This window comes from Melanotaenia boesemani, chromosome 10 (assembly GCF_017639745.1).
Source record: "Melanotaenia boesemani isolate fMelBoe1 chromosome 10, fMelBoe1.pri, whole genome shotgun sequence".
Classification (NCBI taxonomy): Eukaryota; Metazoa; Chordata; class Actinopteri; order Atheriniformes; family Melanotaeniidae; genus Melanotaenia; species Melanotaenia boesemani.
This window is the reverse complement of record NC_055691.1, coordinates 22,244,568-22,297,743: the sequence shown is the minus strand read 5'-3', so window position 1 is coordinate 22,297,743 and position 53,176 is coordinate 22,244,568. Positions and strand designations below refer to the sequence as shown.

At 38.2% G+C, this 53,176-nt stretch overlaps 3 protein-coding genes across 6 annotated transcripts; 1 reads left to right on the top strand and 2 right to left on the bottom strand.

The window, feature by feature from the left end:
* Positions 1–543: 543 nt before the first annotated feature.
* Positions 544–21,766, bottom strand: tasor2 (transcription activation suppressor family member 2). Of its 2 annotated transcripts, XM_041997843.1 has the most exons (23): positions 21,693–21,766; positions 21,367–21,611; positions 20,902–21,050; positions 20,530–20,625; positions 20,369–20,441; positions 18,668–18,759; positions 18,440–18,577; positions 18,220–18,353; positions 18,099–18,115; positions 16,426–16,525; positions 16,225–16,319; positions 15,978–16,084; positions 14,875–14,947; positions 14,705–14,776; positions 12,374–14,536; positions 11,285–12,017; positions 10,662–11,133; positions 4,931–8,419; positions 4,370–4,492; positions 4,134–4,287; positions 3,923–4,028; positions 1,676–1,857; positions 544–1,185 (listed from the first exon to the last, which is right to left on the bottom strand). In XM_041997843.1, exons 2-23 carry the CDS (start codon positions 21,398–21,400, stop codon positions 1,091–1,093), a joined length of 8,697 nt encoding a protein of 2,898 aa, XP_041853777.1. In that variant the 5' UTR covers positions 21,401–21,611; positions 21,693–21,766; the 3' UTR covers positions 544–1,090. The 2 variants fall into 2 exon arrangements, with proteins under 2 accessions (XP_041853777.1, XP_041853778.1); XM_041997844.1 differs by having other exon boundaries at positions 11,285–11,588; positions 21,367–21,749.
* On the top strand, positions 20,120–32,916 carry LOC121647984 (ankyrin repeat and SOCS box protein 13-like). Of its 3 annotated transcripts, XM_041997846.1 has the most exons (9): positions 20,120–20,224; positions 26,647–26,955; positions 27,470–28,633; positions 29,354–29,553; positions 29,658–29,808; positions 31,081–31,215; positions 31,583–31,774; positions 31,862–31,965; positions 32,260–32,914. In XM_041997846.1, the coding sequence occupies exons 3-9, from the start codon at positions 28,591–28,593 to the stop codon at positions 32,359–32,361; spliced, it is 927 nt and encodes a 308-aa protein (XP_041853780.1). In that variant the 5' UTR covers positions 20,120–20,224; positions 26,647–26,955; positions 27,470–28,590; the 3' UTR covers positions 32,362–32,914. The 3 variants fall into 3 exon arrangements, with proteins under 3 accessions (XP_041853780.1, XP_041853779.1, XP_041853781.1); XM_041997845.1 differs by having other exon boundaries at positions 26,647–28,633; XM_041997847.1 differs by having other exon boundaries at positions 26,647–28,633; positions 31,862–32,916.
* A 2,149-nt stretch (positions 32,917–35,065) lies between these two features.
* LOC121648189 (neuroepithelial cell-transforming gene 1 protein-like) lies at positions 35,066–43,326 on the bottom strand. The gene is made up of 12 exons (XM_041998166.1): positions 43,002–43,326; positions 41,787–41,853; positions 41,582–41,641; positions 39,604–39,711; positions 39,333–39,500; positions 39,186–39,248; positions 38,984–39,080; positions 38,823–38,899; positions 38,478–38,735; positions 38,200–38,370; positions 37,908–38,094; positions 35,066–36,005 (listed from the first exon to the last, which is right to left on the bottom strand). The coding sequence occupies exons 1-12, from the start codon at positions 43,145–43,147 to the stop codon at positions 35,674–35,676; spliced, it is 1,734 nt and encodes a 577-aa protein (XP_041854100.1). The 5' UTR covers positions 43,148–43,326; the 3' UTR covers positions 35,066–35,673.
* Between the last annotated feature and the right edge of the window lie 9,850 nt (positions 43,327–53,176).

The following is a 53,176-nucleotide window of genomic DNA, read 5'->3' as shown; positions in this document are numbered from 1 at the left end:
TTCTCTAACATTGGAATAGAATTTCCTGGCTTTGGCCTGCTGGACAATTCAGATATTTTGGGCATTAGGAGACTTGAATCTAAAATACATAAAGAACAAACACATTAATAGACAACTGCTGTCTGTTAATTATAGTACATTATTAATTGTAACTGATGTTATTTATTGGACATTACACATTATTGATTACAGAGTGCTACAGCTTTAAAAAGTCCCCCAAGTAGCCTAGATAACAATTCCTGAAGACTATTTAAATTACAAGAAAGCTTGTCAAAAAGGGTTCAGGCTGTGTTGAAGAATAAAATTGGTTGAACCAAATATGGGGTTTCCAACTTATTAGAATTGTATAAACTGTTTATCTTATATTTAATTTCTATTTATATTTCCACATTTCTATAAATGGCTGCACATGGTGGTGGTTTAAGACTTCTAGATGACTGAACTTGAAATGAATAATTTAGTCTTTTTCTTTTTATGCACTGAAATGACAATGTGCAAGTGGTCCAAACTAGGTGGACCCTCGTTAAGCATTGAAGAACACAGTATGAAAGAAATCTTTATTTTCAGGTATTTTGTTGCATCAGCAAAACTTGAAATATTTTACATTTACTAACAGTTGTGCATAAAAGAGTTAAGAGTCGCTGTACAGTAGCAGCTTTTAAATATGTAACACTAGAAAACAGCCTAACTTAGCTTTATTTATTTGTTGCAAAAAATATAGTCACAATTATGAGAACAAATATGTATAATGTCAAAAATCACTTTTAAACAGATTTACAATATAATTTACAACAAAAATACATTATAATATAAAATGTGTTAAAATAGCACAGCTGCCAGTATTGGTGATTTTTTCTCTATCCCTTAACTGAACTATGACTAGGTCTACAAATGAACATAATAGCCAAATATTTTTCAAACTATAAATCAATAATAATTCAAAGCTTAACTGTTAAATGTGCTAGCAAAAAACAGCAGATGTAGCATTTTTAAATAACCATTACTAGTGACTGGTTTCCTTTCTCATTTAGAGTGTGATTGTTTTGTGCATAAATTTGCGAACTTGAGTCAGCCCACTTGACCTTTTTGGTCAGACTGTAAAGGTTTCACTCAAAGTCTTTGTCAAAAAAGTGTTCAGAGTCATTGTCAAAATCCCATTCTTCTCAAAGGCACTGTCTGTTGTATCTGTAGAAAGAATAAAAACATTAATTTTTGTACATACTGCACAAGCTTAATCAGACGCAATCCAGTAATGTAGTGATGCATGTCTTCATGGTCATTTTGTGCCAATAAATTTTTCTGGCACAAAAATATGGATTTATGACAAATATTTTTACAGTTTCAAAGGCTGTGACCATTCAGATTGACATCTTCTATAACCAAGTGTTAAAAGTCACCTTTATTATGGACAGTTTGACCCCTAGCAAACATTGTCTATGTCTATATGTTTGAATGCATTACTGTCCTTAGATTTGATGGTTTGGGATATACCTCTAACTCCTGGTTAAAGTGTGACTTATTAAAGTTGAAGAGTATATTACAGATGTTTACAAAATCTTACGGACTAGACCTTTGAAACATACCCGAACTATAATGGTATATGGAGAAAGTTGGTATATGGGGAAAGTCGCTTTTACCACAGATAAATATGAATTTTAGTACAGTCGTGTCTCACCAGTTATAAAAACTGTATGACGAGATGATATATTCTGGACTTGCAGTCGGAGCAAGCATGTCAGATAATCAGGCTGATCTTTTGACATCAGGTCGCACTCATGGTATGGCAACACTTCCAGTATTCCAGCATCTTGTCCCCAGTGCAGGAAGTGTTTCTTCTCATTTGCCTTTGCACTCAACCTGGATTTGGGAAGCACAAACGTAATGTTCAGATAGGCAGCGTTTTAACACAGAGAGGATAATCAATTGATATAAAAAATAATTGCAAAAATGTTTAAAGAGGCTTAAGTCAGTGTAGTGTCAGTTTTCGGATCAATTAAAAAAGTGAACATCACAGAAAGTTATAATTCAGTGTACACTGCTGAGCTAGAACAGTGACTGTACATGCTGCTGGTCCTTAGCGTGTTAATACAACAACTCCAGCCTGCCAAGTTATACACATGTCAACTTAAGCTATTTAGTGATATCTAATATCATGATGTTAGCAGTATTTTTAAATACAATGCTGTTTGAGTTACTAAGAAGACTTTTTCAGCCTGTTCTACTTAGCAGGTTCAGTGCACCAACACACCAAGTAAAGGTGTACCCTGAATCTTTGGGAGAGGCTCCGGTCAAGGAGATCCTCAATTCCCTTACTGGTAAATATTTTTCAACTTTCCAAAACAGTCTGGGAACATAAAATTGAAATATGCAGTCTTGGAAGTCGTTATAGCTGATCTGGTAGTTGATGCTATTTGTGAAAGCAACCCCCCAAACCAGGAGGTGGACACCTGAGGTGAAGGGAACTGTCAAGCTAATAAAGGAATTCTACAAAGCGTAGTTTTCTTGTGGGACCCCAGAGGCAGCTGCCATTTAACAGCAGACCAAGTGCAACATGACATGGTATGGATCGTTGTAGTGTATGTCTGGAAGGAGTTTGATAAAGCTAGGTAGAAACAAATTTGTATAAATTAGTACAGTCAAACCACATCCAACTGTGGTCTGGGTGACTGAATCTCGGTGTCTTCAGTTAAATTTGAGAACCGTCCCTTGTTCCTAAATCATTAAAGATGTAAAAGGAGCTTAGGGTCCAGCAAGGTTCTGAACTGTTCTGCAAACACACGTCTACATATTATAGACAAAGACAACTTTTTCATCCGGGATGCTGTGTGACGTTGCAGCCGAGTTTCTGCTTAACGCAGTAGCAAACGGATATAAACACACCGACCGTTTTGAACACGCACCATGACTGATTGAGCAAAGAAACGCAAGAAGACATTATCGGAGGAAGAACGGAAACGAAAGAAAGAGACAGAACAAGAATCAAAACTGTCTTTTGATGGCTGAAGAGAGATCACAGTACAAGTAGGATGCAAGATGGATGCAGACAATAGGGGGATGAGAAAATTGAAAAGTCCTGTAGGGCATCTTTAACAGTGAGATAAATAGAAACAAATGTAGAACCATAAATTATATCTTTAGTGGACCAACACCTTTCTCATAATTGAATATCTGCCTTATTCTTTTTTGTTTGGTTTGTTCCTCTATAAGTTAAACAATTTCCCATAAGAAGCCATCTTGAGATGGATTTTTTTATGTTTTGGAAATATTAATTTGAAGTGAGATGAACTTAGAGTACCCGTTAACCTTGGCTACATTCTAGTAAGTCTAGTAAGCACAAACTTTTTGAGTTAAAAGCTCTAATAGCAAAACTATCCTTATCTCCCCGTAGTAAAGAATCCTTTAAAAAAATTCCTGGATCCAGGAGGTGATCCAGGGTACTGTCAAAACGTGCAAACTGGTTGAACGTGCTACCGCAGGTTGAATTTATAGGTTTATCTGTTGATCTGTGCTACACTATCAGAACAGAACATTGTGCATATTTTTCCACACATTTCACAGTTTTGTGCAGTCATAAATAGTTAAAGATCATTAATCCATTTATTTGTAGATTAATGATCTTTAACTACTTTTTCGTGATATGTGCATTAATAGAAGGCAAAGGCAGGACCTCTTGATGGGTAGGATGAAATGTTATTGAAATGAACACCGGATCACCCCCAAAATTTAATCACTTCTTCCATTTCTGAGATGTGCTGAAAATTTGATCAAAAATAACTCTTTTAGTTATGTTACTAACAAACAGACAAACCAACGCCACCAAAAACATAACCTGTCCGGGTGGAGGTAATAGTCATAAAACTGGTGTGAACTTTCAGATAGAGAAGTGAGTGATATAAAATAGATTTACAGAACCGACACCTACCTCGCATTTTCTTTCAGGTGGCGGCTGTCTCTGTAGTGTAGCATCCATCTCCATTTCCCCTTTCTGCTTAGCTCTTGCAAGATTTCAGATATTTTTTTCATGTTGCCTATGTGTATGTACAAAGTTGAGGCAATGAGTTAAACTATGATTACTTGCCCTCATGACTATCTCAAACATAAAGAAATGATGGCATTTAGTTAACTAAACATACAAAGGCTGAAGGGCTCCAGTACTGCTCTGTCAAACATTATATATCCACCCCGGGTGAAGAGCTCCTGATGTGTGAGGTTCACAACATCATCTGGTTCATCAATCCCAGCAAACTGCACACCTGGTGACATCTTCAGCTGGAGCAAGTGTGGTATCTAAATACCAGAGAGCACAGCCATAAATCATGACCATCATCATTCAAAATCCTGTGATCTGCTATTCTAACTAATCCATTACCTTGCAAATGTGCTCTTCAATATCTTCATTTCTCAGAATGATGAATAGAGATGAAGAATTGTCCTGGCCAATGAAGAATTCAGCCGGTTGTACAGCAGTATGGCCCGCAGCTTCTAAATGTGCCTTGGAAAAAAAAAGAAAAGAAAAAAAGAAACAACCCAATTTTTTAAAACCATTTACCAATGGTACATCTAACACTACTTTAGCAATAACATATTGTGTAATTCGAAACTACAAATATATAAATAGTGATTAAAAGGCTGTGCAACATTTTTATTATATGACACTACAAATAATAAATGTAGTGAGACAATGCATGAAATAGGACTACGTAAAACTGGATCCCTTTACACGAGGAAAGATTTGACTCTTGGTTAATACAGTTTTTGCACTGAACTCAACTTATTATTCATAGAACTAATAAACCAAACTGCAAATAAGAATAAATACCACTATGAAGAGAAAGCAGGAATTCAACTGTTTCTGTGTAAAGCACTTCCTTTTTTTACATGACTGTACAACCAAACATGACAGTGAAAGTTTCTTAAAAACTTAACCTACCTTTGTTTCTTCAAAGAAGGCATCATCTGACGTCATTAATATGTGGAATCTGTACTTTGTCTTACAGGATTTCTTCACAACTGCATTCAGATTAGTCCGGAAGGTCTCATCCAGTTCTTTCTTCATTTGACCACAGAAGTCAAATGGGTTATTTGGTTGAGTCTTTGGGTGAACTCGATCTACCCTCCAGCCCTTATGCCTGTATGGGGTCTTTTTGACTGAACAGACATCATGCATCTTTGCTTCATAGAGCTTAGCACATTCTGCAGTCACACCAGAAATTCCAGCATGTTCCATTGGGTTTCCTGCATCTTGAGGTTGCAACAACTTGTCTTCCTCTGTGGCATTTGCCAGGTCTTTCCTATCGGACATGTCTACCTTTATTATTTGTCCAACAAGTGAGGTGTCCAGGAAATCCAGAGAATCCTCCTGTTCCTCTAAGCAGCAGAAGTTGACAGTCATAGGACTGGTGCATTTGACATGAGTATTTTGCTGGCATGTGGGTCCTCTTGTATTCTTTTTCAAAAGGTTTTTTATTTGTTCGGAGAAGATGAGTGACTCTTGTTCTAGTGACGCTTGAGTTAGGTCATCCTGTATGCACCTTCGAGAAAGCTGTTCTAGCAAAGTGCAAGATCTTTGCTCATTGTTATTAAAGACTGTACATACAAGTGAGCTTCGAGGTCCAAGAATATGCCCATCTTTGCTTATGCCATCATCTTTATGATACATATATGACTTGTCTGAGCTCTCTTCCTCTTTCATTTCTTCAGCTGTGTGCTCAACTGTCTCATTTAAACTGTATCTCAAGAAAGCTTGTTTTCCACTCACAAATTCAGGGCAACTTACAGCAGATTCAAAAGGTTGCTTAGATGGATGTGAAGACAGAGATTTTGAAAAGCTTCTTCCCTGGTACTGTTGTGGAGACTCTAGAAGAGCGTATCTACTTCCATCTGTGTTAGATTTACTGCAACTAACATTCGATAACCAAGTGTTTTTGGAAGAAAGCTCACGGGGGTCTTGGTTACAATTTATAGCATCAGAATTTCCTTCTGAATTGTCTTTCATCTCCAAGAGCTTGAAACTGGATGTGGAGTGTTTTACTTTCACATCATTGGTCAGTTTACTTCGAGAGTTAGTTTTGACATCTACATCTTTAGAAAAGCAAGGTGCCTGACTTTCATCACTCTTAGATGGTTTTACTGCCATGACAGGACGCTGACTGTATGGTCGGTACTCATTATGTAAGATTATGCTAGATTGTGATGTTTTATGCTCTTCTTGCAAACCCTGAGTAGAGACAAAAGATCTGGAGAGATGACAATTTGTCCCTACAGAAATTTCCAGTTGATCAGCACTCCCAAGATGGTGTGGGGGAATTGATGAGTTTGTATTCTTAAGTAACAACTCTACATCGAGTACTTTCTCCAATTCACAAGATAATGAAGGAATGTTATCTGATGGTTTGGGGTGTCGATCTTGTGAGTTTACGGTCTTTTTATCATTTATTTTCTTGTTCTTAAGGTCATTTGGAGTCTTGCTTGATGCCAAGGAAGTGGGGATGGACTTCCTTCTGCACTTTTGATCAAGAGACTTTTTCTTGATGTTTGTTTCAATCTGACTGGAAATGTTCATGTGTTTTGAAATGGCAATGTACTTGATACTTTGTAGAACTCTAAGAGTCCTTAGTTCGAGATCAGGATCAAGCCCTTGATTGAGACTTTGATTAGTGTTAAATGTAGAAGGTTGAAGCTTTTGCTCACAAGGCAGCTCATCACGAACAGGCATTGAGCTTCTGCTAGGACATTTTTGAGTAATGTCAGCATGAGTGCTGCTGCTAGGGCTTGAATATGACATATACTCAAGTGGTCTTTCATCAATAGTTGGAGTAGGACAGCTACTGTCAAACATGCTTCTGAGTTCATGAGTTTCATTTAAATCAAGAAGTGGTATTTTGAGAGAGGACTGTTCTGCTTCTTTACCACAAATTTGAGATGTACTACACACCTCATTTGGCTGGACAGTTACAGGGCTGGTAGTTTCACCGATAAATGGTATGGCTTCCTGGCCCTTAACAGCTTCCAAAACATCATCTTGTGGTTGTACCACATGCACTCCAGAGGTGTCAACGCCAGTGAATGGAGTTACAACTCTACCCCAACTATTGTTCAACGCCTCATTTATTGCATCTTTTTTTAGATCGGTTTCTTTTGTAAATGACAGGTCATTTTCATGGCTGTTGATGACCTTAGACTTGGGTGAATCAGACTGGTCTATCAACAGTTCTTTTTCAGTTGCTTTCTCAGTGTTTTCCTCTCTCTCACTTGACTTGGTTTCCTGACCTGCATTTTTTATACTGTTTGGATCAGAATTAAAGTCTGATACTTGTTTTTCATTTCTCATTTCAGCACTGTCTTTTGTTTGGGGAGAAGATAAGCCTATCTGAGAGCTATCAAATGAAGTCAGACTTTCATCAGATTTAGGTAATGCTGGCTTCTCAAAGAGTGGCTTATCTACTTGATGAATATTCTCTAAATTTTCTTTAGATTCAGATTCACCAGGAACAAGCTCTGATGGTGTGTCAGGAGCATCTGAAATGGGACTTTGATCTTTCAGAGAGTTGGGATCCACACAAAGGCTTTCACAGGCTTCGTTTTCGGTGTTTTCTGGAGGTAGCAGCTCAACCTTTTTGGCTTGATGACTGTACTCTGAAAAGCAGTTATCTTTTACTGGACTATCACACATCTTGGGTAATGGCTGATTCTTCAAAACACTGTCAACTTCATCAGCAGAAATGGAACTCTCTTTCTTAACAAGTCCATTTTCTCTCAAGTGATCATCTTCCAACTGTGTACCTTCAGATGAGGTACAATTGACAGCTCCATTTAGATGATCAGTCTGATCTGGGGAAACTGCTTGACATTCCTCCTGTGACAACAGCTTTTTATTTTCCAGAAAATTTCTGCTACAAATATCAGATTCTTTGTTAGCAGAATCATTATCAGTGTGAATCACCTCTGGCGAAGGATCTATATGGTCTTCCAGACATTGGTTGTTTGTCATTGCATGGCTTTTATGAACTTTGGATTTTGGATAATCATTCTTGTCTGAATAGACCACATCATTTTCCTTAGTGCTGAAGTCAACCTCTGTCAGAGATTTAGACAAATCCCTTCCATCTTTTTCCACCAGACTCTTCCCTGTAGAGTCTGAATGTTCTGTACCATCAGTCATAAGAGTGAAATCTTGGTTGCATCCATCTAGCACCGGCCCAATATCTAGTACTTCTTGATCTGCTCCTGGCTCAAATGGTACACTTGGCATCTCTTCTTGTAGAGGAAAGACTGACCTGTCATCCTCATAAGATGGATAACCAGTGTGATCTGAGCAAACAGCTGTTTGGTGATGATCATTCTTTATACTTTCCTGGATGTTTCTAACATCATTCACCTCACTGAGAGTCTCTGAGGAATCCACAATCTTCTTTTCACACTGGAAAAGACAAGATAAATGGTATTAAAATAACATTTTACACACATTCATTAAATTTAATAATAGTGTGTCTTTAATATAACTGAAAAGCTGTAAAAAAAAGTGAATATGACACATTTCAAATGACTTATTTGAAGTTGATAAATTAGGCTCTACAATGTTTTGATTTTTATAAGGTCAGATGGGGGAAAAAATGTACTTCACACGATACATATCAAATCTTCTTCTAGACACGCAAAAACCACCCCAACATTAATTTTTATTTATGCTGTTGCTCTTTTTGTTATTTACATTTTGGTGTAGATCCAAAACAGCAACAGCATCATTACTATTTCATATCTAACCGTACAGAAGCTTAATTTGACAGTCTTGACTAACTGAGCACTAGCCAGTGAAAATGACTATTGGCACGTGCAATGTCACCTCTGGTAGCAATGTAGCTAAAGCAAAGACCAGCAACTTCAGCGCTCGAGGGCTGGTTTCCTGCAAGCTTTCAATGTTTTCCTGCTCCAACACACCCTGATTCAAATAATGGGTAATTAACAGTCTTGTGGAAAAATTCATAAATGGCTGTTGGAGAACCATCGCACTTGAATTAATTGTGTAGCAGCAAGGAAACATCTAAAACCTGAAGGAAAGTATGAATGTGTTCTTTAGACTGTCACTCAGAATTATACATGGAGTATCAAAAGGTAAGTAAGTTGCTCTTTAAACATATAAATATTGAGGTGCCATGGTCAACCATGACCATCAACATACAGTAAGTGAACTAAATGGCTGCATATCTTTGCTCCTCTCTCAGCACCTTACAATGATCTAATTGCACAACGTGCCTATATTTTCCACCAAACACTGGTCTTGGCTAAAAAAAAAACAAAAAAAACAAAACATTGAATTTACAAAATCAAGTCGAAGGTCATGCCTAGCATCCATAGTTACAGTGATATAGGTTTGGTGCCAGGCTTACATAACTAAATTGTTTGTATTTGACTGTCATGCCCATAACTTATAGTCCCAGGCTGAGGCTGAGAGAACAGGGACCACCAGCTACACCGTAACAACCACAAACACAACCCACCGTACCAGCACTCTTTGATCACCTGACATACAGGCCACATCACCAGATGGACAAAAACTTGATAGGATTATTGCTGAGTACATTTATATGGACCAGGTTTCTGTCGGATATGTGAACTTTATCTTCAGGCTTCTTTAAAGTGAATTTTAATCACTGTTTTAATAAGAAGTTGAGCATCTTAACTAGTTTGTGTATTCTATTCTTAATTGATCTGTTCTCAAGTATTGTGAAGAAAAGGACACGTATGTTATTACGTATACTAACTAGTGTTTTTTAGTTTTGTATTTTTTCACTACAGTGAGCGGTTTGAGGCTATAATAGAGCTTTAAAATATTGCATCCATTTTACAATGCTAATGTCTTTTCTTATTGTATTATTTGAATTGTGTTCTTATTTTTGTTTTCGAAAATAGTATTGAGTACCATTCTTAGTAACGGTATCGAGTTTGAAACATTAGTACTGTGGCAAAAATGGTTTGTTTGCTGCCAAAGTCACCTATAATTTCCAAGGATGGTGCCAACTTCTTTGCTAATAACCTCTTGCAGTTAGTTGAAAGAGATTGGAGGCACCTTACATTGCACACACAAGCTGCCAAACAGATGTTGACTTGTTTCAGTCTGTCTGCAGCTGACTGCTCATCACTTGCCTACTTTTAGCATAAGTGTGTAAATTTAGTTACAGTGCACTCAATCAATAGCCAACCAGTTGCAAATCACTTGCAAATTTTACTACCAGGTTATTGATGCCATGCACACTCATTGTCAACCAGTTGCAAACCACCTAACCAATGCAGATTTGCATTTCCATCTCCTACCCATTGCAGGAGGTCCCAATATTTTTGGTTTCAAGAGCTACTGACTGCTCTCAAGACCAGTGTGCTTAGGTGAGACCAATAGTCACATTTAAATACTATAGCATTTTAGAAGAAAATGGCATATTCAACCTACAACTTAACCTTGAAAACGTAAAAGTAAAACTAAAAACTGCTAAATAAAAGTTACTCAATTATGCCAGTGATCATAACCATATTACTCTGTACTAAAGCTAGCCAAAGAGCGCTATAAAATTAAAAACTAAACATATTTGGGGAAAGACAAACAAACAAGCAAACAAACAAAACATGACATGTTAATATCTAACGTAATAGTAACAGTAGAACCACACCTGAAATGTGTTTGCCTCCTGTCGCTCTTTTGGTACCTTTAGAGCCTCTATTGTTTCAACGTGTTCTGTTGGTTCATTGGACACAGAGGACACTTTTAAGTTGACTTGAGGGTTTGAAATGGAAGGTTCTGCATTGGAGTTTTTCAGTGATAAATCCAAAACCACAGGTTCTGGTTCCACTACAGTGTTGTTGTTTATGCTGAGGCCCATAGCTTTTGAAACCAAAGGGACTGAAGTATTTGTTTCACTTGGGAAGGAAGCAGATGTGTTGGCCCTGGGCTCTGGGATACCTAGGCCCAATTCCAGTCCACTGGCCATTAGCAAAGAATCGTTCCCCTCTGAACACAGGTGCATAAAACTTGAGTCTGCTTGAAAAAACCTGGCTGTTGATCGGCTATAAAACAAGCCTATCCAGATGTGGAAGATGAGTCGTACTTCTTCACCAGTGTCACGAATGGAGTAATCCCATGGTCTGTCAAAGATATCAAATATACAAAATTATGTAGTGTAATCTGAACTTGATATCAATTTTACCACAGTAATAAAGTAAAATTCAGAGATAACGTACCAAAAACACTTTATTGCTAAGATTTGTGGTATGAATGAGTGCACAATGTACATACCCATGCAAAGCTCGAATGACAACTTTGTCCTTTGGGTCGCTTGTGAACCTGCTGTCCAAATTAAAGTCATAGTTTTCTTGCCATTGTTTTGTGACTTGGATAGATCCGTCTTTCATAACAAAGGTACGAGAGTGTTTGAAATGTCGCTTGTGCCTGTGAAGGTAGTCTGAGGTCCTTGTGTGTTCACTTATGTCTTCATAAATGACAGAAGGATGTAGTGTTTGAACTCCATCCCCATGCATTATCTGGTGATGGTGCAGCAGTCTGGTTGAACCATATAATGGTGGTACCTGGAAGGGTGTACCTGGCAAACCCAACAGTAGAGAGGAAGATGGGGGCAATGAGTAAGCATGTTCTTTAGACACCAAACCAACTAAATCAGTGTTTCCAACAAGTGAGCTTGGTGATGGAGACTCAAGAGGTGGAATGGATATAGCAGCAGGCTGTCTAAGCAGAGCATGAAGAACTGACTCTTGTTCAGCACTGGTAAGACCCTTTGTAAGGTCACACTTCTTCAAACCTGTCTCGGGTTTTCTCTCAAATGCTGGTTTTGGTTGTGGAGGAACCTGGTCATTACTGTCACTGAGTGCCAAGTCAGCAAGTAAGTTCAAAGCATCTGTAGATGAGCAAGCAGTTTTCATTTTTCCCTTAACAGTCTTGCTGACACAATTATCCCTAATACAGGTATTGTATTTGACTTTTTCACAACCTGGAGTTTGAAAATGCAACCACCCTGTGAAGACAAAACAGAAGAGAAAAAAAGAGAAACGGCGTGAAGATAAAAAGTAGCACACTGAAAGCACATGAAATATACCGTTGTATTACTATTAGAAATTTATCACCAACATGTAAAGCAAAGAACTGTTTCAAAATTGGATGCACATTGGTAAGAATAGCAGAAAACCACAAGCAAGCAAAAGCCAAAAGCAAATTAGGAGCTGCTAAAGACTAAGCAAAGACCAGAGGAAGGATGCTGATAGTTGCAAGGAGTAAGAGTCAAGAAAAGGGACAGTTATGTTAAACATCATGCACAACACTATGGATACCATGACATGAATATAGTCTGCATAATTCTTAAATATGACTTACATTTCTTTTTTATGTTTTCTGCAGAGATGCCTTGATGCTTTTTCAGTGTCTTAATCCTTATGCCCTTTGGGAAAATGGGTAGAGGCTTTTGTATGATCTGATGCTGCTTTTCTAGAGATATGGGCTCCTTTGTCTCCAAATCTTTCGTTTGCTGTGCAGCCTGGTCCTCCGTTTTCTGACCCTCATCTGGATTGTTTCTAGGGGTCAGGCCTAAGGCATATGCAAAAACTGGGTCGACTGATGGCATCTTTGAAACTTTGACACTACCGTTGGTGGTCTGAGTAGTTCCATTACTACACATTACTTGCTCAATATCAAAGTCCCCTTTGGCCTTCTTGAGACAGACCTCACCGTCTTGGGCAGTATTTTCAGTCTTTTCTACTGTCACATGGAAATCTGGTTTTCTCTTTCGTCTAGAAAGAGCAGATTTTAGTCTACTCAGAAGATTTTCACCTTTTCTGGAAGAAAAATTTTCAACTCGTTTTTCCAGAACTGCTGGTGGTTGAGTAGTATCCATGTCATCATCCTTTGAAGAAGTAGCATTATTCTCCAGAGTCAAAGGTACTGAACCTTCAGTATGCTCTGACGGTCTTAAAATGCTCTTATCAGAATCAGCAGGAAGGACACTTTGAATACGATTCCCGCCATCCGTTGGTTTTGTGGCGCCAGTTTCATCTATTGCCATCTCTGAAGTAGTCCTTGCCTCCTCCTCCATTTTGAATGTAACAGGATCATTCACAGGAGATTCATTCAACATTTTTTTAAGACCCTGATCAATTAGAGCCTGGAGCTTAATTTTTAAAGACTTAACTTGCTCAGAAGTATCTATAGACCCATGAGGAACCAAAATTCTTCCACAATTGCTGATAACTGGCTTGAGGTCCCAGCGCTCAGTTTTCTTTTTCAGAGGAAGAGCTTCAAGTTCCATTAGAACCGTGTTTTCCAAGGTCTGCTTTCTGGGGTCTGATTCTTTCACCTCGGCTGAAGCAACAGTTACGGATTTCACTTTTTTACTTTTTGATGATAGTTTTCCAAATCTACGCTTACGCCGCTGAAATTTCCTCCAATTTCTTTCTGGAGGATTACTCAAATGAGATTGATCCAATTCCTCGCCATAGTCATCTGTGTTGCAGTTTAAACTGACAACCTCCACTGGTGTTGACACTGACTGTAAACTGTGAGGCTCAGCACGTGCTCTAGGAGCCTTTTTCTGTGCTTTGGAACGTCCTCTGCGCCATTTCCTCTTTTTTGTTCCTCTGAGATTGGTGGCCTTAGAAGAATCCAAAACCTTTTTTGTTTGGTCAGTCTCATCGCTAAAAGAGTTCAAATCTGCAGTTTGCAATTTTGCTCTGATTGGCAAACCACAAAACTGAAGGTCATTGTGCTTTGGTGTTGAAACAGTACTGACAACACTTATTCCATCAATGTCAGTTCGCTCTGCTGAGGTAATGCTAACAATAAGCTCTGTGGGAAGATCCTCAGAAGTAGGAGAAAGGCAACTTTTTGCCCCTGCATCGTCACTTTTGTTTAAGTCAGTGGGGTCAATGCATTTGTCTTCGTCTTTGGTAAAACCTCCAACTCGCAAATTGTCCTGCACCACATTCTGAGATGCACATAATAGGTCAACTTGAGGTTCAACACTTGAGATACCAATGTCCACAGATGTTTCAACATTAACAGGAGACTGCTGGTTACATATTTGGTTGTCTAGCTCCGTGCTAACAGGCCTGGCTGGTGCCTCCTCAGGTGAAGACAGACAGATATAAACATCATCAACAAGGTCTTCTCTTCTCTCCTCTTGTCCAGCAATCAGGATTTCTGAAACCTTGGATAATGGAAGTTGAAAGGAGGCTGGTTTGTTCAAGTATGATTTCAAACTCTGCCACCTCCTGGTGGCCCACTCAGGCAACGAATAGAGATGTTTGTGAGCATCTGCTATATCATACTGATCTGGAAAAATGCTGACTTCCCGTGAGGGACTTATTGGCAGTCCTGGGTTTATCAATGTGGCAAATCGCTGCATATGCTGTGTCAACACATCACACAGTTCTTCACTTGAGTCCATAGGTGTTTTCTCAATTTCAGCCTCTACATAACTCAGTACAGGTAGAACCTGGAGGACTTCAGATGGCATGCCTGAATTTCTCTTTCCAAATTTTGTGTCTGAGACAAAGAAAGAAATAATAATTGGTTAAAACCAAACCAGTTCTTAGTTAGAACCAACTTAGAACTAGTTCTAGCACCACCACTGGAACCATTTTGGTTGGAAAAGGGTATAGGTGATGTGTGGTCAATCACAAATATCCAAGTTAAAATATATGCTAAACTCACCTCCCCTTACAACTCGGGAGTCAGGAAACACAAAAATGCCTTGTAGGACCTCCGCTGCACTGGAACTAGCATCTGAAAAATATATATGGTTGATATGAAGATGTCTATTTGAACAATAAAAAAAGTGTAATGCAACAACCAGTAGGGTATTTTATATTTCTGGATCTTACCATCATATGTGAGGAAGTGAGAAGAGTGCAGCAGGATAAGAAATCCACTATCATTGAGAGGAATAGCAAAAGCCTGTCCAAAGAAAGCAATACCTTTTTAAAATTGGTTATCAAGTAAAACTCAACCACTTACTGCAGTTTAGGCAATAGCAAACATGGCAACAGTGGAGGAGATTATAACTATACACATTATCAGAAAGAGACAATGCAAAGAGAAAAGAGGCAGAGCAGTTAACGGCGGTGGTCAGTGCAGTCATTAAATACATCACAGCTTCTCCTTCTTTGTTATTTTCAGTGGTTGCGCGTGAGATATACTGCTCAACACTGTCCCCACAGTTTCCACTTGTACTGCTCCATTTGTTAGGTCTGTTAACCCATCTGCAAACTCTCTGAAAACATACTGGTATATGCATGTAAAGGATGCAGCAGACAAACAAACGGCTCTGTCACATAACATAAATGAGGCTTAAGTCAACTGAAAAAAATGTTGAATATAAAGTTTAACAATTATTTAAAGACGCACAATGTAACTTTCCAACCTTAAAACTCTGTGCTCCTGACTCGTTTGTTGGTACAATGACATTTATTATGCACAGTTATGGAGCCGCTGCTGGCCAGTAGCACCCTGACGCTGAGAAACAGAACTTTGCGTTTTCTTTAGGAACACCGTGTGATGTTGCAGCTGAATTTGCTTTATGTACTGCGTCATGCACTAGCAAGGGGATATTAACACACCAGCTATTTTGAACAAGCGGCTGATTCAGCAAAGAAACACAAGAAGACATTATAGGAGGAAGAGAGGAAAAGAAAGAGCAAAAGGGACAGAGCAATAGATAAGACAATAGTCAAGATAAGACTGTCTTTTACTGGCTGGAGAAAGCTCACAGTACAGGTAGAATACAAGATGGATGCCAAAATAGCCATTGCTAGGAAGTGCATTACTGAGAAAATTTGCAAAAGTTCTGTAGTGCGTCTTTAACTGCTTAAGCCAAGAAGCTAATTTTACAATGATAAAAATATTTTTATCAGTATAAATTAAATACTTTAGGTTCCTGGCTGTTAGCCACTTTATGTGATTAATAATTTGAGACATACAAACTCACAAGATCTCTCTCCTTGATCTCCCACAAAAGCTGTGCAAATGAACTGGTTTCTTCCAGTTCAGAAGGCACAAACTCACACAGACTGCAGTAAAAGCCATCGTGAAAGACTATAAGACGGCAAACAAAGACAAAAAAAAGAAAAAATTATTGAAAATTTTATAAAATAAGTTATCCAGTGATAATTTTAAGATTTTCTGAGAAATTTTAGATTTTTCCTCTTTTCTTTTTAGAGATCTTAAAAACACACCCTCATCAGAGTAGGAGGTTTCAAAAATAGCTCTTGGCAACAGTCGCCGCAGATCTGACATTGAAATGATTTTGTTAACTTTCACCACAGATGGCCTAAAGACAAAAGAGAAAAAAATGATACAAGGTCAAAACAATGGAAATTTAAACTTTTGTAAATCAAGAAAGAATGAAAGTATTTCTGGATGCATGTTGAACATACAATTTTGCTGGGATGGAAGCTCCCACAACAGGCTTCAGCTTAACAGCGTAGGTCTGCCCATCGATCTGAAGCTGACCCGTCCACAGCAAGTAATGGCAAGCTAAAATAAAACAACCAAAACAGCAATTAAACAACATATTTTTCATCATATAAAACCCTTTAACTGAATGATTTTAAAATCTTGCATACTGAATTTAATTAAATACACATTATTTAACTGGTGGATTTAGGAGATAATGTTACAATTACTGAGAAAACATTATTTAAAAACTGTTTCGTTTATTGAGACCACAAAAGAAAATACATTTCTAATTTTTTATTAACACTGAAAACTGCCGTCAATGTGGTGATCCGCGGAAAAAAGGTTGAATTTATCGAATATCGAACCAGTTTCACCGTGGTCGTATTTACACTGTGAGAAACTTGAGTATTAAGTCTGGTAGCGCCATCCCTGATGAGAACAGAAACAGATAATAGTCACTATCACTTTATCTCACCAGTGTGTGAAATAAAATCTGACCTTAGGTATGATGGAACTACAAAGGAAATTTATTTCATATACATATTGTACTAGTGAATTGAGTTTTGAAAGTATTTGTACACATTTTTATAACTAAATTAATATATATATACATATTTCATATTTCCCCTTTATATATAGATAATAAAACAATTTGTGACCATTTGTCTCTTTTTCTTTTAACATTGTGAATTTGTCTTGTGATCATTTGTCATGGAATCTGCAGAACAGGCGGCAGAGTCGCCTTCCAGGTGAAAGATTGATGATTAGATTCCCAGCCTCTCCATGAAGTAAAGCACTCTTGGGGAAAGTCACTAAACTAGCTAATAGTGCTAACAATGTTTAATTGCAAGGACAAGAAAACTTTAGAGAGCACATTGTCTATCTTGCAACTTCGGCCGGTATGCTGATGAAGCATAATGTTACTGATTGAAGGTGTATTATCTGGTGTATCTGTCACCGCCCAAAGCTTTTAATAGGAGATAAATCAATTCAATTCAAAAGTACTAAGAATGGTTTTTGGGACAGGCCTTTTGGGAGGAGATCCACAGACCTTTTGCATCTTGAAATATCAGGCACTGAACCCAAGATCCTGATAATGGTCGAGATCCTTGCACAGCAGCTCCAGCAACATTGTTGAGTGAGTGTGTGTAAATGGATGAATAGAAAACATGTTTATTTTTTGCAGTTTGGCCAAAATTTTGCCAATTTCAAACAGTAGGAACCATTGAAGTGTTGTTGCATAGTTTAAAAATCTGTTTCTCCTTAAAGATATTAATGTTAACCCACTTCATTCTTTCTCACAATTCCCACATGTTTAATAAAGCTCAGCCCTGCATTGCTGTGTCCTTTCACACATCAAAGCCAGCAGATTCAGCTGACTGATGACAGCACCGAGGTTAGAATGCATAGTTCTGCAAACAACTTCATGGATGTAAGCACAAACGATGTGGGCTTATTTAGCCTGTTACTACTGGTCTTGCCAGCTCAGAGGAGTATCTGTAGAAAATCAATTTTACATCTCTGTACTTTCTCACGACAAAGATGCATCAGTCTTGGCTTGACAAAGAACATGACACAATGGTTTTTTTAACTGGTATTTGAGTGTTTGTGAAGAATATTTTTAGTTTTTGTAATCAGTCGAGTTACTTACCAAGTTTTTTCACCTCACTGAAAAGAGAAATTGAGATACAATTAATATTAATATCAATTTATATGAGGTTGTACTGCATTAGAAATAACAAATGTATAAGTTACTCTAATGATAAGAGTACCTTCTCTCTTCTGGAACAGAAAGTGTTTCTTTGGTGTCCGTATATGAAAATGATACAATAGCAAATGGACAGGCAGCACTGGGACACTGAGCTGTTCCATTGCTTCCATCATCCAGCAGCTCATATACATAATACTGAAAGAAAAGAAAAAAAGAAAAAACAATGGACTCAAGCTGTTTGGTGTCAGAATCATCTTTAGCTCCACAATCACAAATCTCACCTGGGTTCTCTCAAAGGCAAGAAATGAGCTGGTTTTGGCAGATACTGAAGGCAAATGTTCGGACACATGACAGTCAAAGCCCACAGTGGGCTCAGTGTAGTTCTGGGTGTAGTTTTCTGCAACATTTTGAACTTTACCCTGTTAGCAAGGAAAAGACTAATGATTTCTAGCTATCACACCAGCAGCAGTGATTCTTCATATAAAATATTACAGTAACATTTTCAGTACCTTTGTTAGCTTGATGATGGCAATGTACCCAGATTTTCCATGATACCACCGATTCAGATCCAAACAGTCAGAGTACATCGATATGTAAACACCTTTTTAAAGGAAAAAAATCTTTGGGTTATAATACATTTTCAAATTGATGTGAATACTATCAGGAATATATATTTATACAATGAAGGCTCAAAAATTCAGTACAATGTTCAACTCAAAGCTCTGAAGTAGTCTTAGATAAAACTGATATGTTTACAGCAGAGCGACCACACCCTGAAGGATTACTGTGAACACACACCTTGTTCAAAGTGACAATGATCTCAGTGTGTGCAAGAGGAGCTCAAATATAAAGAAGGAAGACAAAGCATTTTAACTTAACAAAAGTCTGTCACTCGTGAAAAATGGCAATTCACAAATCTGGGGCCATATTCCAGAAGATTCTTAGTGCAAAGAGTTGCTCCTAGCGGCCAAATTCTGGGAAAATCCTTATAATCATGATGTTTTCTTAGAATTTCCCCTAGTCAAGAGTAGATCCTAATAAAGAAAAAAGCTATTCCTAAAGAATCTTAGCTTTTAAGAGAGCTCCTGAGGTGATATCTGTTAAGAGCAGGGAAGAGGACCTTTAAGCAGCCTAGGAATTCCCTAATCAGAGGACAATATGGCAGACAGAAGAGGCAGGAGAGATATTCTCCAAACACTGGATGACAGTGAATTAATTAAACGTTACAGAATGGATTGTGCAGGAATCATATTTGTGGTTTTCCGTGGAATATATCTCACAAAACACTTTTATGCTCATTGACCAATTGAGCCCGGAGCAAACACTGTTCCTCTGTCCAGTTGGAATTTTTAGGTTAAGTTAGGAGCTCTCTGAGCGGATTCTCAGAATCTGAAGGAATACAGGCCCTGGTTACGTTAGGAGCATGCAAGAACAGGTCTAACTGGTTGGGTATGTTTATACAGCTTTGCCCCAGTGTGAAGAAAGAAAATACTAAGAACTAACTAGATAATTACAAAAAAGTTGTTGAAAAAAAAAGAAAAAAAAAAATGTCACAGCTACACAGCAGGAGCAGGAACTGAGCAAATCAAAAATGTCTCAATGGATAGGAAATGAAACTTGAAACCATCTCAGTGCAGCACTGCTACATTCAGTTACATGCAACACTTATTTTCATGTGCTACGCCAGTGTTTGACCAGCATTTCTATCTGATCACTTCCACATCAGTTACAGCCTTATATGTGGAAACAAGTCTTTAATCTCACAGTCCAGCTTTAAAGTGATGCAGAAAAAATACAGAGGAAGTCAGTTTACTGCTAAAAGCAGAGCAATAAAACATAAATCCTTCTGCATTCAACATATTCAACACACCTCAGTGAACTCCCCACATGCTGCAAATTGCAGTTTCTGTTTCATAACATATATTTTCTACTTTCACTTATATACACAGATTGCTTACATTTGCTTTCACTTTCAAAAAGCACTGGCAAGTCAAGAGAGTGCAGACAATTCTTGGCTTTCATCTTCACTACATTAACTCCTTGGGATTTTTTCTTCCAAATAACCAGTAAGTACATTTAAACTGCATGCTTGATTCCATACTAATCTACGTTTTCTTCATTTCTTGTTCATTTGTTGCTGACACGCAAATGCTAAAATGACTTTGACTAGGGTTAGACTGCTAGAAGGAGATAAAGGGGTTGTTATTTACCCTTCAAAGGATCTCCCAATGTTGTACATGTGCTGTTCCCAGTTAACAAACCAGTTACTCCAAGGGCATTAGCCTATAGGGGGAAAAAAACAACATAAGCAAGAGGAAAATCTCTGATTGAAAGTGTATTCTTTTGGTGTGTCGGTATCTTTAATTTGTACCTTGCTGCCATCATCAAACAGCAAAAATCCATATGACTCCTTGAGCTCATTCTCTGAATAGCCTGCGTTTCTCTTCTTTGCTCGGAAAGTGTTGTACTAACATAAAAGGCAAATCAAAAGAGATTAGTTTTAAAAGGCAGTTTGTCTTCTGGCACTCAAAACATTATTTGCTCAGGTTTTCTTTTAAAAGGGGTATAATGTGCAAATAAAAACTGGATATGTTGTACCACAAGGTCATAATTCATGACAGAAAATGCAATGTAACTTAATTAAATACAAACTGCTTTGAGTTTAACCATATGGCTTCATGTTTAAGTATTAGAACACTGAAATACATAAATAGTGGGGCATACGGAAAAAGGCTGGGCTGACCTTTTCTTCCAGTTCGGGATTCTTTACCAAAAAGGCAGATTTATATCTGAAAAACTGCTTGGATTCTTCGTACAAGTACGCATTTTGAAGTGGAGCCAAAATACTGCTTTGAAAGACGTCCAAAGAGTCTGACACAGGTATTAAAAAACCTAAAACGTGGACAATAAATAAATAAATAAATAAATAAATAACACGAAACAAAACTAAAAAAAAGTACGAGACACTGGAAAATTACAGCAAACGGCAGCTTGGATTTCAACCAGGAAAAAGTCTCCGTAGTATTTCACAACCATGGGCCAGTGTGACCAGGAGGACGGCACCTTAGTCTACCATTTCGGTTTAGTCACACAATAACAGATGGATTATATAACAATTAAAGCGTACATATATGAATCTAAATGTTATATACTTTCATTTTAACATTGTGACGTTGTGGCGAAAGTCCCACGAGAGAAATAACATCACCTTTATCCGAGGCATCGCCACTTCCACTTTCCATTGCGTATTAAATGTGTCCTTGTCTTCTCGCTCGTCGCTGAAAACAGTTGTATCTGGTAGGTTTGAACATTACACCGTGATTATAAAACCCCATGAATTCTGTCTCCAGTAAAGCTTTCAGAGGCACTTGGTTTGTCGCCGCAGTTTCAACTGACATATTAATGCGACAACCAGGAAGTTGCAAAACACCCCACAGTCCAGGCACGAAGACGCTAAAACATTCACAAAAATACAGTTTTTTAGCTTCGCAAATTACAAGTTCATCTAACTATTAAAGTTCCTCGGTCTCTCACATGACTCCTCGCGAGGACCATCGACGTCCGTATCGAAATAGAAACAGAAACCTATCCAGGCTAAGGTTAAGCATCCATCTTGAAAACCTACACCGAACTGTGGTGGTGAGGCAGTTGTGGAAGCTATGTCGAAGCTAGTCTGCGCTTACGGCTCACGTCTCCAACGTGTGTCCTTGCCGTTAAGAAAATCAATCATCAATAACTGGAAACGTAATGGCGAAGTTCAACTTTCGACGCTAATGTCTTACGGCCCGTTTTAAATGATTTCTTAGCAGACTTATCATGCATACGTTAGTTTGCTGTAACTCTACAGACTATAGAAGTTAGTATCCGTACTAAAAACAGGTCCAGCATATTTCCCAAGAATTTAAGAACTGGGTAGTTGTTTGTGGCAACATTTCATGTCTGCATGTTTATTTATTATTATTATTGTTGTTATTTTTTTTTACCCATATTTATTCTAAAATGTACTAGATTTTTACAACAAAGTACTTTATTTATGCACTTATGTGTTTGCAATAATTTAACCATAAAATATATTTCAGTTTATATTTTACACACCTTTTTGGTGACATGCTTAATTTCATCATCAACTTATGAAATGTAGCCCAAAAACTTTTAAAACAAAAATTTCTTTAATAACTTGATAAACTTTTCTAAATTATTTTATTATGCAATTGAATCTGGTGAAACAATATTTCTTATTTGCTATTTTCTTCATGCCCCAGTAGCAATTTTTCACCCTGTTAGAATGTGCTTAATTAACTTTAAAAAAATAAACAAATACATAAAGACTACAACTCCAACAAGCTATTTACAAGAAGTAATATCATTTGGTTTTGGTGGGAATTTAACTGTGGGAAATGAAATAACTCTCTACTTACTTTTTTAAAAATTATTTTATCTTAAATATGTTATACCTGTATGAGGCATTCTTAAAGTTTCACTCTGTTTTGGCAAATTTTGGCAAATGTTTATTCAGTAGAATAATAATAATAATTAAAAAAAACATTAGATTTGGTTATTGAAGGTTTGTTTTTCTGTTTAAGGTTAGCTAGCTAAATGTTAATCAGTTAAAGAGCTACAGCTAGATTAGCTAAAGAAATTCCTGTTGTTTGTGCTTGCGCAACGTACAGCAGTTCAGAATGCCCACCCTTTGGCCGCCCTGGATGGCTGGTGCCTGGTGGGGTTGGTGGCTGCCGATTTTGGCCCACTGGGACCTGTGCCCCGTGAATGTGGGGGGTTCTTGCTGGGGCCTTCCTGGGCCACCCTCTGATGGGGTTTGGAGTCGTCTTCTTTATCACACTCATTAGCCTCCCTGGTAAAGTTTATTCAGGGTGCTGGAAAGAAGGGTCAATCAGATTAACATTTATATGTACCTTGATTTGAGGAGGAGCAGTGTGGTTTTCATCTCAGTCGTGGAACAGTGGACCAGATCTACATCCTCTCTAGAGTCTTGGAGGGGGCATGGGAGTTTGTTTAACCAGTCTACATGTGCTTTGTGGACTTGGAGAAGGTGTTCCACCGTGTCCCCTAGGGAGTCTTGTGGGGGGTTCTCCAGGAGCATGGAGTGCTGGACCCCTTGTACAAGCTGTCTAGTCCCTGTACAACCGGTGCCGGAGCTTGGTCCACATTGCTGGCAGTAAATCAGATCTGTTTTCAGTGAAGGTTTGACTCTGCAAAGGCTGCCGTTTGTCCCCGATTCTGTTCAGAACTTTTATGGACAGAATTTCTAGGTGGATCCGAGGTGTTGAGGGGATCCGGTTTGGTGGCCTCAGCATTGGGTCTCTGCTTTTTGCTGATGATGTGGTTCTGTTAGCTTCATCGGGCCGTGATCTTCAGCTCACGCTGAAGCGATTTGCGGTCAAGGGTGAAGTGGCCGGAATGAGAATCAGCTTAACTCTAAATCCAAGACCATGGTCCTCTCCCAGAAAAGGGAGTGTTTTGTCCGGGTGGGAATGAGGTCCCGCCCCAAGTGGTGGAGTTCAAGTATCTCAGGGTCTTGTTCACGAGTGAGGGAAGGATGGAGTGAGAGATTGACAGGTAGATTGGTGCGATGTCTGCAGTGATGCAGACTGCATCGGTCTGTTATGGTGAAACACTTCATAGACTTCAACTGGTTCAGAATGCAGCAGCCCGGGTCATCACAAGAACCGCCTCCACCCATCACATTACCCCTGTGCTGCAGCAGCTCCACTGGCTCCCTGTCACCTACCGCATCCACTACAAAATCCTGCTGTTCACCTACAAGGCCATCCATAACCTCGCTCCTCCCTACCTTTCTGATCTCCTCCATGTCTCCATACCAGTCCGTTCCCTCAGATCCTCCTCCTCCATCCACCTCATTGTCCCCCCAGCCCACCTTGTTACCATGGGGAGCAGGGCTTTCAGCTGCTCTGCTCCTCATCTCTGGAACTCCCTCCCCCCAGACCTCCGTAACTCTGATTCTATACAACTGTTCAAATCCAAACTCAAAACATATCTGTTCAAACTGGCATACTCCCTGTAATATTTCACACTGCTTTTATTATTTTTTATGTATCTGTTAATTTATGAATGTATTTATTGATTTGTTTTACTCTTGTGTTTTATCCTGTAAGGTGACCTTGAGTGTCTAGAAAGGCGCCAACAAATAAAATGTATTATTATTATTATTATTATTAAGAAGGAGTTGAGCCAAAAGGCAAAGCTCTTGATTTACCAGTGGATCTTCGTTCCTACTCTCACCTATGGTAACAAGCTGTAGGTAGTGACCAAAAGAACAAGACCACAAATACAAGCGGCCGAAATTAGTTTTCTCCACAGGGTGGCCGGGCTCTCACTTATAAATGAGAGAGAGACCAGTGATCTGGGAAGGGCTCAGAGTAGAGTCGCTGCTCCTCCGCATGGAGAGGAGCCAGATGAGGTCGCCCCCTGCATCTGTTCAGGATGCCTCCTGAACGCCTCTCAATGGGATGAGACCCCGGGGAATACCACGGACACATCAGAGGGACTACATCTCTCGGCTGTCTTGGGATGCCTCGGGATCCCCCTAGACGAGCTGGCAAATGTGGTTGGGGAGGTCGGGGCTTCCCTGCTTAGGCAGCTGCCCCTAGGACCCGACACTGGATAAGTGGTAGAAAATGGATGGATGGATGGATGGATGGATGTTTTCACTTTGGAAGTCTAACCAGGGGCAGGGGCTAGAAACCTGGCATATAATTTTCTTTATATACTTTTAAAAATCAGTGTTTTATGCATTTGTCACTGTTAAATAAATTAGTAAATAAAATAAATTTTCATTTTGGTGTCTCTGACTGGAGAAACAACTGTAAAGGAAAAACCCTCTGAGCTTTGAAACTGCAGAACCAGTGTTATAACATTTCATCCTTCCCATCTAGATGTCCTGCCCTACCTATACTTTCTGTGCTTACTTACAATGCAAAAACTTAATTTAAATGTAGTGTGAGGACAAGCTTATAAATCCATACTACCCTCAGGTTTAACAGCTGTATCTCCATGTTTTTGTAAGACCTTAGTCAGCTGTATCTCTGTGTTGTGAAATAAACAAATTAATAACTTCAGTTTTATATATTTGTTATTATATTTCTTCCTAGAAATTGTATATTTAAACAGCTTTGAGTTTTTAATCATTATATAGCCTTAAAACAGACACTTTCATTAATTTACACTGTTGAGGTATCCTATGTGCATAAATATATAAAATAGCATATAATTTAAACACTTGAGGGCTGCAGTCCTTCAGGTTTTAGATGTTCTGATTCAGGTGTGCTGAAGCAGGAAACATCCAAAAACCTGCAGGACAGCGGTCTTTGTGGACAACCCTGATTTAAACTGTCAAGGTATCCTACCTGCATACATTTATAAGGTAGCATACTGTGATCAGAATTCGAATCCACAAATACCAAATATTAATCCCAGACTTGTAAATTTCAGTGTTACACCAGCATAAATGAGAGATGAAGAAAGAGTCAAATTAAACTGTAAGATGCAAAAAATACTATATACTATATATATATCACATGAAATGTTGCAATTACTCACGATTATTCACATTGATTCGTGTAAAATGTTCTTTTCTTTTAAAAGAAGGCCTACTTCTATATGAATATAATGCAGTAAATTTTGGTTTACAAACACTAAATCAGGGGTGTGCAACCAGCGTTTTTGGAGCAGCGAGTGGCTCTCTTGACCTTCCACAGTGACTCTTAATCCATGACTAAAAATGCTAAGGAACTAACTAATGTTTTTAAATGTAGATATAATAACAAATGCAGATTTTTTTCTTAGAAATTTTTCAGGTTTTTTTCATGAACATAATGTAATGAAAAAATGCCAGTAATATATTTTTTTATTCTGTTTTTCTTGTCATTAGGTCAAAAACTGTTTTCCCCCCCACATTTTCCACAAATATCTACATCCCACAGAAGTCTGTCTATCCTATATTTCTTTGTTTTAAAACATAAAAAGAGAAATAAAATTGTGGTTCTTAAAAAATGACAAAAAATGTCCTATAGTAGATATTATTTAAAAATTATAAATAGTCTTTTTTCAAAAGGTCTTGCAACATTTGCGGCTCTAAGGGTTTTATTTAGCTGGGCTGAGACAAAAATGTCTCATTAGATTGGCATGGACACGGACAAATGACACGTCTACTGAAAGCACACATCTTCCAGAGTCCAAAACTATAAGTTTCATCTCGCTATGACCAAGATTTACCGAACCAGAGGCAAAAAAAGGCCCACTTTATGCTTCATGTTTGTAAAACATATAAAAAATAGTTTCTTATTGTCTTTTGGGAGCAGTTTCCCATCCAACAAATTCACAATTTTCTCCCCATTTGCATGGGTTTTGACGGACAAAGAGAAATGTTGGTTCTTTTTCTTCTTTCCTAAGTGCCAGTGAGAAAACGTCTCTTCTTTTTAATATACCTGCTCTCTCCTGTTTACATCAGATGCACCGCTGCAGCAGGACAAGACATGGAGGAAGAGGCAGTCCGGATTATCCATGATAGAAATCAGTTTGTCTGCAGTCCTCCTCTCCACCATGGCCTCAAATATTTCCTGCCTGCAGCCAATTACAGAACCAGCCCTCCTGATCAGTTTATTTAATCTGGTCTTGTCTCTGGCTTTGATCCTGCTCCCCCAGCAAACCACAGCGAAGAAAATGACACTGGCAACAACAGGAAATCTTGCTAAGTTTCACAGAGTATACCCACCAAGGAAGTAGTAAGACCTAACAAACAGCATGGATAATCAGTCAGGTCAATTTTAATAAATAATACATCCTGTGAGGATGTCAGGTTGTTCAGACTATCACATCATTACATCAACAAAACTAATGGAACTTCGGCAGAAATCAAATAATCAGGGGATTTTAGCCAAAGATATAACCAAAGATTTGAATAACCCAAAGTGTCACCATACCAGAGATACTTGTTGAAAAACCACAACACTAAGCAAGACATATGTCCTGCTTTCAACACAACAAAGGTGTTAAAACAAAATAAATACTGTGTAACAGTGATTCCAATATAATCCCATCAAATGAGCTGAAAACCCTGGTAATGTTAATGAGAAGAAAATAATGAAATATGTTGCCACTACTAGCAGTAACCTTCTCATTTCCAATTTCCTTTGGCCTTTCAGTAACCATGGAAACATGTGATAGGCCAGCCAACACTGATTTCAGCAAGAATACTGAACACTGGTACATTTGGCCTTCTACAGATTTTATGCTATCTTGTTTGATAACATTATAACATTTTGTAGTTTTAGTCCAATTTCAGGGTTTCTGTGATATACAAACATAAGGTTTTGGAGAAGATTCCAATTCTATGGACAACTGAATGAACACTCAGGAGAATCTTGGCAGAGGACTCTGCAGGTTGGTATCTGAGTCTGACCCAATGAGGAGTTCTACTTCATCTGCCAAGATGAGAAAGAGAGACGAGGTAGAGCAGCATTGAGAAGAGTCATACTCAAAGGCCTGAAAGTGTGCATTGATAGATGGATAAACAAGAGGATACAGATGAGGCTGTACAAGGAGAGTTTTGTCTCACCAACATAGCCAACTTTTAAACTCTGCAACAAAACTCACATTGTCATTGTCTTGGTGATGATGGGATGTGTTTGCAACACAGTGTAGTTTGGCTCAACTTGGCATCCACTGAAGGCAACAGCTAATACATTTTCAGGCTTTGTAGATGCTCACAAATTGGCTTTTTTGGAGGCGTCCATTTTCCCGAGTTGATGCAGTTGGAACACCAACTACCTGGTAATGACGCCAGATATTCTCGGCCGCTCGGAATTCTGAGACAACTGGAACACACTACTTCATTTAACGGGACCCATGTTTACAGGAAGACCTCATCATTTGGTGTGCAGCCAAGTTTCTGTCTCTATCAGAAATCATAAAACCTCAAACCCACACATGACACTTATTTGATTTGTACTCGGAAGTCCGACTGAAGATGAACGCACCATAATGACATTTATTATGGTAATGTGTCACACTAGCTAAAGTTAGCCATGTTAGCTTTTGAAAACAGCATAGAAAAGGAGAACTATCCTACCTGTGCAATTTACACGCCATTTATAAAAGTGTTTCATTTCAAGTTTATTTACATACATTTTAACTCTCTATATAATCTGTCACTTACCAAATAAAAGAATAGCCGTTTCTGATGTCCCACAGGTCTGTCGACTACATTTCCCAGAATCCCATGTCATTGTTTATATAGGCTGGGCATCAGCTGCTCTCACCGGCTACTCTGCACTTGCTGTCCGGCGTGATTTGTAATAATGCAGCCATTATACTCTTTAATCTTTTGCTTCAAAAAGAATTACACGTTTGGCTGAATCTATGTAGTGAACGAAGAGGAAAACGGAATAATGAAATGGAGATCACTCGGGCCAGGCCGTCCTTGTATGGAGAAATCGGTAAGTAGCTTACAGTTGGTGACTAACGGTAACCTAAGACTACAATTTATAGAATGAGTCAGCGAATGACTGGATATTGTTGTCAGACAAATCTCCTTTTTTAACGTTAAGCATTCATTTCACTTACTATATTTTGAGTAAAGTTTGACGGCTAGCAAGGTCAGCCTAAAAGTAGTTCATTTTAATTCGAGAGCATGAAGCAAGCTGTAAGCTCGTTAGTAAGGTGAGCAGGCTCTGGAAGTAGGCAACATGTTGCACAGGTCAGTGTGAGAAATAACATATCAGCCTCTCATACACATCTAGTAACATACTTTATTTACACTATTACGATGGAACTGAGATGACACAGTGCATGCTCATTTACCATACAGTTACTCCTCTGGCGCCTTTTAAGTTAAACACTATATAGTCTCAGGTTTTGTAAGGAAGATTATAAATCTTATAGGTTCCAGCCTTGTGTTTTCCTGCTTTGTGTGTTTGTGAGAGAGCTGTGGTACAATGTCTCATGATATATTATTTTAACTGCAGGGTTAGGGTCTACAAAAAAAAAAAAAAAACTTTCATGTTTTCAAATGGCAATTAAAAGCTTATTCTGTTTGTTTATATGTTTTAGGCTCAACAAAAAGAAAAAGGAGCACAGTTATAATGTTCATAGCTATGCTTGTTCCCACATCGTCATGACGACAAGGACTTAGACATGTTTTCTTCACATACCTGCAGCTCATGGCCTTGGATTCTGGACAGACCGGTCAGCAGTGCACGAGGCTGCTGCACAGGGCAGAGCCCTCCAGTTGCAGCAACTGATTGAGGGCGGTGCAGCAGTTAACATTGTGGCTGTGGATTCCATCACCCCCCTGCATGAGGCATGTATACAGGGTCAAACCCAATGTGTCAGACTGCTGCTGGAAGCTGGTGCACAGGTCAGAGGGTCTCATTGTGTTTATAATAGAATTTAGTCAAGTTTTTAGCTTTGTTTTCTTTTTTTCCTTTTTTTCTGATCACCTCATGCATGTACCTTGTTCAGGTGGATGCTCGAAACATTGACGGCAGCACTCCGCTGTGTGATGCCTGTGCAGCCGGTAGCCTGGAATGTGTCAAACTACTATTGGAGTATGGAGCTACTGTCAATCCTCCACTATTCACCTTCTCTCCTCTTCACGAGGCTTGCATGGGAGGTACGTCTTATTGTACACAGTGTTTGTTGAAATGTTATTGGGCTGAAACATCAAGATATTTTTTCATCTGAAAATAATTTTCAGTTTTTGTGTTTGTTTCATTAAAAATGTTGAGCATAATAAATAAATAATAAAAAAAAACGTGCTTAAGCAGCTTCCTAAAACACAATTTGTAATAAAAGCAATTCTTATAAACTTAAAGCAACACTACTAAACTTTGGCAAACCGTTTCACACCATGGCGCCCACTAACCAAGGCTAATTCGACATCCATCTTGCATCCTGTCTCTTCTCTTAAGTTCTTCTAAGTCAGTAAAAAATTTCCACCAACTAGTCCGGCTCAGTACAGGATGGGTTGGTACCAGTTTTTTGCATTTCCACTGGCAAAAACTGGGAAGGGACCGATTGGAGCCAAAAGGGTGGAGCTTGACACACAATAATCCATTGACTGGTCAAAAGAATCATCACTTACCGTGCGACTTGGCACGGTAATGCGGCCCCAGCGCCATGTTTAAATATACTGAGTATTTTTTTGTTGTTAAAAACCACATTCAAGAAAAATGAACATAAACTGTTGGATGTCCACCATTCTCATCCTGTGTCGCGTTCTTCTTTGTACAGATACATTTGGCTGTGGAAACGCAAAAGAGACCAGGGTTTACTGAACCAATTTATGTAATAGTTACGTAATTGTTATATTTGGACATTCATCTTGATGTTCAATATCAGATACAGCTTAGTTTGGAACAGTAATGGACTAAAACAAGTAGATCGTTAGGAAGACAACACTACGCTATAATAACATAAAGATTGTGTCAGGCAACAGACATTACTTATTTATTCTTTTTGGAGGATTTTTGGGCTCTAGTGGCTGTTATTTGACAGTAGCTATTCACAGTTTATGAGGTAATCACTTTTTGACTTTTGATGAAGTACTTCCTGAGCTATTTGCCCACTCTGGTTCAAAATGCAAATTAGATAAGTAAATTTACTCCCTCCATAAACGCTGGTTCATTATCAACATTTTCTTTTACAGTATGCTTTTATCTCTAACCACTTCCAAGCAACAGCCTTTTGAATTCTTAATATCAAAAGACAAATATGTAATTTCTTCTTCAGCGTTGAAAGGGATGCTGATGTTACACCTGGACTTAAGAGGTTTGAAAAGATGCAGACAGGGGTTACTTTTATGATATCCGGTAAATGGAGCATCATTTCCCATTGGAATTTGTAAACTAGAAACTGATGCAAAGGTAACTTGTCTTTCTCAAAGGTAACTCAGCTTGTGTTCAGCTTATGATTGATCGAGGAGCTTTTATGGAGGCTCATGACTGCCACTATGGGACACCACTTCATGTAGCTTGTGCCAGGCAACATTACGACTGCGCCAAAGTACTCCTCGTTGCAGGTGAGTCAAGGCTTATCTTCAGCACATAAAGGCTTTAGAAATTTTTTTTTAATGGTTATAACTATTTCTGGGCGGGAACATTGGCTTGGATAACTAATTTTAAGGTAAAATTGAAGACAGAGAAATGGTATGATGATGTTGGGGAGTTAGTGTTTGGGGATAAACATAACCTATGGAGCTTTTGGTTTGGATCAAGTTCACTTTTCAAAATATACCACTTGCCTTGGAGTACTCGCTTTTGTCAATGTCAGATTTGGTTTTCAGCTTTTGTTGCACTTTGGATTCATTATATATTAAGCTCTATTTGATATTTTAAAATTTCATATTGTTAATAAAGAGTACATAAATATTGTCTTTCTTTCCAAAGGGGCAAATGTGAATGCTGCCAAGCTCCATGAGACCGCGCTCCATCATGCAGCTAAAACAAAGAATATAGATCTTATAGAGCTTCTAGTGGAGTTTGGGGGGAATGTCTTTGCCAGAGATAATCTCAACAAAAAACCCATCCAGTACACCACTGTGGGATCTCCGTCTCACCTTTGCCTTGAGTTCTATGAGAGTAAGTCTGTTTACCTTTAGTGTGCATCCTGGCAATGTCTAGTGTTTTTTCTGACAGCTTTTATTTGTTGTTTTTTTGTTTCCTTAGATACTCCTCTTAGTCTGCAGCAGCTCAGCAGAGTGAATTTGAGGAGGACTCTTGGCACAAGAGCCTGTGACGTTGTTTCCAAGCTGGGTTTGCCCAAGCGCATTGTAAGCTTTCTTTCTTATATACCACCTCCTGTTTTTGAAATGTAATTATTTTTTGGGAAACGTGAGTGTAACTCTTTAAAGGTTAAATGTTGTTCACGCAGCTTGTTCTTCACAAAGTTATATGGCAGACTGTTGGAGCAAGGAGTACAAATATGTCAACTAGACAAGCATTTATCATTTTAAACCTAAAATGGCTTAGTTTGCTTGTTAACTTAAAGCTTTATTCTTTTTTTTTTAACATTAGGGAACTGGATGAGTCATTTATTTCCAATTCTGCTTTTTGGTGCTTGGCAGGTTCAGTTTGTGAAGACCGTAAGTTTAAATAAGTTGCTGCTGAAGGCCATGCAAAGCCACAATAATCCCTCACAAGTAATTTCACTGTTTGGGCTGGTTTAACTCGTTTTTCCAGGACCATGTGGGTGCACAGACTTTCTTTTTTGCCCCTGGTTGCACCTGAGAAAACAGACGAAGTTCCACCTTTTAAAGTCCAAATTTGTGCTTGGAGACTTTTGACTCTCACACATCTCCCAGAATTGCTTTAAATTGGGCCGAGGTTTGATTAGTTAGATTAACTGAACACACTTTTGTGGGTGAGCAGGGCCTTGGAAACACCACTGATCTATTCAGATTACTTTGAGCCGTTTTAGTCATCATTATAATCATATTTGCTGACATGTGAAACTTGAACTAGCTCATCATGTGCGAAAGTTAAGCTTCATCTTTGTAATTTGTTGTAACGCTTATTAAACCTGAGCGAGCTTGTGGTTCGAGTTCTAGGATTATATTACTGTATGTACTTGTACATATTCTGTAACTATTTATTTAAATGTAAATTTGTAAATAATTCAGACGGTTCTACCTCTAAGTTTGTATAAATAGACCACTAGAGGATTTAAAAAAACAATTTTGTGTTGTCCTCTGTTGTGCTTGAACTTCATTGCAAAACTGAACACACACACACTGTTTTCATCTTGGGGAAATATTAATTAAAAGAATTGCACCTTTATTTCAGGTTTTTTCTACACTGACTCAAAATTGCATTGTCACATTGAAAGAAAGCTTTGCTGATTGGATGTTCTTTTTTTATAATGAATAGCAATGCAAAGAAGCCTTGCTGGAATTAAAGGGGACAATGCATGTGAACAATCCTCCCTCACCCTGGAATAGATCTTCTGTAATAAGTTTTTAACTCAAGAGAGAGACCTCCAGGATCCCTTTGAAAGACCTGGGAAATGCATTTCTCTTAAATCATGCACTGCAATCACTAAAAACTAAATTATATTATTCATTTAAATGCAACCAGAACTGCAACAACATTCAGAATATATGGTGGGGGCTTTGAATTCTTAAATAACTTAAGTATTGTCTAAACAGCTATGTAATTGTTACCCTTTATATGTACAGCACTGGCCTCTAGAGTTTCTTGTCCATGAAATCAAACAATTAAATGACTATTAAAATATGCATCGCCACTGCCCTTATAAAAGCACACTGATTGCCTGCAGAGCAGAAAAGACTCCCAAAGATTAGATAGAAGCAACTGCAGTCACAATTTGACCTGGACTCAAGACCCACCACTGTATGAATAGATAATATATGCAGTTATTCTTCCTGAGTTGCACAAAGGCAAGTATGAACACGAAGAGCCGCTGCACAGTCTGAAAGCTACAAAGCACAGGAGGCTTTGAGACATTGTGAAAAATTATGTTTGTCCACTGACAGTCGTTCTTATACTAGATTTATGAGCCCATACTGTGCCATAAGCATTAAAGATGACAGTTGACCCTGGCACTTCCAGACTCTATGGTTAACCCACCACGACTATCTTCCAAAGTTTTAAAAACAAAGTTGTTCACATCAGGCTTATCCTTTGAATTATAGTGGTCATTCAGAACCAGACACTTTCTCTGAGGGTCTCTTTGCTCCAGCTTGTCATTTGATCCTACCTGAACCACACCTGTTGTGACCTGAAGGAAACTACCGTTAAGTTGCTGCAAGGAGCTGCTGACCAATAAAAGCAACTGCACAAAAATTGGTTTCACATTAGGTGTTGAATGTGTAACTCTTTCCAACTGCACATGCAAACAACAAGAGCAGCAGCAAACTGCACATCCAGCAGTGTGCTGAGTTTTGAGGAAGATGATGTTAATGAGGCTGCGGTCAAGCAGCTTGTGTTTGTGACAAGTCATCAGCTAAAAATACTGCAAGTCCATCTGCTGATATTATGCAACAAACCTGTTTTTATTAGTCAAGTGACTAGTGTGGGTAAAGTTGTTATAGCAATATCAGTCTTGGATACGTTTGTTGAGCTCAAAAGATGAAGTCTGATTTACAAACTGAGAGCAACTATCTGCTGAGAGAATCACATTTCCTCTGAGCTGTCCAGGAAGTCCTTTTGATGTCATCTGTTTGACCCTCCTCAGAACAATCTGTTCTAAAAAATTCTTCTTAAGTCAGTTGTAATGGTGCCTTAACTTCTTTAAGTGCCTCATGAAATTCTTTTTTTTGTTATTTTATATGATGTCAAGAGTGATTAAGCATGCCTCCTTCAGTTATTTGAAGTGGATCAATTTTACTGTGGAAACAAAAACCAGAAAGAAGCACAACAGATATTCAGTAATAATTTACCTACATGTAAATGTTTTTTTTGTAGGTATGTAAAATATAAACTGCAGGTGCAAATTTTTCTGTAGCTTCTACTATTTAACATGTCAGGAAAAATGAAAAAGGGATTGACTGGTGGGAGATAACATTAGACAAAGCTCTTGTCAGTAAAGAAACATGGGCCAAAATCCTCACTAGGTTCAAGACAATATCTCAAACAGCTAGCTTTCTGATTGAGATATTGTCTTGAACCTAGTGAGGATTTTGGCTCCTTTTCAGAGCTTACATTTGTAATTTTGAGATAGAAAATAAAACTACTCGATAAATGTTATTTCTCAATAGAAAGAAAAATGTCAGCTTTCCCTCTGTTTGCTTCACAGGTCTACAGATAAAGGAAGTAACAGTTCAAAGTTTACTCTGGACAGTAATAGTGTGTTGCAATAAAAAGAAAAAAAAAAGAAAGAACAGTCAGTAAAACTCAGGACTAGGAGTACAAACCTTGTTTTACTTCCCCTCCCCCCTCCAACTGACAGATTTCCACTGAATACATTTACAGTAATTTGATACGGTTTCCCACGAAAAGATCTTTCTTACTTTAGCATTTGTCAGTCCTCTCGCTTATGTTTTGGTCAGTATCTTGTATCAAATGTCTGACACGTTCAGTTCGATGTCATAAAATCTGCTTCCTGTTAACAGCACCAATGTCGCAATATTTCAGTTGGCTGGTTCCTTATCTTCACACAGATAATAATTAGAAATTAACTTCACACATTTTACTGAGACAGTTTAAAAACACCAACGATTGAATAAAAATAAAGAGCTACAGTTGGTGTAAAGTTTTTTCTTTTTTTAAATTTATTTTAAAGTACACAAAGTCTGAATTCCACACACATTTAGTGGCACATAACACTTTTTTTGTAAACTAATTACACATTTTAAAGACGAAAACTTGATACACAAAACTGGACGGAAGTGATTGTGAAAGTTTTCCAGTGCAGCTAGAAAGACGGCATAATAAAGAGTGGCTGCTAGAAAATCTGCTGACAGACGAACATGATCAAACAGAACGCAGGCTAAGAATGTGTCTGAACCCTGATTCTACATCTACACTCCAGTTTCCTTCCTCTTTTGTGATCCTTGTAACTTCTGTCCCAGTCTGGTTTTGGAGAGTGTCTGAGGCCTGAGTTTATGGCCAGAGGCAGGTGGACAGTTCGCGTCTGTCTCTTCCTCACAGATCCTGGCTGAGATAACAGAGGAGCTGCGTTTTACCCGTTTGGATTCCCCTTGCTGAGCTCTGAGTGGATCCCCCTGCTGTTGGGCCATTGCGGTGCGCAGACAGTTTAGCCACTGCTGCTTGTGGTAGACATCACTGACATGCAGGGTGTGGGACTGGCAATGCAATGGATCCATGGAGCTCACACGGAAAATGTTCTTGGCTAAAAAAACAGAAAGCAAAGAAACATACAAAAATTATTTGGAAGTTCAGGCTGCATAATACAGAAACAAAGCTAAAACGACCATCAACTCTAATCCAAAAATGTCCTAAATCCCAAACTCCCCCCAGAATTAGGTGCATTTCCTTTTTATATATTATATTGCAGTTCTTCCTTCAGCAGATTTGCATGTATTGACTGGCCCACAACAGACCTCATCTGGCTCAGCAGATCTACTTTAGAGTGTCTAATGTCTCTGATGTGAATGCCCATAGCATGACATCATTATTGCTTTTTTTTAACTCATAGTCCCCTAATGAAAACTTAGGACATTGCTTGCTATGCAACAAACAGCAAATAAAGTTAGAAAGTAGCTGCTGAACATACGAAGAAATGAGCACATAATTAATTTGATATCCAAACCTCATTCCCACTTCATGGACCAACTAAAACATTTAAACAAATTCAAAATTTGACTCCAGCAGTACACTCAGAAAAGTTGGGAAATAAGAAAAAAATAGATTAATTGATGATAGGTAAGGGTGTCAGGATTGGGTATAAAAAAAGAAAAAAGAATCTCACTTGTAAATTGCAAAGGTATTTAACACAAATAACCTCAGAGCACTAAGATGGCGTGTGTGTGTGTGTGTGCTTGGCCTGCCGTTCTACAGTATAGATCTGTCTCCTATTGGAAATGTATGGAGCATCATGAACAGAAATCACAGACCAATAACAAACTTTTGAGCATCTAAAAACTTATACTCTCTAAGAAGAGATGCAGACTGCAACAATTAGTGTCCTCAGTTCCCAAACCATTCCAAATTGTAATTAAAAAGAAAGGTACACAGGAATCTGTTTTTTTCCCTTTACAGCTTGTTTATGATGTCCACAAGGAGGTAAAAAACAAAAAGTAATGTAGACAACAACTACTTGGTCCAGCCATTTCTCCAGCATACTTTACTGTGAAAAAGTATTTGTCTTTGCTTAATGTTGCTATTCTTGTTATTTTATGTAAAGTATTACTAAACATTCAGTGCTGCGCCTGTGATAAACAAAAGTCTTTGTGTGTTGAACTAAGTAAACAATCTGCTGCACACTTGTTGGGAATAAACTGGGGTTCTGCGTGTGCCATGTTCAACACTGTACACATAAAATGAGTAAAAGCAAAAGGTTATATTCAAAGAAGTAACTTCATAATACTTCATAATGCTTCATAAGAAGCAAAGTATTCAGGGTGAGGCTAGTTTTACTTTAAGATAATTTATTATCTCTCCCACACACTGCTTAGACATGTTCAGAGGTATTCAGAACCTGTTTAAAAAATACTGATGAATTAAACAGTGGGAAGGACAATGTTGATATGAGCACTACTCTATGTATACTTAACCTCTATATGTTCAACTTTGTACATGTACTGTACAACTGGTGCTCAATAAAAATAATTATTAAAAAAAAAAAAAAACAGTGGGAAGGACAAAATGAGCCTGTGGTTATAAATCACACTCAGGTACAATTTTTTATTTTTAATGTGTGGATTTTTGTTCCTTAAATTCTTTGGTCTTAAAAATGTCTGAAGAATCTTCAGGAGTCCAAGGTGAGAGCTGGACAAACTAATCCGAAGACAACAGTGTAAATTTTGACAGGCTTCTAATTTCTGCTAATATAAACCTTAGCTTAACTCACTACTACTTGAAAGACAGCTATTTTTTCTATCTAATTTACTACTAAAGGTAATCATTTTCCTTGCTTATGGTAGTGGCACAATGTAAAGCTGATGTGACAGACACAGGAAACAACACTTCTGTGTAAGCTCATGGAAAACCAGAGGAAATTTATGTTGAGTTGAGCTGTGTAATGCCATGGAAGAACAGCATTAGCTGCCTGGTGGAGTGCTGTTTAACTCACCCTTCTCTCCGTTGGTGAAGGCCCCCCTGAAGGAGCCCCCCATGCGGATCTCTCCATCCTGCAGGTCTTCCAGAGCCAGGTCACGCACCGGGATGGGCTGTCGATACACCTGGAAGCAGCTCCTGTCGTTACGCGTCACTGGTCGGGTCAGAACCAGCAGCTCAGAGAAGAGGAACACATGCAGCCTCTGAAACATCACGTTAACGGAGAATTAAACACAGGTTTAAAAAAAGATAAACATGTAGATGAAAAGTGTACAGCATGAGGATGGTAATGAAGGGGAAAAACTTACTGAACCGCTTTTAGTCCGCAGCTCACCATGACACAGCAAGGTCTTACACTCATCTATGAGAGGGTCCCGCTGCTTTTCATCCAGAAACTCAAGTTTGTCAATGTAATACTGGCACTCAGACTCTCCTTTTCTCACGTTAATATCAGACAGAATCTCCTGGATTATAGTGATCTGGACAGTGAGAAAAAGACTATTTGGCACAACACCAACAACTACATAATAAAGTCAAAATAATAGCCAGGCACCACATTAAATGATCATGAAAGTAAGCAACATACAGCTCTCTCCAGGTTGGTAACATCGGGGTGATCCGGAGGAGTGTGTCTGAGGATCTCTCGCAGCAGCAGTGGGTATTTCACCAGGCGGGAGCGTGGAATGTCCAGGAAGCTCCATAGGTCCAACTTCCTGCTGAAGGGTGACTCCAGACAGCGCTGCAGGAAGTCCTGAACCCGCCTGTCCTGTTTCTTCTGGTCCAGAAGAGCTTTGGCTGCAAGCTGGTTGCTACAGTAGTTTTTATAAGCATTTAGACCAGGTAGCTAAGAAGACAAGGAAACAAATTCATAGCTTTTAGTCCATATGCATGTAATAACTTTTATTTGTGCTGTTAAGGGTTCAATACATACCCAGTCTATTACTATCTGTCCGATCTGAGCTACTGTCCCATCAGGGCCAGTTCCCTGTGTCAGCTTTATAAGTAAGTCTGCAGACAAAACTCACAATATCAGACACAGTGGCTAAAGGCAAACCAGACTTTTCAAAGGCAGAGTAACAAGCTGCAGCTCACCCTCGTGCAGGGGAATATAAGCATCCAGGTCACCAAAAATTTGAGATAGTTCCTCCTCAGTTATGATGGAGAGCTTTAGCATCGGATCGTGGTATGCCTAAATGTTCAAAATGCAACAGTGTAATCACAAAGAAGGCTGAGAAAGAAAGCATAAATGCTTGATTTACATTTCCCCCCTAAATTTAGATGAAAGTTTTCCAACCTTTCGTGCAAGTTGAAGATCCTCAATGAGATCCTGCTCTCCCCTGTAAAGTTCATAAATTGCCTGAAAGATAAATGTTACTGTGAAGTTACTGTTTTGGTTTTCTTCAGACGCTGTTCTTGACTTTTGAAACACTGAATTACAAACCTCTTGCCGCTTGATTTCTTTGGTAGAGAAGGTGCTCTTCTGATGGATGCCCAGCGTCTCGGACCACAGCGTGCTGTTCCTGCGTTTAGTCGGGGTTGGACCTGAAGCCTTGCTGCCAGCTTTGAGAGTCATCCCTGGTGACTTGGTATCACCACGCAATGACATTGACTAAGACAAAAAAAAAAAAACATAAAATGATATCTGTACATTTAAAACAGAACAAACATTCTACTTATGTTTTGACGAAGTTTCACACCGGTTTGATGTGTACCTGCATGGTCTGGCCGAAGCGCCGCACCGCCCCATTCTTTGAAGGAGATATCAGGTTGACGAGGGAGGAAACTTTGGCCAGCGGTCGCACACGCTTGTTACTGGGTTCCTGGAAAGTAGAATAAACTTTATTCAGTTACACACTGAATGATATCAGCTGGATATTATTCTGAAAGTATATTGAATGGTATATTCCAAAATATTGATTACTGTCAAACTTAAATAATTTTAAATTTTCTTTCCTATAAAGCTCTGATTAAAATTATTCAACCCTTGTGTGCTGCGAGACCCTCTGCTGACATCAATGAAATGAAAAGCTTCAGAGAGGATCCCTGTAATGGATCGGTGACCTGTCCAGTGTACAATCTGACTCTCGTCTAGTAATGGCTGGGACAGGTGCCAGCCCCCCTGTGATCTTGCTTTGATATAAGCAGGTAAAGAGAATGGATGGATATAGAGAGGATTAAAACAAAACATAGTTTAAAGTTAACTTTTCTCTTAAAGATTTTATTTAGGACACCATAAGCAAAACCGTTTCAACCCCTAAACATTTTTGTTTAGTTTCAGATATTTATGACCACTAATAAAAGCCTCTGGTTCTTGAATATACTTCTCATGAGATTTTCCTCCAGCAGATATTCCAGGAACAATGCCTGGATCCAACCTTGATTCAACAGCTGGAAAGTAAGATAGTTTATTCACTGAGGACATCATATTTATTCTCATAAAAGTCATGGCATGTGAGAAAAACCAACAGACGTCGGGTCAAATTTACCCCCACAACAGTACAGACACGACAGTGCTTTACTGTTGGGTTTTCTTGCCATCTGTTGATCAGGAGGAAGACACACCATCTGCAAGTTGGAAGATCAGTGATTCAATCCCTGGTTTCCCTACACAACATGTCAAAATGTACTTGAACCCCAGTTTGGCTGAACCCCACATTGCCTCTGATGTCCATCAGTGTGTGAATGTGTGACAGAGAAAAAGTCCTGCTGTTTAGACTGAGAAGTGCTGTTGGAGTGTGGATGCGGCTTCTAGTTTAAAAGTGCTTTGAGTGATCAACAAAACTAGAAAAGCAGATTAACACATTTCTTTTACCATTTCATCATATAGGCTCTTCAGAGGGTCATGGCAACTCCAATTCAGTCTCATGTCTTGTAACTCTTACAAATTTATCCCCATTTTCTCTGTTTACAAGAACTTTTGTTTCCCCTCCCAGATCACCCAGCAAGTCTGTGCTGGAAATAACTCTTCCATGCCCAAGAAGATTTTGCAGCTGGAATAAAATGTTCTAACTTTTCCAGTGATATTATCAACTGTCTCCTGAAGTTCAAATGTCATAAAATAATTTCTTCTTTTACTTCTTGAATTAATCTGCTTTTGTCATCAGTTACCAAACTTAAACACCTATGTATCTGGGATTTATGATCTAGGCATTTAGACTCTAAAGAGAGATCTTAACAGCTTAATTGCATTTTGCAACTGTTTAACAGCCTTTCATATTATTACCAAACAGCTGGATTAGATTGGGGACATATTAAATACGACTTTATTCAACACACACACACACACAAAAAGCCTTTGATACGTGTAATTCAGAAAACCCTCATATAATCTTCAGGATCTTCTAATATGACTTAAACTGTATGTTATTATAACAAACAATACCTGACATATAATAAGAGGACTGCTGCTTAACTGTGTAAGGAAATCGTGAAGCTAACTTTTACTAATTTTTTGTCTTTTGCATCAAAGTGAAAATGCAAGTTGCAGGGATGTTCTGTCACCATATTTCACCCAGACAGCGGTTCAGCCAATCTAAGGGATAGCAGGATTATCCTGAGCTCATAACACATGAGAACACTTGAGGCTGTCTGCAGTGAGAACCTGAATCATGCAAAGGGATTAAAACTTACAGTGAGGATACATTCACGGGTGCTCACCACACCTGCAACATAATGAGGAGAGTGTCTCACCTTGAGGTCAAAACTGGACAGACTGACGGAGTCATCCTCCTTCTCTTTGCGCTTTCTTTTCTGCAGAAACATAAAAAAAAATATTTGGTTATGTTAAAAACTGATCAATATTTGCACAAGAGATCTGCAGTGAGATCTGTTCTATATTTGATGCTAACAGCTCAGAAAACACTGCTGCACTCCACATCTCAAGGCAGTTACTTACTAGACTGAAGTCCCACGGAGTCCCTGGAGTGAGGAACGTAAAGGAGCTGCCTCTCTGCAGTGGAGGTCTACAACAAATGAGATAAATCATTCTTTGTACTTATGCATTGGAAAAAAGAAGGTTTAACTTAACACCATCACAAACTTGGTAGCTTGTTTCAGCTAAGCTGCCATGAAAGCTGAAGTTAAATTATTAAGACAGTCTGTGAGAGCTTACAGCAGTAATATTAGTGCTGGTTTTAAAGCATTTTCCTCCAAGTTATGTCCCATACTGTTTCAAATATGACAGATGAACTAGAAAGGCTGAGAGATTTAAATATTTAATTTCATATAAGGAGCTGTACTGCTCTCCAACAGAAGTAACAAAGAAAGACAATAATTCTGAAGAAAAACAGTGAAGCTACAGAGTGTCATGACACCCAATGGGTGCTGTCAAGGCCAGCTGATCACATTTATACAATCTCATATTTGTGCTCATCACATGAGGGTATGAGTGCATTCAGTACTGGTAATGTGACACTTATCGGCTACATCAGGGAATAAGATGTAACATGTCAACATGGGGGCAGCATGTCAACTGCAAACTCCAGCATAACATGGGCCACTATAATACTCAACGTACACATGCTGGGAATACATCAATATAGCTATAGTTTATACAAATATATAAATAAATTTATTGGTCATTCATATCTGTTTCCTTTGTTGCAAATCTGGAAGTGTAAATTTAACTGATGTGCACATTCGAAAAACAGATATACCCCCCTAAAGCTAAAGATTTTTGTAATTTTGCTCAGCTAAAACCCATTCACACTTTGTTTACATTTTTAAGCCTAAATGATTCATGTCAAATATGCTCAACATATTAAACAATGATGAAAAACAAACCTTACCTTAAAATAAATTTTACTTTCATTTTCAAATACACTTGTAGTTAGTCATGAGACGTCTTTATAGTTAGACATTTGTATATTTTACACTTAAGTTACTCCTTCAGACCACAGGCTGGTGTTACATTGTAAACATACTAAATCGATAAATGTTATATTACCTAAAACTATACTTTCCGAGGCACACCTTAACGCCCCATTTACCAGTGCTAGCCCTGCTCGTCGCTGTCTACTAAATTATTTTCTCAGATTAAAGTTGTTTCCCTCCCATTGTATCCAAAGTGCTATCAAATGTCGAAATATGACTTAGTCCAATTTTTACGTACTTTTTGGAGTTGTTTATACGCAGTCTTTGAGGAGAAGACTCTGTAGCGCTGATGATACTGGTCGTAGAGATCCTTGATGACGTCCTGCGTAGTTTCTGCTTAGTGCTTTCCACCATTACTCCGCTAACTTCTCCGTTTTCGTCCATTTTGTGACACTCTTTTGTCAAAATCACTGTTAACGAGATGTTCTTACGACTGAACGGACAATAGGCTCAGTCCACGCGTTTAAAAACTGGCCTGATGTATACAAAGAAAACAGAAGATCGATGACAACAGCACACATACCACGGCGGAAGTTTGAATATGGCGGATTATTAGAAATGGACCAATCAAGAAGGAACTCAGAGATCCGCTGCTAAGATACTAGAAGATGGGAGGAGCCTATCCATGAAAGAAGTAGAGCGCTTGAATTAGAAGTTGCAAAAAGAGTTAATATATAAATAGATAGATAAAAAAAAGAAAAAAAGAAAAAAAAAAAAAAAAAAAAAACGGGACTCAGAGGGAAATATCATAATCCCCCACATTAAACATGTTAATCCTTATTTTTGCCCATTTTCATATGAGGATCTGACAAACGTCAAATGTTAATCAACTTAGAAAACCCAGACAATAAAACAAAAGGCCACTAGAAACACCCCAAGAGTGCAGACTTCCACCAATAAGCCATTGTATATTTTGCCAATGATTGTGGGCTTTTTTTTTTTTTTTTTTGAGTTAGAAGCTTTTGAGGCCAAATTATCCCAGTCTCCCCATCTCCACCCAATCTAACCGCTTGTTCCTTATTCCATTTCTGAGATTTCCTAAAAAAAAAAAAAAAAAAAATCAAACATAACTTTTTGATTTATGTTGCTAACAGACAGACAAACCAAAGATGTCAAATACTTGTCAGTCTATTAATTGAGTTGTGAAACTGGTAAAAAACAAACCAAACAAACAAAAAAAACGGACATGTTCCTATTTACTGACATTTTACAGAACAAAATATTTATCTAAATAATCTAAAACATAGTTTAATATTATTACAAGCACTGAGCGGTTTCTGCTGAACAAAGTGGAATAAAATGCAGGCCTAATAGCGAATGAATGGATGTAATTACATCACCTGCTCCAAACAGAAACAAATCCACACATCCATCTATTTTCTATACACACTTGTTACGATGCAGGGTTGCAGTGATAAAAACAAATTATTTGCATAATTTATATTATGTGTTTTTTAATGCTGTTTCTATCTTTGCACTATTTTTCTTGGCTGCTTTTCTTCTGTAGTTTACATATTTCACATTTGTTCTTTGAATCTTGCAACTTCCTTTATATATTAAAGCCCTTGACTGCAGATAAATTCCATGTATCCTTGAGGTTCATCTGAGTGTTTCTGAGCTCTGCAGAATTCACTGTTTTGGACTGTTGGCTGACAAGCTAACATATTTAGCCCTGACTGTCAGGTTTAGAAGCTAACTTGACTTTTTCCTGACAGATATTAACGGCAGTAGGTTAAAAAAAAAAAAAAAAAGAAAAAAAAAAGAAGAAGAATTTTAATTTATAATCTCAAAATTAAATCAAGTATTTCATCTATAACTTTGTTAATTCCATGCTATTGCTATCCAAATATAATATTCATAGACTATTTTTAAGTTGGTTAAAAAAAGAAGAAAAAAAGGAAAGACTGGATCAAAGAAGTGCTGTCAGCGCTTTCCTCCATTTCTAGACTTTTCCTGTATACAAAAAGCAATCTTTTCACTTGCAGCTGTGATTCAAGGTTAAGTTTTAGGTACCCTGTTGACATTTATGAATTTCCAGAGGATCTGATAATCAGTCAAACAATAAATCAACTTGATGAGATCCCTGAACCTTGCAACCCTGTTTTTCATGAGCACATCATCACTTCAGCTTGATCACATTTCCACTTTATTACAGCATGCCTGTCATGTTAACGTGCTTACAGCATAGAGTCCAGGTGAAGAGGGCTTTTACATGGTCCCTATTGGACAAGAAGACAGACCTTCAGGCTCTTCAGAAGAAGCCTTGATTAAAACAAAAAATATGGACTGTTGGTAAACACTGAAATGCAGGTAACTCCATAACAGGGAGGGGTTTTCCCTCAGCACAATGAATATCAAATTACCATAATACACTTCTGGTTCACTGGAGTCTGTGTCTAAAGATTAATACTATCTGACAAATGCTGAACTGTAAGGTGGTCATGTGAATATAACAATAAACTTTCAAAAACTTACCAAATAAGATTGCTAAATGTGTGCCGTATCTGTGCTTTATCTTTATAATACTCTTTTTATTTTTCCCTCTCCTTTGCCTTTAAAATGAGTCATTTTCAGTGTTTATTGGGTAAATAAAAGCGTGAGAATTCAAACTTTTAGAAGTAAAAGCAAAATTTGCTCCATCTTTTAGACATAAATTCCCAACCTTTTGTTGTCTGAGATGGCCAGTTTTTGAGACAAGAAACCTGTAAAGATGAACTCCAAAACAAATAAAAGGCATGCAGATAACTGAAACAGAGAAGACATGTAATCATACAGGAGGTTCTTTTTATTTAAGACTTTGTACAGGTTCTGTAAAAATGCCACAACAAGAACCTGGATATAATAACACACTTCTTATCGTCTCAAATAGGGGCTAATTTCAGTATTTTAAACTAAACATGAACAGCAACTTTGTATTTTTAGATGAATACAGAGGAAAGCGAACAAAATCTGTAAAACACGTTTAAATGAAAAGAGCATTGTGAAAACAATTGAGAAACATTTTGTTGTAATTCTATGATTCTGACTTTAGATGCTTAAGATATGTAAAAAAAAAAGTTGAATTACTGAGAAATGTCTTGAGTTGAGACAAAAGTAGGGAAAAGACAACAAGAAACAGCTGTAAGAACTTAGTGAAAAAGCAGGAGCGAGCAGTAATTTATACAAATGTGACATATTTTAAGGCATCAGTTTACTCATGTACAGAGTCTGTACATGCTGGTAGTCCACCTCCCAGAACACTGATTTCATGTGGTGCTAGAAACTGGGAACAAACATCTACGCCACCAAATGAAATCAGTTTCTGAGTGCAGTTCTTTAAAACAACAAATTAAAACCTGCAGCATGACACAATAAATGGAGCAAGATAAGCTACTAACATTGTGTAATATGGAATTATAAGATGCATAAAGCTAGGTGAAGGCAGGTTATGAATTTGGGGGTGGGTGCTTATTTAGCAAGCTGCAGTCAAACCACCCCCCGAGTAGTGAAAAAGGGGTAGTAATACTTCTACTACTACTACTACTACTACCACTGCTAGGACTGGGCGATATGAACCAAATCTTATATCTCGATGTTTTTTACCTGAATCACGATATACGGTATATATCTCGATATATTTTTTTTTGTCAAGTAACCAAAAAAAATAGTTCTAAAAAATCTCAATATATTGCCCAGCCCTAACTACTACTACTACTACTACTACTACTACTAATAATAATATATTTTTATAATTTATTTATTATAATTAATTTATTTGTTGGCACCTTTCTTGACACTCAAGGTCACTGTACAAATAAAAACAAGGCACAATATATAGTAAATAATAAAAGATAAATAACACTTTGTAAATAATGACAAAGCAATTAAAAAAGGAATAAATATCAAAACCAGAATCAACTGATTAAGATACTGTTCAGGCTTGCCTGGACAAGTGGCTCTTTAGCGGTGACTTAACGTGTGGCAGTGAAGTTATTTTGCGAAGATTGTGGGTGGGGTAGTGAAATCCACAGCTGTGGGGCAGAGTCGCTGAATGGACAGTGTACAGAAGAGAGTCAAGTCGAGAGGTGACTAGATTGTGAACCAGTATGGCAGCAGTGTGAGGTGTGAGGGAGGGACGTAGATGCTTGATGCTCTGGAGATGAAAGCAAGTTGATTGGATTATGTTATTGATATGGGAAGTGAAGGAGAGTGTGCTATCCAGGATGACACCCAGGCTCTCAACCTGAGGGTAGGGAGAGATAGATGAATTGACAATGGATGACAGTGTTAACAGTGAAACTTGTGAAGCTCAAAGGGACATGATTGAAAAGACCAAATCAACAAGGCTTGAAAGGAATTCTTGGGTTTTTCCCAGTACTCCACCTGGTTGGGACACCATCCTTCTGCTACAGCACAAAATAATCAACATGAAAATCAGATTAACTTTAAACTTCAGGATGAGACCAAAAATGAAACTTGATCAGTTATTTTGAACCTAGGTTGTATTGGTGTTTGCACCTCAACATATTTACTAAACATGACCCCATGAAAACTGGATGAAGCATTTTGGTGCTTTTGTTCATGTCTATGTTGCCTTTTGTCTACGATCTACAGACTATTTAACCAGCAGCATAAAATCTGATACTGGGAAAACCCATCAACCTGACCCTGTCTGAAGTAAAAAGAAGAACAACACCTCTACACTTCACTTCACACCTGTGCATTTAATGAGAGTGATCATTACTCATTGTCTGTTTGCTGAATTAAGCAAGGATTAAGATGCATTAAACAGAATGGGATTGCTTAAGTTAAACATACATAACAGAGCCCGAGCCTAGTCCTCCCTTGTTATTCTCTTTTAATCATATTTCAGTGGAAGCAAAAAAACAGGGTCTTTATTTGTAAATTTGGACAGGACAAGCTTAGCTATTTTAGTCATTCCTCTGTGATGGTCATCTTGAAATCCCAGTTTGATGGTAAGGAGTATAGGACTGTGTCTATATGGCTTACTTTCCCACAGTGGTATACTATATGTGTAGACATCACAGCGGTGTTGTAGTTAGCCACCTTAAATGATCAAATCTCAGCTTTTCAGTTTGGAGTCTGTATGTTCTCCCCGTACCTGTGGTGCTTTTTTCTCAGCCTTTGACAGCTGGGATAAGTTTGTGTCTCAGAACAGGATAAAGCAGTACAAAAGATGAATGAATAATAAACATATCATAGTCTACAGATTTTTAATATACTACTTTTTGTTTTTGTCTTAATTGCTGTTTACTTCCTGTTTAATTTAACAGAGATTTTTCTCTTGTACATTCTGTGTAGTTTTGCCTCCTTGTTTCACACCTTGGTTCATTTATTGTTTGCAGTTCAACTCCACTCTCTTCTTCAGCATGCTAGTAGGTTTCTTTTGCATAATGGCAGATTATCTTTGTCCCTGTGTGGTTTACTCTAGTTTAGTTTGGTCTTGAATCTGTTTTTCTTAAATTTTTTTAAGTGTATAAACTAAGAGCATATGGCACTGCAGAATTTGCCCATGTCAAAAATTGGACACTGGGAGTAGCCTTCCATGTTTACCTATTTCCAGTCCATGTTATGCGTTGCCTACTGGATTATGAAAGAATAAGCAACAAACCAGGAGCAAAAAGACAATAATAACCACTGTTTCTATGTCAAAGTAAAAACCCAGGATTTATATAGAGTACACAAAGTAGATATAGTATTCATTGAGAGAGTTTGAGAATAGTGGATTTTACAGCCTTAGGCTTTGTTTACAGTCCTTTTTTTAAAGCTAAGTTGATCCTGCTGGTGGCTTGAATTAATAAGCTCTGACCTTCCTTAAAAGAGTGAATGAGGAAAAGCAGTTGATATTTTTTTTTTAAAAGACAGATCTGATAAGAACAAGGACAAACTTGGTCAGAAGCAGGGTGGACACTTGGCAACTGCCCCCCTCTTGGCCAGCAGGACAGGGATGAATGCTCCATTCAGAGTTGTTTATGAGGTTAAATTCTGGTCCCAACAGGCATTAGTCACTGATGACTGATGGTTGAAAATTTTGATTAAACATGACAGAAAAATTATACATATTTATATGATATGATTACTTAATAACATATATGCCATAGAAAAAAACAGAAAAAAATAAGGAGAAGAACAACAAGCAGGTGCATCAGGTTTAGTAATATTGCATCCACTGCAGGAGCTGTGAGTCATGTTTGCTCACAAATGGCTTAATTTAAACAGGAGCTGAAATGGGTGAAGGTTTACCATGTGACAAGCAGTTCATCATATCTCCTCTTCCTCTTCCTTCCCACTGTGCTCTTTGACCACCTTCCACTGATTAAATGTGTCAACAAGCACACACACACAAATAAGCAGAAAAAAAAACCAAATGCTATATCACAAAAAAAAGTTAAGAAAGGAAAATAAATCCTACCGTCCTTTGTGTTTCATTGTAAATGCTCTGGCTTACCAAATAACATGGTGACACAGCTAAATTACATTTGTGGCCCCATGTGGGATCTTCAGCAATAGTAGTCATCAATTTGTCTCTCATCTCTCCAATATGTGTCATCAAAGCAGGAGTGAGTCAGTAGGTCAGGAGTAGGCTCATGCAAGGGGAGCAGGAAATGAAGCTCTTACTGAAAGTGGTGAGCCTCCACAGACAGCTTCTGGACCTCATTGGCACTTAAACTCTCCAGCATGCTTAAGTGAGTTTACACATGGGGTAAGGAGAGAAATGATTCATTTAATATGTGGAAACATGTTAGACTGACAGCGAGGAAGAGATGTGAACACAGATGGCTCACTGACCAACCAAAGAGGAGCTACTTCAAAAGATCTTCTTCCACTATATTTGTGCAAGTGACATGCAGATACAAGCTATCATCAAAAAGATCCTGCTCACAAATCAACACCTTGATCCTTTTTGTTTTCCAAAGAAAACTTAATGTTGAAAAGTTTTAGTTTTAGAGCTTTATAGAAGGATTTCACCTGATACCTCTCTAGACAGTAACCGGTGTTCTCTCCAGTTTTAATTAGCAGTTAGCTGAAGCTTCTCATCTGACTCACAGGAAGACAGCAAATATTATTAATGTGTAACTATTACTGGTCCTGACTACATGATTGCAGCTGGGATAAAACCTTTGAAGGACCAAAACTGCCAAAATAAAATATAAAAATGACTCAGTAAACAAATTTATATGGCAATAAATTATATATATATATATATAAACTTTAAAAACATGATAATAATGTTTTTTCATTTAGAAACCTATAAAACATGACATAAATTTATATTTCTTTTAGTCACTTTTAGCTGTTTTAATTGAACTTTGTGTTAATATTCTTACTTATTTACTTTTCCATGCCATTTTCAACTCAATTTCTGTCTTTATTTAGTGATTTAAACATGTTTTATCCTCATTTATTTTCATTCCTATATTTATTTCTGGATTATTTCCCTTTTACATCCACAAAAATCCACAAAATTAATTATTTCTGTATTTTATTTTCAGCTAACATTTTATTTATTTATTTTTATTTATTTACTGACTTATTTACTGACTTTTATTCACAGTCATATTTACATCTTCATTATTTTTTACAATCTTGCATTTTCTTCCTCTATTTATTTCTCTGTCTCCTTTTTACATTTCTGGATGCATTTCTTCGTCATTATGTAAATGATGGGGGCGGCCTTTAAATGCATGTCTTGGGGGCAGATTGTTTGTCAATCAACACTGAGCAGGTCACAGCAGAGTTGTCGAGTTGGCTTGTTATAAGCGACGATGGGCTTGTTTTTCTGTAAAGTTGCTTAGAAATATATAGTAATAAGTCTGAAACATGTGCTCATCATGCAGCATGTTGGCACACACACACAAAATAACCCAACCCTTCTCCATGAGGCTTTTGAGTTTCACTGTCTCATAACATGAGGAGGAGACAGTTTTTTTGTTTTTGTTTGTATTGTTTTGGGTTTTACCCCAGGTCTTTTTGAAATGAGTCATGTATAAGGAGCCAAGCTGCTTCTTGAGCCATTTTTTTACTTCTGTATTTGTAATTTTGGCAGTTTTGGTCCTCCATAAGCACCCCCTTGAATTAGGATAAAGCAGGTATAGAAGATTGATGGTCAGACTGATACTTCAAAGCAGTGACAGATTGGTGTAATGTGAATATGTGGATCAGATACGTAATAAGACTCCGGAAAGCCTGCCAGATGGTAGAAACTCATCCCTGGCTGTATTAGAAAATATAACCCTGATAACTAGTAAATCTACCTCTCTGTCCATTACAGTCTATGTACTAAACACAAGCAAATGGCAACCATGAAGAAGCCACAAGGAAAGCTGCCACAGCCAAATATCTGTAACAAGTAAGACAGGTCCTGAGAAATCAGCTCAATGACTAGAACAACATCCGGGCAATAAACAGCTATGCCCTGCCAGTGATCAGATACCTGCTCGGATAAACAGCTGGTCAAAGGAGGAAGTTCAGACCACAGATGCTCACACAGATGTGAGCCCAAATCCAGTGTCCAGAGACTATACGTTAAGCACGAGGATGAGGTTGAGGACTAGTATCAGGACCACTATCCAAGATGAAACATCCAAGCTCCATGAAAGCATCGGGAATATGGCCCCAAGGGGTGAAGCACTGAGTGAGTGTCTCAAGCAATGGAACCTAGAGGAAAATGAAATGGAAGAACCATCATGGGAGGACAGCCCCTGCATGGGATGTAACACCAACAGATAGCTGAAGTTGTGGATATGAACATATGTCCTACCAATGGCTAAAGACGGTTGGACTGAAGGACAGCACAGAGGCGCTAATCATGGCAGCACAGCAGCAAGCCCCAAATATCAGGGCGAGGTCCAGATCTACAAAACCAGGCAGGACCCCAGGTGCAGGCTGTGCAAAGAGGCTCCTGAAACAATCCAGCACCTCACTTTAGGGAGCAAGATACTGGCAGGCAAAAAATATACCATAATATACCAAAATACGCCATAACCACATAGCTGGCCCCTAGGTCACAATGAGCAACACCTCCCAAGGTGGTGGAGAATGAGAGGGCTAAGATCCTGTGGGACCTCCAGATACAGATCGACAAAATGGTGGTGGCCAACCAACCGGACATTGAGGTCCAGTACCAGTGGTCATCGGAGCACTGGGGGCCGTGTCCCCCCACACTAGAGATGTGGCTCCAACAGATACATGGAGAAACATCAGACATCTCCATCTATATGGAGGTGTCCATATATATATATATATATATATTATATATATATAAAGAGAGAGAGAGAGAGAGAGAGAGAGAGAGAGAGAGAGAGAGAGAGAGCTAGACAAGCATGTGTAAGTGTAATATGGACAAAAATAGATCAAGGAGGATTCAGTCCAAAAGGAAAGACATTAATAGTGTTTTTCTGTTTTTAGACATAGAAAGACAAAAAGCATTTGTAATCATTATAATCATTATGTGGTAGCTTAGAGAAAAATCCTTACCTTACTGGTTCTTGTTTTATAAGGATTATTGATTTATTGTCTGAAATTATTAACAGAGACTTGTTTCTCATGTTCATATTAGAGCTGTTAATGTATGAACAAAATACTGGTAGGGCTTAAAAAGTTAGATCTGGTTGGGATCAGATACCTGGTAAAACTCTGGACAGTTGATCAGATGGTGGAATTTCAAGACGATGATGATCAGTTAATCCCTCTAATTTTTTAAGCTTGTGAATCTTAACAGGTGAAAGCCGGTGGTTGAAGATATCAGCTGGTGAACGACTGTTGTTAAAAATAGACTGAGAGTGAAGCTGCAAATATGTTAAATGTTAAGATAGTTTACAGTTTAAATAAAAGCAGTTACGTTATCACAAGAATAAATATACTAACCTGTTGCAAAAGGTTCATCACCTGCCACACCAACAATATTCTCTCCTAGAAGATGGTTTCACACTTGCCTCTGACTGAGCGTCAGTCCTGCTCCGTACTGCACAGAAGGGTCCTGTATTACACTCGACTGTAGACCTCAAGGTTGTCTTCTCTCTTCATGAGTATGTGTGTGTGAACACGCTGAGCAGCAGAGGAGTTATGAGAAAGAGATGCCGCTTAGAGCTCAGCCCCCTCGCCTATCTCTCTCTGCTCTTTACAGTCAGCATCAGCCCCTCTCATTCATAGCTCTGCTCATAACTGTAACTGTGAGTCACCATTTGCTGATGCAAACACAGAAACAAACAAATGTGAAGACAGCGTTGCTGCATTCATTTTAGATATAGACATAGAGGATATTTAAAAAGAACATCTTAGAGTTTACAAGCTTTTCATCGTGTTCATATAGGATATGTAGCCACAGAGCACTTTTGATTTACAGTAGCTGCTGCCTAATAGCTCACACACCCACATGCAAACAAACACTATAGACACCCTGCATGAAAAAGC

Bases quoted from the DNA above. Each gene is read 5' to 3' on its own strand.
- tasor2 (XM_041997843.1), bottom strand. From the start codon at position 21,400: ATGGAAAGTGGAAGTGGCGATGCCTCGGATAAAG. The intron at 11,134-11,284 runs GTATGTACATTG...TATCTTTGACAG, and splicing joins GTCATTCGAGCTTTGCATGG to ACCATGGGATTACTCCATTC. The intron at 4,288-4,369 runs GTAATGGATTAG...TCTGGTATTTAG, and splicing joins TTGAAGAGCACATTTGCAAG to ATACCACACTTGCTCCAGCT.
- LOC121648189 (XM_041998166.1), bottom strand. From the start codon at position 43,147: ATGGACGAAAACGGAGAAGTTAGCGGAGTAATGGTGGAAAGCACTAAG. The intron at 39,081-39,185 runs GTTGGAAAACTT...TTGAACATTTAG, and splicing joins ATCTTCAACTTGCACGAAAG to GCATACCACGATCCGATGCT. The intron at 36,006-37,907 runs GTGAGTTAAACA...CTGTTTTTTTAG, and splicing joins CTTCACCAACGGAGAGAAGG to CCAAGAACATTTTCCGTGTG.
- LOC121647984 (XM_041997846.1), top strand. From the start codon at position 28,591: ATGGAGATCACTCGGGCCAGGCCGTCCTTGTATGGAGAAATCG. The intron at 28,634-29,353 runs GTAAGTAGCTTA...ACATACCTGCAG, and splicing joins GTCCTTGTATGGAGAAATCG to CTCATGGCCTTGGATTCTGG. The intron at 29,554-29,657 runs GTCAGAGGGTCT...TACCTTGTTCAG, and splicing joins TGCTGGAAGCTGGTGCACAG to GTGGATGCTCGAAACATTGA.